Source organism: Lactuca virosa, chromosome 5, assembly GCF_052849685.1.
Source record: "Lactuca virosa cultivar CGN04683 chromosome 5, Lactuca_virosa_CGN04683_v6, whole genome shotgun sequence".
Lineage (NCBI taxonomy): Eukaryota > Viridiplantae > Streptophyta > Magnoliopsida > Asterales > Asteraceae > Lactuca > Lactuca virosa.
In genome coordinates, this window is record NC_136430.1 from 101,711,964 (window position 1) to 101,784,052 (window position 72,089).

The following is a 72,089-nucleotide window of genomic DNA, read 5'->3' on the forward strand; positions in this document are numbered from 1 at the left end:
ATACTCAGAACTTATGAGCACTCATGAGTGTTGTAGCCCCTTGTCCAACATCTTAGACCTCTACAAGCCAACCCATGACAGTCTTGATTCATATCTACTTCCAACATATGACCGACTGTGGATAGTTTGAATAACTTAGTCAATCAGGAAGAACGACCTAGTTATTCTGGAAGTCAAAACATGCAAAATGAAACACAATAATAATATAATCTAATATGGTATCAAAACCTATGAACATAAATAAAACACCTTTTATTTATCACCATATGATTACACATTATTCATTGTATACTGTTTCAGCTATCAACTTTATTCTTGAATTTAAAACAATAGTTGTCCCATGCTCCAAGCATGTACACTATGTTTTCTAAACACTAGTCATGTCATACACCAAGTATGCATACTATGTTTGTCTATAATCTTCACTTTGTGAATTAGATCAATTGAACATAACTCCAATGATCCTCTTTCACAGTCCCAAATCCTTACTGCAAATGCAAGAATTCCAAATTCATGTCATTTACTGAAATCTGTTAGATTCTAAACTTATATGCATTGATCCTCCTGTAATGATTATGCACAGAGTCAGAAAGACTTGACAACAACCATTACAGAGCATTCCAAAGGAGATCAGCTCCTTGAAAATATCCTTCTTGCATTAAGTTTCCTAATCTTACACAGATTGAATAATTTCCAACTTTGAAACATTTCCATATTCCATTTTGACTATCACTTCTGAACAAGAGTTGCCTCCTTACAGATTATGTCAATATGGTCCTTCCAGAATTATCACTATACTTCCAACTGTCCTTGAGCAACCAATCTTTGGTAAACCTTAGATTGTCCTCGACAATTGCTTAATCCTTTTAGTCATATCCAGTTCTAGACCTTTTCCCTTCTTAATGCCCCATGCATTTGGAAAATTTTAGAAAGGATAAATATAGCACATGTAATCGATCCTATATCCGAAGCATATGGGACTCGAGTCATGATGTCTCACATAAAGACTAAACCAGTCTTTTGCTATAACATTTCCATTTCTATTTGCCAAGTTCTCATAATTCAGATTATGAAAAGGGATGCCGTAATCATAATCGAATTTTAGAACGCAAATAATGGACCCATATATAGAATTTCCTTATGTTGAGTCATTCCAACATGAAATTCATATATATATCCTTGACTAAATACGACTTAAAACCTCAATCTAAGCTTTTAGAATTGAAATGAAGTATAATTTCCTCTCCCTTAATTATAGCAAAACAACTTTTTCAATCCCTGCAGCCTCACGAATTGAAACTTTTGTTTTCTATAATTAACATTGCTAACTTGCAACCTCTGTCATAATTATCATGCTCCCACTAACATGATGATTATTAGCATAACACTTATGCTCCCACTAGCTTTGACATGTAATCAGAAATCAGTTGGACTTCTAGAAATCAATACTTTATTGACTTTCTTACCAAAGTTCATATTTCTGATACTAGATTGTTTTGATAAAACTTTATCAATATCATAAACCTTATCTTAGATAGCTCACAGGTGTGTCTAAATAATTTTAAGAACTATGAAAAGGGATGCCGTAATCATAGCCTCGATTGTTTAGACCTTTACCACTTCTCACAAGTCCATGTTAGTATGCTGGTTAACCACACACGCTCCACTAACGACTTTGAGAATGCAAATATCACAATTGCTATCTAGCTAAAATCTACTTAGTGAAAGTGTTTCCTCACCATCATTTTCATGAATCGGAGAGAAACCTTATGACACTTAGATTTAATGGTGTATGTGTTCTTATCCATGTGAATTGTCAAAACCATAATCACAAGACAAGGTTACTGACAAATCCACACTTATATGGATTAAACTTGTGCAATCTTAAATTCTTGCCATTTGGCAGCTCAAGGGCCTGCCATTGCTTCCAAGTAGCTGTGCAACCAATTGAGAACTCTCAGAACTCCTATGCAAAACCAACTTGAATAGGCACAGACATGTCGACACGATAGGTTATAAACCTCAAGTCGTGTGCTAGTGAAGAACTTCAGGTTTTATTCTTGATTAGTTCTTGAGACTTTCAAGACCTTTAAGACTCCCACTGTCCTCTTGACATATAAGACTTTCTTGTCAGATATTCAAGAGATAGTGTGGATTCTAATCAGGACAAACACTTCACACAATTGGCCTTAGTTGGTCTTTGTTTTATCCAAAACATCACAACTTACCAATTTCAAATGTACAAGAGTAGAAAACTTTTACTCTTACATTTGACAAGTGTTTTAAACCTTCTTTAAGACATGTCACTCAAGTTACAATCTTAGAGTATAACTCTAAGAATTGTTTTTGGAACGAAGTATAAATCATCTTCTTGATTTAACCACTTTAACAATTCATAGCTCCTCTTCTTAGCTACCAGAATGCACTTAGAGGATGAATTGTGATAAGGTCTCTTAATCATTAAGATGATTATATAACATGATACTAAAGTACTCTCCCATCTTTTCAGATTTGAGAAACTTTTATCTTTCTGCCTAAGTTGATTCTTCTTATTCGCTCTGCCATACATTGAAACCTTTTCCAATGTCTCAGAATTACACTTAAGCTTGTAAGTATAACCATATTTACTGAATTTTAGTAAATAATGACGAATAGTCTTAACGATTATTTGTGGTGGGCTTGATCAGTGCACAAGAATGTGTACTCGATCTTTTACTTGACTCACACATCCATGTGAACAAGTAGTTAGTCTTAATTCTTCCAATGCTTGAAAGTTCTTATTCATCATGCTATACAACTTGCATGATTCCAAGTTTCTATCCAACTGAAACTTAGGTGATGAGAATCTTTCCTTATTTGGTAAATTTAGACACTACCACAAATGAAAGAATCAAATTCATATTTCCACTCTTGCTCTTAATGGAATCTTATAAGCAACAGAAGTTTTCACAAATGCCATTGTAAGGATATTTTAAAATAAATAAAATCAAAAAAAAAAATCTTTTATTTTTAAACTTTGCGGAAAAACTATCCTTACAATGCAAAAGCACATGAAAACTTTGTTGTTATTTATTCCTAAGCAATATATCATAACTCTTAAGAAGTAGCTCAAGAATCCGATCTTCAAACTATGCGATAGAAATCCATCTATGCCATCAGATTCAGCATATTCTTTCTTTAAGTTTCTTCACTTTTTCTTTGATTCTTAAAACATCAACATGTGACCCAGTCACATCATGTATCAAGAATCTCAGAATAGAAACTTAGCAGAGTTAGATAGTGGACTTTACCCGAAGTAGAGTCAAACTTATTGACTTTAATATCCTTAGGTAAATTTGGCAGCTTCGCAACCAATGCCCCTTTCTTTGGCAATAGACCCTTGATAATGGGACTATCTCAGACTTAGCCGTTCTCTTTACCATTTGGTCAACCGAGTTGACTATGGCCGATCCCTTTCCATTAGGAAGAGAGAGCTTTACTGGATATCCAATGTCATCATTGTCAATGTCCATAAAGTTTTAGGAAGTTGATCTTAGCAAATAGATAAGATCATTAAGGGTCTTGTCATAGTCTGTTTCATAGGAGTCCCAAAGGAACTCACTATGTGACTTAGAAAGTGATTGATCATCAGCTTCCTCTAGACTTTGACACCCAACTCTCCCGGCTTGTCAATATGTGACTACATCTCCAAGATGTGATCACACATAGACCTTTGCTTGCCAATAGGGCTTGAGTGACCTTAACCTTTTCAGGAACTTGTGGGTTAGGGAGAATAATTGGAGGAGGTGAAAGAAGTATGATTTCCATGGGACATCATCTTCATTTAGGAAAGCTTGTTTCAAGAGATTTGGGAAGATCATCTTTTGGGAGATATTCAAGAGAGTTGATTTAAAGTCCTTAATATAACACCCAATATGAAATATTAAGGCTAGGACCCAACAACCTATTTATAACTGGAAGAGGGATGCCGTAATCGAAGTTATAAAATAGTTGAAGGTAGGTAAATGACGATTTACCAATTTCCACCATGAAAAACGAAATATAATTAAGTTTTAATTGGATTTGAAACTCCTAGATCTTTTGAGATACATTGAACTTTCAATGGCATGTTTGAATCTCAATTGTGCCCTCTCAAGTTTGTGACTGGGATGCCGAGGATCACAAACAAGGTGTGAATAACCATGCAAATTGACTTGGTACCCTTAACTTTATCGCCTAATCGATGTGCCGGTTAACCACACACGCTCCACCGATCTATAATAGAGTCAAGTTACCCTTTGCCACTCTTACTAGTCCTTATTAGTGTGCCGGTTAACCACACACGCTCCACTAATGACTTGGTAAGGTACAAAGTGTAATTTCATGGGTTAGCACCTTTTCACATTTTCCTAAGTAACTAAGATTGGGAATGTATAAGTGTTTAGTTACTTAGTATTTATCATTAATACTTTTAATGAAGGGAGAATTATAGTCCTTTCCTACCCGTTCGGCTAACGACCCTCCACCAGTCAAGGAAGCGGTGGGTGAGAGTGGACACCCATTAAACTGCCATTTTATAGGCAGTAACCTTATACCTCCCTTATAGACCGGCTTCGTGAATGAGGCCTACTAACGGTAAGATTGACTTTATCTTATACATATCTATATAATTAAAATTATAATAATAGTATAAGGGTTTGAATTTTAACTTTTAAAATTCTAAGGGCTAACTTGGAATTAAAGTATTCATAAGTGAAACTTTTCAAATTCCAAAACTTGAGGGCAAGTTTTGAAACTATTCAAAACTAATTAATTTCATAACTTATGTGTTTAAATTAGTTTTAATTAAAAAACTCTTCAAGTTCCATAACTTGAGGACAAGTTATGGAAGACTTTAAACTAATAAAAGAATGTAACTTTTCTTTATTTTGTAACTTATGGAATTAATTAAGGTTACACATTTTATTACTTAATGAAGTGACTCTTGAACCTCCATAACTTGAGGACAAGACTCTTCATTTTTGTAACCATTGCCAACTTTTATGAGTTTTATGAAACTTAAATGTGACTTTTCATATAACTTGAGGACAAGTTACAAAAACACATTTTAGAATCAAATCTTAGATTAAAATGGATTGAAAACACATAATCAATTAACTTTTCTATTAATCTAAGCAACTCATAAGAACAAGATAATTCAAATCAAACTTTTTCATGTAATTAGCCTAATCACTAAACTAATACAAAACATGAATCTATTGACAATTATCTTTGAAATTGGATTAGTATGAACATTACCACATCAAAAACAAGTTTATAAGTTCAAAAGCATCTTAGGGTAATGTTTCTAGTCCATTTCTAGCCAAAAAACTCGAAAATATGCTGTCTGGGGCTCCTACTCGTCGAGTGTATCAACCTACTCGCCGAGTAGGATGATTTTCTTCATGGACTCGGCGAGTTCATCAGTGGACTCGGCGAGTCCAGTGCCCAGAATGCCCGAAATTCGACTTTTTCAGCATTTTTCAGCAATTTGCATCAAGTATAATTGAAAACAAGCCTAGGCTCTGATATCACTGTTGGGTTTTGAGCATTCTAACACTCCTAAGTGTACATGCAACCCTAAATACCTTGGATCTATGTTTTCTCTATTATACATGCAAATATGATTATCCAAGGTATTATCCTAACTAGCATACCAAAACATTGATACTAGGATAATAAAATAGATAGAATACATACCTTGTTGTTGTTGCTTGACTCCATGAAGCTTGAGAGCCTAGTGCCCCAAGTGTGACACCTCAAATGGTTCACACAACATCATGAACTCTTGGAATAACCATGAGAAGAAGACATACATGTTCAAATCGGCTAGCCCTCAAAATATGTATCACTAGTCCCAATTTCTTGAACTAAAGGGGTTCTTATATAGTGTGGCTATTAGGGTTACACCATGTAACTCATGACTTTACCCATTCCTTATGCTCCATGGGTTTTAACCTCCATGGAGTATCCATGGATCACCACATGGGTTAAACCCAACATAAAGGAATCTTGGATCATAAGCCCACATATATAAGAATGAATGATTTACACAATCAATCCCCATATATTTAATTAGTCTCTTTTTGATCACTAAATTAAGTCCAAATTAATTCTTGATCAATACTAATTAAATAACATGATTTCATATTAATATATTAGAACTTATAATATATTAATATGTCACAAAATGTCTTTTCCTCATAAACGGTCTATCCAAATGTTCCGATGCCATGCAACCCAAATGGACCATGCCGAGTCGGGTCAAGTACATACCAATTATAGTTATGGACTTAGACACTAATCCAACAATAACTTCCGTTCTCAATCAGGCTGGGTATTTTTACTGAATGGAAGATCAGTTACTTGGAAGAGTTCCAAGCAAGATACGGTGGCTGATTCTACTTGTGAATCAGAGTACATAGCAGCGAGTGAAGCGTCAAAAGAAGCAGCTTGGTTAAGGAACTTCATCGGAGATCTCGGAGTTGTTCCAACCATCCAGGAGCCTATGGAACTGTTTTGCGATAATGAAGGAGCGGTTGCCTTGACAAAGGAACCGAGAGATCATGGTAAAACCAGACATATCGACAGAAAGTACCATTTCATCAGACATAGAGTAGAAGAAGGCCATCTTGTAGTAAAGAGGTTGTCATCTGAAGATAACCCAGCAGATCCCCTCACAAAGGGTCTGAGTAGGGCTAAGCATATTCAACATGCTCGGATCATAGGACTGAAAGATGATGTTAGTTTTAGTAGTTAGATTACTTTTGTAACAAAGTAAATGTAATTGACTTCTGGTGATTAAATAATAAAGTATTGTTTATAAGTTTGGTTACTGCCTTTTGTCAATTGTTTATTATTGTGTTTCATTTTTGCATGTTTTACTTCCTGAATAATAAGATTATTCAAACTCCACAGTCGCTCATACTTTTGGAAGTAAGTAGTGAATTAAGACTGTCATGAATTGGATTGCAGATTGTCTAAGGATAGACATGGCAATAGAATTGCTGCAACGTTCATGAGTACTCAGAAATTAAGATTTGAGTATTGGATAAACCCTCACTCAGAGTATCACTTCATGGAATTCATCACGAGTAATACTGAGACGATAATATCTTATAATCTTGAAACGAAGATATATGAGTTGTAATTTACAAGTCAGTTATGCATTGGTGATACGAAAACACATCAGTAACTTGGTGTTATAAAACGTATTGTCATGTATAATTTGATGAGTGAAAGATACAAGCATATGAGTCAATGTTTATTCGTTCCTTTTGCCCTAACCGGAAAAGCGATATATGTGGGCCCCTCGATGATTTGGTGTTGACTTATGTGTTGGGCCCAGCCAGGACTAAATTGATGTGTTCAATTAGAAGTCCTACATCATCACAAATCAGAAATCGGGAAACATAGATTATGGACAAAGAGATTGATTACGTTCCATGTCTTATGTCTGGGGATATCATGCAGAACCAAGGATTATATGATCACTTATCTTAGGACACGTAACTGACTGGGTTAGAGTTCGGCAGCAGCTTTTGGAAGCTACAATTTGCTGGTCAAATTTAGAAGGCATACTAGCAATTATAGTTACAGACTTATCCAAGTGGGAGAGTGTTGGATTAGGTGTCTAAGCCCATAACTATAATTGGTATGTATTTGAATTGATAGCAGCACAATCCTTTTGGGTTGCCCTCAACCTAACAACTGGACAAGGAAATTATGAAAGGAGAGATATTAATTTATAAGATTAATAAATTAATATATATATATAAATGATTTATTAATATGTTAAAAGATTAATATATTAATTAGAAATCATTATGTTTAATTAATAGTTAGCCAGAAATTAATCAGAATTAATTTTGGGGTCAAAAGTATTAATTATAAAGTGCAGGGACTAGTTTGCAATTATCTAATAGTTGAGTGGAAGGCTCCAGAACCTCCTTGGAAGGAGGTGGACGAAATCTATAAGGGAAACCCTAAGGATTTCGTCCAAGGGGGCTTTGGATAAGGCCCTTGGGTTTGCTTAGGCCCTAAGCAAAGGAGCATTAGGGTTTTCCCTAAACCCTAGATCCCTCAGCTATATAAGGAGCCTCCCAGCTCTCAAAATCGGTCACCACTTCTTTGAAGAAACCCTAAGGCCGAAATTGCATACTCTTTCTACCCTCTCTCCTCCAAGTTTCCTTCTTGCTAGTTCTTGGGTGTGATTACATTAGAGGCATTACACTTGTGGTGTTAAGCTTCCAAGAAGATCAAGGGAATTATCAATTGTTTGCTATAACAATTGAAAGGTATGTAACTCCTAAACCCTAGTTTACTATTTTCGAAAATAGCCTCCTCCTCTAGGGTTCTTGTTTTGCAATTCAAAGTTGTATGTTCAATAGTTAAAACATAGATCCAAAGTAGGTTGCATGTGAACTTAGGAATTGTTTTCTGGTTTATTTGTTTTACCTAAAACCCATCAAATACAGGGTTGTGATGCATTACTTCATTGTACCCATCAGGGTATAGGTTCAAGTCCTATAAATTATAACTAGAATCTCCTGGAGGGAGAGCGTGAATTTTTCTATAGATCTATACGGGACTGACAAATCTCGCACCTGAATTGCTTGCAATAGTTAGGCCGGCAGGCCTGGGGTGACAAATGTCATAACATTACGACGCCTAAAGAACATCATAGAGGCTACTAGTCATATTAGCATGGTTATATGAAACTCACAATAGTATCAACTAAAACATTGTTTACGAGATTTACACTACTTCAAAGGTTTTATTTTAAATAAGGAAACTACAGTACACTATTTTACATTACACCTGGTGCATTCCAGGCACTCATACACAAGGTTTTCATACAAACACTACTATGATACACTATTTTTCTAGTACAGAGCATACTAGTACAACATACAACTTAGAGAAACATTCATGATAAGTTTTATTTATGAATAAGACTACAATATACTATTACAGAGTATAGTAACAAACATTCATGTTGGTCTTAAGGCCTAAGACTACATTTCATTTACTATAGAAAATATTGGATTTTCTGGAGAAACGTACTAACGTTTTTCAAAGAGCAATGACAAGCTTTCCATCTCAAAAACATACTTTTGAACTCACCAACTTAAATGTTGATACACTTTCAAAATCACTTGTATTCTCAGGGAACCGATAGACAGGTACACTACAGGTTTTTGAGAAGACGGAGCATTCATGGTGTCTCGTCTATAGTTTTTGCTATACATTTTGGTGTTATACAAACAATGTTACAAACTCAATGTAAACACTATATTATCAATGCAATGGTTGTTGTTACTTTGATTACTATTATTCAATTGTTGTGATACTGTACATGACGTCCTCCGCCCCCGAACGTTTCCGCTGTTCCGGTTTGGTGGTGTGACATCTTTGTTCCAGTAGAGTTAGCATGCCACCTCAGTTTTATGGTTTCCATATAACTACAAAATGTGATATGTTTATCAGTGATCGTATACTGGTGAATTTGGAAGAACCAGCTAAGTCTTCTTCCTCTTCACCGTCTACGGATTCTTCCTCTTCCATGGGTTCTTCATCCTCAATGGGTTCCTCATCCTCCATGGGTTCCTCTTCGGAATCTTCCTCTGGGTCTTCCACAATCCAACCGGCATTCCCTTGGTTGCGGAAGTAGGGATCACCCGGTAAGTGAAATCCTGCCATTGCGTCTGTACGAGAATAGGGATAAGAAGGATATCGAATAACACTTGGTTGGGGAAGTAGGGATCACCCGGTAAGTGAACGATTCTTTGGTGTTAAAATGTGGGTAGATGATCCAAGAGTGTCAGGAAAATATGGAATAACACTTGAGTTTAGATGAAATACTTACCAAAAAGTGAAGTAGTAGCTCAAGAACACTTTCACAAAGTGGTGGAAAGTAGAGAGAAAAGAAGCTTTCTTGAGGGGCTAAGAAGTGTGTAAGTTTGGAATGATCAAGGTAAACCAAGAAATCCTCCAGGGATTTCTTTATATAGTGAAGGTTGCTGGAGCAATTTGCAAGTTGAAATGATGTTTACCTTGGTTTGTGTGATGTGGATAAGATTGGGCTAATGAGAGGATGACACATGGAGACAAGTGGGCACACTTGACCCACTTGTGGGGTAGAATATTCTTCTTAATGTAAAATAATGATTTATAATTAATAAATCCTTGAGAAATAAATAAAATATGAGTTTAGGGAGTTTAAAATGATAAAAATATGAATTTGGTGAAAAATCCCCGTCAAAAACGGGCTTAGGAAGCGAAAGTAGTCGAAAACCGGGCTTAAGGAGCGAACCTGCGAGGTTCGGCTCTTGGGGTGTTGAGGATCGAAGGTGGGAGAAGGAACTGAGAGTGGGAGAAGGAGAACCGAAGATGGGTCTCGGGCCCGAAGGTGCTAGGGAACCGAAATGGACAGAGGGCTCGGTCTATTTCGGGTGTTAGGAGGTTTCGGCTCATTTCGGTTGTAGGAGGTTCGGTCCGAGAAGCTTGGTTCGGTCCTGACAGGAGACTTCGGTCTTAATAGAAGGGTTCGACTCTAAGAGGTTCGGTTCCTAAGAGGTTCGGTTCCTAAGAGGGTTTTGGCCCTATTTAGCTGTTTTTCGATATAACTCCCCGATTCAAGCGGTTTTTGGCCAAGTTAAGGGTCGGGATGACCCGGATGACTATAAAAAGTTGAGAGAGATTTGGGAGAGATTTAATTTTAGTCATTATTAGTGTATAATCTCGCAATGCAAGGTTCGTGAATCTCGTTATGCTTCGTTTATGATTAAATAGGAAGTTGGATAATTACCAATTTGAATTAATATTATTTTATTCAAATTAGGGTTATATAGGGTTTTCAAATTCAAGTAAAAAAGACCCTATGAACTACAATTTTCGGCCACTCCTTTTCTAAGAGCCAAGGCCAAAAATTTGATCTTCTCTCTCCTTTCTATTAAAGTCTCCTAGTTGCTAGGGTTGGGTGTCAACCATCAGAGGCACGAGATTTCTGGCGATGGTTTCCAAGCAATTACTAGAAGGGTTGGTTGATTGTTTACTATAATGATCAGGAGGTATGTTTTCTTCTATAACTTTCAAAATTAACTAGGGATGTAGGCAGTGTTCTAAAAGGCGCACCATGGCGCGCGCCAAGGCGTGCCATGGCGTGAGGCGAGGCTTCGCCGTTATGAAAAGCCTCATAACGTTGTTGTTAGGCGTGACGCATGGCAAGGCATGATATGGTGTGCCATGGCGTGTGTTTTTTCGTTTGAGACACTTTTTTAGCTCTTTGTTATGTCTTTTTTAATCGGGGATACAAGTATTGTGTTTTTTGTTAACTTTTTATTATTAGTTATTAATATAACACTTCTAAAAAGTAAACTATGTTTAATATAAATTTATATTTATGTGGTAATATAATTATAAATTAATACAAAATCTCCGCCTTACATCACGCCTTGAAAAACGTCATGGCTCGCCATGGCTCGTTAAGCTTGAGGCTTGACCTTGCCGCCACGTCACGCCCCACGCCATTTATAACCTTGGATGTGGGGTTCTTGTTGTTCAATGGAATGTTACTTCAACAGAGTTATGACTAAATCTAATAGGTTGCATGTACCCTTAAGAGTATAAGGAGTTATCCGCGTTATTGCATGTAAAAGTAAAACCTATCAGTTTTCACCTTGCTTCGGGGCTCAAAGTAAATTTTGCCAAAAGTAAGGTATATGGTATTTGCGTTGATTCAGATTGTGTGGTCAACATGGCTAGTATTTTACATTGTCAAGCGGCATCCATTCCATTCAAATACCTTGGCCGTCTTGTCGGGGCCAACATGGCTCTCACTCGGAACTGGCAGTCGGTAATTGATAAATTTCAGGATAGACTATCACTGTGGAAAGCAAAAACTTTATCTTTTGGAGGTAAAATTACATTAATCAAGTCGGTACTCAATAGTCTACCCATTTATTATTTCTCATTTTTCAAAGTTCCATTGGGTGTTACTGATACGTTAGAAAAGATAAGACGAAAATTTATCTAGGAGGAAACGAATCGCATAATAAGATATGTTGGATTACTTAGGAAAAGATGATGGCTCCAAAATCTTCCGGTGGATTAGGTTTGGGAAGTCTAAGAGCTTTTAGTATCGCCTTGATCAGTAAATGGATATAGAAACTAAAAGTAGATAGTAATGCTATGTGGGCGAATGTAATATTGGCGATTCATAAAAGTAATAGAAGCTGGAAGTTCCTTCCGTTAAAAGCGGAAATTGGTGGAGTTTGGAAAAATATGATGAAAATTGTTTCAGACTTCACTGCTTTAAACATAAGTATACATGACCTCTTTAAAAAGGTGTTAGGACACGGGGACAAAACTTCATTTTGGCATGAATGTTGGACAGAGGAGGGTACTATTTCTGTAAGTTATCAATTATTATACAAACTGGGAAGCCAATAAAATGTGTTCACTGGTCGATAGATGTATAAAGGGGGAGTCAACAATATCTTGCTACTGGAACTAGAAGAGAATTCCAAGAACACGGGAAGAAATTCGAGAACTAATCAATTGTTCTCAAGACCCATACATACACTACTGGAATAATTGGATACCATTGAAGGTCAATTTCTTCGGGTGGAGAGATGCACTAAACATAATTCCATCAAAAATCAGCGCTGGCTAGAAGGGGTGTGGGAGTTATCTCCACATTATGGGCGAGGGGTGGAGAAGTTAGAGAAACGGGAGATCACCTGGAATGTTCTTTTGCATGCGAGATATGGGAGAGAGTATTTTGTTGGTGTCAAATGGATTATGCTCAGGTGACAAATACAAGTGAACTTTTTTAGTTAATGTAATTCGGGGGAAATTCATCAAAGTGCAAGAAGTTAATTCATGCGATCTTTCTAACCAATATTTGGTTAATTTGGCTTGAAAGAAATGATCATATTTTCAATAATAAACCATCTTCCCCAACACAAGTCTTCAACGAGATTTTGGCGAATTAATATTTTTGGATCAAGAATAGGAGTAAAAATTAGCATTTATACCCGAACTTTTGGCAATTTTCTCCAATTTTCGAGTTACATAATTAGCCTTGCAAACATTTGTAAAATGTATTTAATCCATGAATCTTCTAGCGTCTTTGTTGGGATCCTTTTATTAATAATAATTCGCCGTTCAAAAATAAAAACATATTTCAATTTGATTTATTATTTGTTTTTTTAATCGAGGTGTATACAAAATACTATATTTAACAGCACCCTTGAAAAAAATTATTATAATAGTAGCATATTTCATATGTATTGGTTTTATTTGTATCTATCCTATCTAATAAATGAAAGTTTTTTTATCACTTGTCACACTCTCATTCAATTTGCCAAATGTCATTTTATGGTTATTTTGAATTAATTTTTTTTCCACATGTCATTTTATGAGTTTTTCTATTTTATTAAATTCCACATAATATTTTAATATAATAATTACAATAAATATAGTAATAAATGAATATCAATTTCATTAATAAACTTACCTTTTAATTTCAGAATTCTTAAAATTAATGTTTATTAGTTTCTTTTCTTTATTTAAATTATTTGTTTAAATTTAAAAGATAAAAAACATTTTATAATTCATTATTTTTCTTATAAATTCAAAGTTCTCAAATATTTTGACATTTGTATTTAACTTTTTTTTAATTAACCCATGTAATACATGGGCATCACAACTAGTTGGTTAGTAAACGAGACAATGTTCTAGAAAAAGATGATTATTTGACTTGGTTGAGAGATACCATTTTGTGCATCATTATATATTTTTAATGTATCTCTTTGCTCAAGGTAACAAAATTTTAAAATTTTAGCTATGTTTTTTTTGTTCCAACTCTTTTGTTGAAAACCTTTCATTGTTGCGGTGTCACATATCACCTGATTTTTAATAAAAGCGATAATGCATCGATCCTAAAATATTAGAATTTAATAATAAATTTACAAAATAATCAATTTTATTTATCCACCAGATGAAAACACATGAAAGACCTTGCAAATGACAATGGAACATCCCTAACTCCAAAATCTATGCCTTGATCACAACACTCAAAACCCAAACCCCCCCCCCCCCCCCCCCCCCCCCCCCCCCCAAAAAAAAACGATTTGCCAAAAAGAATACAAATATATATCTAAATTATGGATATATTTTAACTCTAAGTGATATTTACAAATACATTATATGTTTTTTAAAATATAAAATGCTTCATAAATCATAAAGATAACTAATCACCCAAAAAAATAGTTCGCCGCTAAAAAGAATCGTTAAAACAAATTATCCGTCATAAAGTAAGAAAGTAAAGCAGAATGATACTCATATTCGTCGACTTGATATGCTGTCTTCCTACTGCACTCTCAATTATGCAATATCAACACTTGAACCCTTTACTATATAGGAAATCTCCATAGTATCCTTAGGTAACCATTTATTTACCATTCTACCCCTGTTGCGAAGGGTTATGCTTATGCATTAGGGTTTAAAACAACTCAACATCCTTCGTTTGATGGTTGGTCTGGCGGCAAAACACATCCTCAGCTACAAAAATCTGAGCACAGACCCTTCTTACCTTCAATCTAGGGTTTCTTTTTACGATCACAGCATCGCCTCTCGCTATCTGTTCCTCAAGTCAACTCTTCCCTGCTCGCCGTTGCATCCCCTGTGAAGCCACCGGCCGGAGACCTTCGATAGTCACAACTCCATCGTACCCAACCCCAGGTTCCAATTTTTTTCATTCTTTTCTGATTTCTTTCTTAATTTTCCAATCCGAAGCGTTGTCAAGCTCCTTCATTTTCGCCAGATTTTAATAGGTTAAATTTGTCGAATTTACAATCGGGTCTCTGCGATGGGAGGAGTAGCAGATGGGCATGCTGAGATGGGGGATGTTAGTGATTATGAGCTGTCTCATCATGTTCGGGAAGCCCTAAAATCTGTTCTATTGGTAAGACATCATTCTTGTTATTTTTTGTAATTTGATTAAATATTATTTCAACCTAGTTTATGATACACCTTCTTTGCAACCTCTCTTTTCACATATTTCAGTCAAATTTTCGAATAACAAGTATCGTTTTTTCCGATTTTGTGTTCTAAATAGTATTGTAGGTATTTGGTTGTTCTGTTATATAAAAAAAAGTTGCGTGTTCAGGTTTACCCAAAACGAAAGGGGATAATTAAGATTTAGAATCGAAATAGAAATTGTAATTTATTGGGTTTGAAAGTTAAACCTCATCAGAGTTATAGCCAATTAGGGTTCTGAAAGCATAACGCTTTACAGAATACTGGTGTATTTTCACTTCTTTTTGTAAACGAATAAACAAAAAACAAAACTTTTGTCAAACCAGGTTTAAATTAAACTAAGTCAATGTCAATTCCAAAGAATTAATAAAGAACATAAGAATTGAATAAGTATTGGTGTTGAATTTGTACAAGAGTCCATTTGATTTTTGATTTTTGAATGTGTTATACTTATAACTTATAACATGTTTCAGGGTGATACCGATGAATATGATCAAATCATTGGGAATATGCATCACAATGTGCACCTAGTCCCTGATGAAGTTGCCATGCTTGTGGTAAGCTTTCTTTCATTACTAAATCAAGTTAAAAAACAAATTATTTTTCAAGATTTTAAATAATCATCTTTTTTTTTTTAATCTCAACAGACAATTCTACGGGCCTTATCTGGAGCAGTTTCCTACATTGATGTTGTACATCACCGTTCTCTTCTTTCTTCTGTAAGATGAAATTTTCTATATTTATAAGTTATAAATATTCATCTCTATCTTTTTTTGTGGATAACAATAATACTAATAAGTTGTACTTTTTATAGATATGTGGAATGAGCTTATGGAACTATGGGCCAGATGTGATGGATGCATTGGTTGAATTAGTAGTAGCCTTGGTACATTTACTAATTACTATCTCATAGTTTTCTAAAATAAACATTTTCTTGTTCAAAATTCTAACTTTTTAATGTTACACTTTATATCAGGCTTCCTCAAGTGGAAAATATGTTGATTTGTGTTTGGATATGCTTGTAAGCAACTTCATTCCACCTTACAATTTCTTGGAGATATTGAAGCAGCCACGTGGATTAGCAAAAAAAGATCAAGTTCTTACTCGTGTACATTCTGCACTCAAAGGTATTGCTGATTTAGTGCCATTAGCACCTTCAAGATTGGAACAAATTGTCAGAGAAAGGGTTCCAAATGTGTTCTCCAAAGAAGCTGTGAGTCTAATATACATATTTCTATTTATAGATAGATCAATTTGCAACCCTTTTCTACCCATACTTACATTTGATCTATACGCCACATCATCGTTGTCTGAATGCCACATAAGCCAAAACTCGAAAAAGAAATCAAATAGTAACACTTGTTATCAATTCTACAAGTTAAAAGTTGCCTTTTTTTGGTAGAAAAGTATGTTGCTATATGTTGCAATTTGACCTTATTGATAATAACTTTATTACTTTTGCAGCAAATGGTTGTGTATGTGGAGAACATGTTAATGTTGGAGAGTGGTGATATGGGAGAGCTTGTTGGAAATGCTATGCTTTTTGAATTGGTGAATAGGCTTATAGACCTAGATGTGAGTCAATTTTTTTTTTAAATATATTTTAGTAGTTGATTGTAAAAACTGTTTATTGATTATAAAAGTAATGGGATTGAATGAATTTGATTTAGGTGGAGATAGGATGGGATGAAATTTTGCTTGATGATCCAAGTAAAGGCATCTTTGAAATGGAGCTAGAAGATATGGCTAGACCTGTAGATGAAACTGAGATTGAAATGGATGAGGTAATTTAAATATTAACTTTGAAGAATCCAAATAATTGAATTGTTTATTGGATAAGTATTAGTATTTAGTGTTTGATTACAATATTCTTGAGTTCTTTTGACCTATATATATCATTGAGTTTTCTTCAGCCTCAGAGAGAATATTCTGGAAGAAAAGTTCTTTGGGGAAATGTAGTTGCTCAAAAGTTGGATACTTTGATGGTTCTTACCTTTGATCACCTTCAATCATGTTTCAAAAATGGCAGATTGGTTCAGGTACTTCATTTTTTTCTGTTTTTGCAACCACTTATTTACAATTTATAGTTTAATGAAAGAAACAACAAATGTATGTTTCATTATTTTGTTGATTATAACATTCTACCTTCATGTTTTCATATCACAACATTCTACTTTGAAAAATAAGAAAAAAAAATTGTTACATTACATAAACAAGCATCTAAACTTACACTATTTATATCTTCTCTATCTAAAACTTGAATTTTGAATTAGGTATTTGAGGTGCTTCTTCAGTCATTTCAGAGCACTGTGTTGAACGCATACAAGTCAAAGTTTGCTCAAGTAACAAACTAATCCTTTTTTTCTGATTGTTTCTTGTTTTTTTTTAATCCATCCTTTTATAATTAAATTTTATGTTTTTTAAAATTGTAGTAACAAACTAATCCTTTTTTTCTGATTGTTTCTTGTTTTTTTTTTAATCCATCCTTTTATAATTAAATTTTATGTTTTTTAAAATTGTAGTTTGTAATGTTCTATGCTTGTTCACTTGACCCTGAAGACTGTGGGACCCTATTCGTGAGTAGACTTGTTGAAATCTTTAAAAGCACCATCTATCCTCAAGATTGGAGGTTTGTAATCCTACAGATTTTATTACTTTCATAGACCCAAATTTTAACCCATTTACATGAAATTTATGACATAATCAAGAATATACAAATTTTATGATCATATTTAAGAAATGGCAATGAAAATTTTATATTTTGTACTATCTAAATCTCACTAAACTTTTGATTGCAAGTCATGTCATTAAAGCTTTTGACTTGGTCAAAGTTTGACCGGTTAAGGTGCTGATGTGGCATTTAGCTAACAATAATTATTATAATATGTTGTTTTTTTGCATTGCAGAATGAGTGCTGTTGCTTATCTTGCAAGTTACCTGTCTCGTGCAAAGTTCTTGTCTGCTTCTTATGTCACAATCATATTGGAAAGGTTATTTTATTTTTTTCAACTTTTATCATTTATATTTGTATTAATTATATATTAACAAACAAATTTTGTATATTGTTTGTTGTTTCAGTTTGGTGGATTGGTGTTCTAAATATTGTGAAAACCTGAGCAGTGGTGAAATAAATCCAAAAGTTCATCGAGTTTTTTATGCTGGATGCCAGGTATTATAATAGGCTAAATTCAAGAAATAGCAACATACTTTTATATATTTATCTATTTCTTTTTTCTTTTTAAAGAAGAAATGAAAGTAGATTGCTATTTCTTGTTAATGTGATTGCAATATCTTTATATACACAGGCGATTATGTATGTACTTTGCTTTCGTATGAGATCAATTCTGGCTTTCCCAAGACTAAAATCTCAGCTTTGTAACATGCCATTAGAGACAATTTTGAAGCATGCATTGAACCCATTAGAGGTAAATATCATCAAACTACAAATTCAACCATTTAATTATCATCAAACTACAAATTCAACCCTTTAATCAATTTTCTTAAATATGTAGGTGTGCTTACCATCTATAGTAGAGGAGTTCTTGAGTCGAGCTAAAGCAGCTGGTTTGTTTCATGTTGAGGGTATTTTTGTCTTTCATGATTTGCTTGAATCCGAATTATCTCGAGCTTTTGGTGGATTTGAAAGGCTTGATTTGTTCTTCCCTTTTGATCCGTATTTGTTGAAAAAATCTGACAGGTTAGTTTTTTTTTTTTTTTTTTTTTGGTCAAAAAGCGAAATATTGATAAAATTTTTATAATAACTTTCAATTAAACCTACAGTTTCATCCGACCAAATTTCATATACTGGTCAATGGTGAGAACAACTTATGATGATGAAGAAGAAGATGATGATGAGGAAGGTATTAGTGATGAAGATGAAGCCACTGATGGGGTCTCTAATGGAAGAGAGCCCATGAGCTATGAAGATGATGATGATGATGATTTTGACATGAACTTGAGTAAAATGTCCATTACGCCCCGAAACAACACCTTCATGTTTGGAAACCAAGAAGATAATCAAAGAATGCGGATGCCATCTAGAATCAGACCCTCCACAAGTCCAGAATCTTTATAAATTCTGTTTTTTTTTTCTCCCATGGGGGAAATGACATAAATACCCTTTGGTGGCTGAGTAGCACACACTGTGTGATTGTGCTTTATTATTATGAGTGGAAATGTGTTTGAAGTTGAATGTGGTTGTAATATTGATAGATTAGTTGTTATATTTTTGTTTTATAGTGTGATCAAGAACAATGGGATTGAATTGGTAATTAGATGTTTTAGCTCGGAATTTACACTAAAGAATGTAATCAGATTGCTACTATTACTTCACAAACAATGATTAAATAGGATAATCGTTTTCTGTTGTATTTTTTTATTTTTTTGGTTTAATAAATGAAAAGTTTTAGATAAATTCTACACGTAGGCAAACTATAGTTTATAAAGATAAATTTTGAACTAAAACTTGAATAAAATAAAGATTTGATTGTGCTCTATTGATTGGGTTATTTAAAAGTAGACTAGGTGTTGGTTGAATGATATTTTTATGCTAACTAAAATAAAAGTATATGTAATTCCAGATATGAATTACATAAAAATTGATAGAAACATAATTCAAAATTGATGTGCACGTCAAAAGCTGTGAATTTTGTCTAAATATTCCAATTGTTACACATGAGATTTCGTCGTGTTGCAAGTTTTCTTAATCAGTTTGTTGTTAATATCATTGATTTTGGCTGGGGTTATATGCGTATTTATGCAAAGAAAGTAGTTTTCTTTTAAGAAATATACCATGACTTGTCATTTTAGGACAAAATGTGTAATATTTTACCGAGCTAGGTGCTTAACCATTAAAAGAAAATGAAACATTATTGCATAACTTGGTAAGTGAAATATTATTGCATAAATTGGTAAGAAAATGTGAATCATTGTGTTGCATAAATTGGTAAACAAAAGTGGAAATTGGTTGCTTATATCAGTAAAAAAAAAATGTAACATTTTGCATAAATTGCTAAAAAGTAATACATTGTTGCATAAATCATATGACGAAATTTTTTGGATTACGGTTGCAATTGGTAAAACAAGAAAAGGATTACATACTAAAAAGGGATATTGTTGCATAGATTAGTAAAAAAAAGTGAAACATTTTGCATAAATATGTGAAAAGGTGAAACATTGTTGCATGAATTGGTAAAAATGTGAAACATTGTTATATAAAGTGTAAAAATGTGAAACATTAGTATTAGTATATACTATTAATTCTCAAAACGTTAGCTACAGTGAAATTCTTTCTCTTTCTTATTTTGACACGGAAGTCTTTATCTTTCTTATTTTGACACGAAACGTACTTCTATTTCTCATTCTAGACTCTGTTTTGATTGTGCCGCCCTTCTCCTCCAATAGGACGGACTCTCTACCTCCACTGATTGCGTCTCTGAATATATTCCTCATGCTTATCGGATTTCTTCACTTGATAACTCCTCCGCTCTATTCCCATTGTTGCATTCCAATCGAACGATGAGGTCGACTTCTACTACTCCTTCTCACTATTTCAGTTTCTTCCAATTTCGTTCTATCTCGACTTTTAATTATTTGGTTTCAAGAAACAGGTAACAGTCGATCTGGACCCTAGAAATCGGTTTGTTCACCATATGGTTGAATCAGTTGAATCACCATCGCTTCTTCCACTTCTTCACGCCTGTAGGTATACATAACACGCGTATGTCATGATCCACGGTGTTGTTCCTCTGGGTTTGCGACTTCTGATTTACGTCTGTTGCCGTCGTTCATTACTGATTTGGGTATGTGTTTGCGATTATTGACTTTGGTCGTTATTGTTTTGGTTTACACTTTTGCGCGCCAAGTGTTCGCTGTTTTGCCTCCTCATCTTGGGTTTTTTCTAGGTTGTGTGCTCTGGGCTGATGCTGCAAAGAAATTGGAAAACGCGGTATTTTTTTGACTTAATAGAGAAAGTGAGGTAAAAAGAGACTTTGCCTATAAATTCTTCGTTTTTTACATATTTACCCTCATTTTGTATGGCAAGTTAAGCTCAGGAGCTCTTCCACATCTGATTTTGTCTGATGATCCTCTTAGACAGGTTGTTAATGAGTTCCATGGGTCTAACATATAATCAAAATCAACGTATTATCATTATTAGATACGTATAGTGTTTCTCTCTTTAAATCAAAGATATAATCATAATTTCTTTCTAATATTGTCATATTTTAAATGTAAGTTTTTGGTATGCTAAAATAAATGTGCAGGGTGTGAAGCCTCTGAAATACAAGGAGTCAAACTGTAACGTTGCTGCCAAAACAAACGCACCAATTACCATAGGGTGATTGTAACACCCGGTTCCCGATACGTATTTTAAATATAATTAGTTACTTTTTACACTGGGACTCGACGAGCTGGAGGCCCAACTCGTCGAGTAGACTGGACTTTGGACGCGGCTTTTTAGTAATCTACTCGACGAGTCGGGAGCCCGACTCGACGAGTAGGGCTGTCTGGATGAAACCCTAATATTTAGGGTTTGCACCCTATTTAAACACCTTAAATGGTTCCCTTTACAGCCTCCATGTAACATCCCAAATTTCGAGTCCAAAAATTTCATGTTTAATTAATTGATTTATAAAACTTCCATAAGAAAACATAGTAAAGACATATCATTTCATAAAACTAATATCTCATGTCTGAAAACCAAACCATAAATATAACAACGTCAGAGTACAATCCCAAGAGTCTCGTAATGCGGAAATCCAACGTGTGTGTGTATGATGTGCAGCTACCGCGCCGGCTCCTTCCCCTTCGCTGAAGAGGTATCTGAAACAAAACTAAAAACTGTAAGCACGAAGCTTAGTGAGTTCCCCCATCGTACCGCATACCACACAATCACATAACATACATATACTGTCAGGCATATCTGGGTGCCCGACCTACCCCTTCGGTCCTCTCGACCGGATACTGCCTAGCATATATGGGTGCTGGCCTCCCCTTCGGTCCTCTCGACCGGATACTGCCTAGCATATCTGGATGCTGGCCTCCCCTTCGGTCCTCTCGACCGGATACTGGGGACTATTTCACCCCTCTACTACTACCACATAGCATATAACACATAATCATATTCTATCTAGCATGACTGGGTATGACTACCCCCCTTCGGCCCTATCGACCGGAAATCTTGGGGACTATCTCCCCTACTGCTACTAGCATATAACATCATATTATACTAGCACATAACACATCGGGTAGTGGCAAACCCAGATGAATATCACAAACACAATCATCTAACATACGACTCCTACTTTTGGGCCGGCATTGGTGCCTTAGACCCACTTCTACTAGAAGGCAACTCACCTCGTACGGCTGACTGCTGAAATGCTGATCGGGAAATGTCTGACTGCTGCTCCGGTGATCCTCCGGCTATAAATCCATAAAACACTTAATCAGACACTGATAACTACTCTTAGGGTAAAATGACTATTTTACCCCTGACCAAGTCAAAGTCAAAGTCAAAGTCAACCTCCAGTTGACCTGACTCGTCGAGTTGGGCCGCCAACTCTTCGAGTCCCTATCCTTTCATCTGACCTTCCTCAAGCTCCTACTCGTCGAGTTTGGCAACGACTCGACGAGTTCTCCTTCTAAAACATCCTCGAATGAATCTTCATCCGACTCGCCGAGTTGTATGAACAACTCGTCGAGTTCACCTTCATCCCATGAACAAGTCTGCCCTTGACTCGCCGAGTTGTATGAACAACTTATCGAGTTCATCTTCGAACATTGGGAGATTGCCTTGGACTCGCCGAGTCTGTTCATACACTCGTCGAGTCCTATGATCCCCAGGACTATGGCTAAGTCCAATGCGTTGGGTCATTCCCCCGGACCCCTCTAAGACCACTCTAACACTCACTGGGTTCCTTCGAACCATAACAGAAAGGGAAGTCAAGCCATGGACTCGTCGAGTCCCAAGAACGACTCGCCGAGTCGAGAATGACCAAGTCTTATTTCTCGATTTCTGACGTACAACACTTGACCAAAAGATAGATCTAGGCTTCTAGGATCGATCTAGCACGTAAAGTTACAAACTTTACGTGCATGCATGGGACTATGAGCTCAAATGGCCCTAAATGAGACTCTTATGATGCATGGGGCTCTCTAAGGCTCCAAAATCAGTCCCTTTCTGCCTTATAACCCCTCAAAGACCTTGGATCTGAAGTCTTAGCCCCCAACCATGCTTGCACTCATGGTTGGTCACCAAGAATGGCTCCTAAAAGCCCTAAATCACCCCAAAAGGGATCTAAAACATGAAAGAGAAAGATATCAGCTTTATACCTCTAAAGAACTGCAGAGGGTGCACAAACTCGAACTCCTCTAGCCTCCTCTTGATTCCTCAAGCCTTTCTCTTCCTTCTTATGTTCCAAAATCACCAAAAACCATCACAAAGGCCTTATATCTTTACACAAACGATTAGGGTTTAATATGGAGACATCTGAGAGTAATAGGGACGAAGGGAGGTTGAATGAGATGCTTAAATAGGGTGCAATCCCTTAAATTAGGGTTTTGTCCAGTCAGGGCCTACTCGTCGAGTAGGTCATTAAACTCCCGGGTCCAAGTCGCTCCTACTCGTCGAGTTGGCCATCAACTCGCCGAGTTCTAGGCAAAAAAATGAATAATACTTGAAGAAATTCATACCAGGAACCGGGTGCTACAAATCTCCCCCACTTATCTTAGACTTCGTCCTCGAAGTCTGCTGCTCGGCCCTGAAAAAGCTGTGGATAATGCTCCATCATCTCGTCCACCGGCTCCCACGTCCACTCCGAGCCCTTCCGGTGCTGCCATTGCACCTTCACCAGCTCGACCTTCTTGTTCCTCAGATCCTTCGACTTCCGGTCGAGGATAGCCACAGGCCACTCAATGTAGTTCAGGCTGCCATCAACCTGTATATCATCCAGGGGCACCACTCCCGAGTCGTCCACCAGACACCTTCGCAGCTGGGAGACGTGGAAAGTGTCGTGGATCTGACTGAGTTCCGTTGGCAAATCCAGCCGATATGCTACCTTGCCCACCCGGGCCAAAACCCTGAAAGGCCCGATATACCTGGGGCCCAGCTTGCCCCGCTTCCTGAATCGGATGACGCCTTTCCAAGGCGACACCTTCAGGAGAACAATATCCCCGACCTAAAACTCCATGTCTGAACGGCGCTTGTCGGCGTAGCTTTTTTTCCGACTCTGTGCAGTCTGAAGCCTGCTCCTGACCTGCTGAATTCTTTCTGTCGTCTTGAGCACCACTTCGGTGCTCCCCATGAACCTCTGGCCAACCTCACCCCAACATATCGGGGTCCTACACTTCCTCCCGTATAACATCTCAAAGGGAGGACGATCGATACTCGCGTGGTAGTTGTTGTTGTAGGAGAATTCAGCCAATGGGAGGTAAGTATCCCAGCTACCACCGAAATCTAGCACACACGCCCGCAGCATATCTTCCAAAGTCTGGATGGTCCACTCACTCTGACCATCCGTCTGCGGGTGAAATGCGGTGCTAAAGTGCAGACGAGTACCCAACTCGTCATGGAATTTCTTCCAGAACCTAGAAGTAAACCGCACATCCCTGTCGGAAATCACAGAGACTGGCACTCCATGCCGAGCCACCACCTCTCGAATGTAAATGTCGGCCAGCTTCTCGGCAGATATACTCTCCTGGATCGGTATAAAATGGGCGCTCTTGGTCAACCGATCCACGATGACCCATATGGAATCCACTCCCCGCGCGGTCCTGGGAAGTTTGGTGATGAAGTCCATGGTAATATCTTCCCATTTCCACATGGGAATATCCAGCGGTTGCATCTTGTCGTGTGGCCTCTGGTGCTCGGCCTTGACCTTCCTGCAGGTCAAGCACCGCTCCACATACCATGCTACGTCTCGCTTCATGCATGGCCACCAATAGTCCAGACGAAGATCCCTATACATCTTCGTCGCCCCGGGATGAATAGAAAACCTGGATTTGTGCGCCTCCTCCATGATAGGGGACCCACACCATACGGTGAAGGGTCAACAACCCTCGGCTATCATAGTCGAAGGAGGAAACCTGACCCACAATATGCTCGCTCTTCCGGTGTTCCTCCTTTATCGCCTCTTGTTGGGCCTCTCGGATCCGCTCCAACAGCGGAGCCACCACGGTCATCCTCATACAGATACCCCTGATCGGCGCTGCCTTGCGGCTAAGCGTGTCGGCCACAACGTTGGCCTTCCCCGGATGGTAGAGGATCTCACAATCATAATCCTTTACCACATCAAGCCACCGACGCTTCCTCATATTCAGATTCGGCTGGTCCATGAGATACCTCAGGCTCTTGTGGTCCATGTAGATGGTACAACGAACCCCATAGAGGTAATGACGCCAAATCTTGAGGGCAAAAACAACAGCCCCCAGCTCCAAATCAGGCGTCGGATAATTCGCCTTGTGAGGCTTCAGCTGCCTCGAAGCGTAAGCAATAACATGTCCTCTCTGCATCAAAACTGCGCCCAAACCCGAGATGGACGCGTCGCAGTATACGACAAAATCCTCCATGCCCTCTGGCAGGGCTAAGATTGGCGCCTCGCACAATCTCTGTCTCAATGTCTCAAATGCAGCCTGCTGCTCAGGCCCCCAGCGAAATACCACGGCTTTCCTCGTCAGCCTGGTCAGGGGTACGGCTATCTTGGAGAAATCCTGGATGAATCTCCGATAATAGCCGGCTAATCCTAGGAAACTCCAAATCTCAGATGGAGACCTCGGAACCTCCCATCTCATCACGGCCTCCACTTTGGCCGGGTCAACCGATATTCCGTTATGGTTGACAAGGTGCCCAAGAAACTGCACCTCGCGCAACCAAAACTCACACTTGGAGAACTTAGCATACAAGTTCTCCCTCCTCAAAGTATCCAGAACCTCCCGCAAGTGTTCCTCATGCTGCTCTTGCGTCTTGGAATAAACCAAGATGTCATCAATGAAAACTATCACGGACCGATCCAACATCGGTCTGCACACGCGGTTCATGAGATCCATGAACGCGGCATGAGCATTGGTGAGCCCGAAAGGCATGACCACAAACTCATAGTGACCATAACGCGTCCGAAAGGCAGTCTTCTATACATCCTCCTCTCTGACCCTCATCTGGTGATAACCTGAACGTAAATCAATCTTAGAGAACCAAGATGCTCCCTGTAGCTGGTCAAAGAGGTCATCGATCCTCGGGAGTGGGTAACGGTTCTTCACCGTAACCTTGTTTAGCTCCCGATAATCTATACACATCCGATGCGATCCGTCCTTCTTCTTTACAAACAGAATCGAGGCTCCCCAGGGCGAACTGCTCGGTCTAATGAATCCCCTGTCTAACAGCTTCTGCAGCTGTGTAGACAACTCCTGCATCTCAGGAGGAGCCAACCAATACGGTGCCTTGGCTATCGGAGCCGCACCAGGGACTAGGTCGATCCTGAACTCCACGTGCCTCTCCGGAGGTATCCCGGGAAACTCCTCGGGGAATACATCCGCAAACTCTCGTACTACTGGCACATCACCCACCGTCGCCCTTCCCGTCTCCCGGGTGTCCATAACATAGGCGACGTATCCTGCGCAACCCTGCTGAAGGTAGCGCCTAACCCTTGCTGCCGAACATAAAGCTGGTCCTCGCTGTGGCCTCTCGCCCTGAATCACCAGCTCTCCCTCACTTGGGGTCCTGATCCGAACCAACTGCTGCGCGCAGTCAATCACTGCCCCATTGGGGCTTAGCCAATCCATACCAATAATAACTTTGTTCCCCCTCAACGGTATGGGAACCAAATCCACAAGATAACGCTCTTCGAACAACCTCAAAACACAATCCCGGAAGACCTCTGATGCTCGCACAGACCGGTCGTCCGCAATCTCGACCTCTAGAGGGCACTCCAACATTCCCGAGGACTCAGGAAACTTCTTGCTAAGCGCAAGGGAAACAAACGATCAGGTAGCGCCCGAATCGAACAACACCTGAACTGGGATACCATTCACATGGAACGATCCTAAACATATATATATATATATATATATATATATATATATATATATATATATATATATATATATATATATATATATATACAGGGCATATATCAATATCATAAGCATCATACGAATAAATCAGGGATAAAGAATCATACCTGTCACTACATCGGGTGCGGCGTGTGCCTCCTCGGTAGTCAACTGGAAGGCCCGGCTCCTCACCACTGGAGCCTCTGACTTGCCCTGCCGACCATCCGTAATCCGCAGGGTCGCTGGAGCTGGCGCCTTCACTGGCGCTGCTGCTGTCAACTGGGGGCAATTGGCCCTCTTATGGCCCCTCTGGTTGCAATGGAAACACAGCAACTCGGATGTCTGAATAGTGGGTGCAGGGGCGGTACAATCCTTGCTGAAATGCCCCAACTTGCCGCACTTATAGCAGCCCGACGATCCCAACCTGCACGCTCCCTCATGCGACTTGCCGCATTTCCTACAGCGGCCTCGGCCCTGCTGGCCTTTTGGCCCAGCGTCTGATCCCTTGGGCTTCTTCCCCGAAGCCCCAGTCACCTGTCCCTCCTCGGCCTTCCTCTTCCGGATGTGCTCCAGGTCAATCTCCCTCTCCCTTGCCCTGGCAATCATGGAATCCAGGTTAGGGCAAGCTGAAAAACTGACATGCTCCCGAATGTCGGCTCGCAGCATGTCATGGTAGCGGGTCCTCCTCATATCCTCGTCTCCCGCATATTGTGGCACCAGTAACGCCCTCTCCCGGAACTTGGCGATAATCTCCGCCACTGTCTCCGTCGTCTGTCTCATATCCAGGAACTCCCGGGCCAACTGCTGGAGCTCCACCGCAGGCGCGAACTCAGCTCTAAACCGGGTCACAAAATTCGGCCATGACATAGCCTCAATAGCTGAGGCTCCCAGAGAGTCACCAACTGACTCCCACCAATCCCTGGCCTGGTCTCTCAAGCATCCTGCTGCATATCGTACCTTCGACCCCTCGGGGCAGAAGCTAGTCAACTGTGCAGACTCAATGTCTGCAATCCATCGTCTGGCAGCAATTGGGTCCTTCGCCCCATGGAAATCCGGCGTACCACTACCCCTGAAGTCCTTAAAGGACAGTGTGCGTGATCCTCACTGGCTAGCCTCCATGTCACTCCTGAACGCCCTGAGGTGATCTTCCATCAGCTCGATGATCCCTTCCTTGATCGACCCAAAAATGACCGGGGTCGCATCAAGGATGCCTCTGGTGATCTCGGACGCGATGAACTCGCGTAGCCTCTCATCCACTGGTCCGGAACCTGAACCCGAACCCGATCCCTCTCCTGAACTGCCAACTGCTGGCCTAGAGCATAGTACCACCATTCTGAAAACACACAACGACAACCGTCATAAATACTGATATATCTAGAGGGATCACATCTACCACAAGTTTCCTGGTCTCGTCTCAGCCTTCCTCGATTCGAGTACGGATCCTCTGCTTTCGGTAGTACGGGCCCATACTACCTTCCACATTTATCCGTACTTTCCTCAAGAACTGCCTTGACTCCACCAAGTCCCTTCTACTGCTACTGATCTCTGCTATTCTCTTTCTAGGCTTACCCTAGGGTAATCACCAACCCAAACTCAGTCCTCAGCTACTGAAGGTATCCTCATAATGCCAATCAGCCACTATCTGAATACCATTACATGTGACGAGGCTCAGATAATCCTTCGAGTAAAGGACTTGTCCCTATAACGGTTAGACTCAAACAAGAGCTGCGCAATAGGGCCAAATCCAGCACTCTGAGATTATTCAACCCTGATCACGTGTGACTTAACGTATTCACCTAATGGCTAACTCCCATCACTCAGAGTCCCACAAAGCACAAACCAAGTAGCATTCAGACGAAAGGGAAACCTAACCACATAACCCAATCATACTGCTCTATCCTCTACTCAGGAATCTATACTAGCATGCAATTCATAAGGCTCATACACATATAACAGGCACATAAAGCATCCTCCTAGATCCTTAGCCCTAATCAAGCATGCAGTTCTAATAAGCATATCATAATATAACTTGTATGGGTATTTTGGGGTACTTACTTGAGCTCGGCCGGTCGCGCACATCACACACCTTGTTCTTTCTTAAAACTCTTTAACTTAGATTTTTGAAAACCATTTCCTTTGTAAAAATCTTTTAATCCGTCGGTTTGAGTCCAGACACCTCCGTGGGTGTGTCCGAATCCTTCAAACCAAGGCTCTGATACCAACTTGTAACATCCCAAATTTCGAGTCCAAAAATTTCATTTTTAATTAATTGATTTATAAAACTTCCATAAGAAAACATAGTAAAGACATATCATTTCATAAAACTAATATCTCATGTCTATAAACCAAACCATAAATATAACAACGTCAGAGTACAATCCCAAGAGTCTCGTAATGCGGAAATCCAACGTGTGTGTGTATGATGTGCAGCTACCGCGCCGACTCCTTCCCCTTCGCTGAAGAGGTACCTGAAACAAAACTGAAAACTGTAAGCACGAAGCTTAGTGAGTTCCCCCATCGTACCGCATACCACACAATCACATAACATACATATACTGTCAGGCATATCTGGGTGCCCGACCTACCCCTTCGGTCCTCTCGACCGGATACTGCCTAGCATATCTGGGTGCTGGCCTCCCCTTCGGTCCTCTCGACCGGATACTGGGGACTATTTAACCCCTCTACTACTACCACATAGCATATAACACATAATCATATTCTATCTAGCATAACTGGGTATGACTACCCCCCTTCGGCCCTATCGACCGGAAATCTTGGGGACTATCTCCCCTACTGCTACTAGCATATAACATCATATTATACTAGCACATAACACATCGGGTAGTGGCAAACCCAGATGAATATCACAAACACAATCATCTAACATACGACTCCTACTGTTGGGCCGACATTGGTGCCTTAGACCCACTTCTACTGGAAGGCAACTCACCTCGTACGGCTGACTGCTGAAATGCTGATCGGGAAATGTCTGACTGCTGCTCCGGTGAGCCTCCGGCTATAAATCCATAAAACACTTAATCAGACACTGGTAACTACTCTTAGGGTAAAATGACTATTTTACCCCTGACCAAGTCAAAGTCAAAGTCAACCTCCAGTTCACCTGACTCGTCGAGTTGGGCCGCCAACTCGTCGAGTCCCTATCCTTTCATCTGACCTTCCTCAAGCTCCTACTCGTCGAGTTTGGCAACGACTCGACGAGTTCTCCTTCTAAAACATCCTCGAATGAATCTTCATCCGACTCGCCGAGTTGTATGAATAACTCGCCGAGTTCACCTTCATCCCATGAACAAGTCTGCCCTTGACTCGCCGAGTTGTATGAACAACTCGTCGAGTTCATCTTCGAACATTGGGAGATTGCCTTGGACTCGCCGAGTCTGTTCATACACTTGTCGAGTCCTATGATCCCCAAGACTATGGCTAAGTCCAATGCGTTGGGTCATTCCCCCGGACCCCTCTAAGACCACTCTAACACTCACTGGGTTCCTTCGAACCATAACAGAAAGGGAAGTCAAGCCATGGACTCGTCGAGTCCCAAGAACGACTCGTCGAGTCGAGAATGACCAAGTCTTATTTCTCGATTTCTGACGTACAACACTTGACCAAAAGATAGATCTAGGCTTCTAGGATCGATCTAGCACGTAAAGTTACAAACTTTACGTGCATGCATGGGATTATGAGCTCAAATGGCCCTAAATGAGACTCTTATGATGCATGGGGCTCTCTAAGGCTCCAAAATCAGTCCCTTTCTGCCTTGTAACCCCTCAAAGACCTTGGATCTGAAGTCTTAGCCCCCAACCATGCTTGCACTCATGGTTGGTCACTAAGAATGGCTCCTAAAAGCCCTAAATCACCCCAAAAGGGATCTAAAACATGAAAGAACAAGATATCAGCTTTATACCTCTAAAGAACTGTAGAGGGTGCACAAACTCGAACTCCTCTAGCCTCCTCTTGATTCCTCAAGCCTTTCTCTTCCTTCTTATGTTCCAAAATCACCAAAAACCACCACAAAGGCCTTAGATCTTTACACAAACGATTAGGGTTTAATATGGAGAGTTCTGAGAGTAATAGGGACGCAGGGAGGCTGAATGAGATGCTTAAATAGGGTGCATTCCCTTAAATTAGGGTTTTGTCCAGTCAGGGCCTACGCGTCGAATCTGGCTGCCGACTCGTCGAGTAGGTCATTAAACTCCCGGGTCCAAGTCGCTCCTACTCGTCGAGTTGGCCATCAACTCGCCGAGTTCTAGGCAAAAAATGAATAATACTTGAAGAAATTCATACCAGGAACCGGGTGCTACAAATCTCCCCCACTTATCTTAGACTTCGTCCTCGAAGTCTGCTGCTCGGCCCTGAAAAAGCTCTGGATAATGCTCCATCATCTCGTCCACTGGCTCCCACGTCGACTCCGAGCCCTTCCGGTGCTGCCATTACACCTTCACCAGCTCGACCTTTTTGTTCCTCAGATCCTTCGACTTCCGGTCGAGGATAGCCACAGGCCGCTTAATGTAATTCAGGCTGCCATCAACCTGTATATCATCCAGGGGCACCACTGCCGAGTCGTCCACCAGACACCTTCGCAGCTAGGAGACGTGGAAAATGTCGTGGATCTGACTGAGTTCCGTTGGCAAATCCAGCCGATATGCCACCTTGCCCACCCGGGCCAAAACCCTGAAAGGTCCGATATACCTGGGGCCCAGCTTGCCGCGCTTCCTAAATCGGAGGACGCCTTTCCAAGGCGACACCTTCAGGAGAACCATATCCCCGACCTGAAACTCCAGGTCTGAACGGCGCTTGTCGGCGTAGCTTTTCTGCCGACTCTGTGCAGTCTGAAGCCTGCTCCTGATCTGCTGAATTCTTTCTGTCGTCTTGAGCACCACTTCGGTGCTCCCCATGGCCCTCTGGCCAACCTCACCCAAACACACCACCGAACTAAAATCATGGCCAGAATCCCAACCTGATTTCCCAAATTCTGCTATCAAGCACCGAAAGGACACGATTCCCATGCTGGGGAGTTTTACCGAACTCCCAACTCACATAACTCTCAAACCAAACAGCCACTTGGGTTGTCTTCCTTCCCGAAAACGATACGAGAGTTATCCCTTTTTCAACACTGCTCCTACTTCTGCATCTCGGGACGATTCTCCCCCACTTAGCTTTGACTAAGTCTTCACAATACATGATAATTTGGAGAATTCTCGATCCTTCTCACTTTCCGACGATCGATCCGATGACAACTAACTCTTTCACACTAGTGCTCCATTACTAGCCAACCCCAATTGATCACACACTCCTAAGAGCCAGATGAACACTTCCTGAATCCCAGTGAAACCGACAGTCATAAATGCTTGAATGACCTCACACTCAAATCCTGAAGACCAAAAGATAGATGCTCCAACTAATACCTCGGCGACGAGCTACTTCCCTTGGCGCTTAGTCCGTCGATCACTAACAGTTGCTAAACCCACTGAATCCTGACAACGTTGAACAACCCTTCTGTGGGACCCTATCCGCAGACCTCCCACATAATACCCCTTTTTCCAAGGTGTTCCAAACAAGTTTCCCGCTCTCGGGCGCTAGAATCATTCCCTTCAGGGTTCGCACCCTGACTCACTTACCCGCTCAAACGTCAACAGCTGAACTGCAACAGTTGAAGCAACCTCTGCCCTAAACCGGGCTACAAACTAGTCCCAATACATAGTCTACAATCCCCAAAAGTGCAATAGATTGCAAAATCAATCCTTACCGTCCGATACAAGAGATCCAAGACAAACCAGACCTCACAAAATACTTATGCCACAACGACCCACCTGCGCTCACCGGCGCTGAAATAATATCTCCAATCCCTGCAACCAATTGTCCCCGAGCTGAAATACAACTTCATCCTGGGTCACAAGCCTGCTCACTCCTTCGGGATCGAAAAACTGAAAGGGCACAATCCTTGCCCTAGAAACGACATTCCAACCCTATCAATTAACCATTCTACTTCCAGCTGCATAACTCCAGCTGAACATAATCATTACTCCTTTTCGGAGTCCCCGCGAACATTCCAGCCTCGAGCAAAACCCCCAAAGCCTCAAATCTAGAAACTCATGTGCTAGACTCTCCCGCTCAACCCGCGGAAATATAACGAGTACAGATCATCTTCCTGATCCCAGATAACTGCAGCCCTCTGCTCATCAGAATATGTGCCAATAACAAGTCCTGATACTGGAAAGCTCGACCAGCTCCTCTCCTGTTGTCGTTACAGCCGTTGAAGCTGATGTGGCAGCCGTCTCAGCAATGGCTGCATAGCGCTCGTCAGAATACTCAACCATGGCGGTCCTGATAGACCTAATCATCTTCAAAATCTGTCCCCGAACAATCTCGATCACCTCTTCCCGGATGATCTCCCTGACACGATCTTCTGACAATACTGGCCTATCCTGGCTGCCATCTCCCGATCCTGACCCGGATCCGGTCTCAAAACGCCTCGTAACCATCATTCTTATAATACACCAGAAAGATCTCGTATAGTCCATATAATAACCGGGAACAAACTCCCAACTAAACCCCAGGGGTTGTGACTTCCTTGCTACGCGTATGGGTCCTGTGTTTTCAGTAGTACGGGCCCATACTACCTTCCACACCTACCCATATTTGTCTCAAGTATCACCATAACACCCTACCAATGTACATAAACATAGCGAGCGCTTAATCCCTACTCCCAGAGGAATGCTAAAGATCTCATAATTGGCCTCCCGGCCTCACACAACCCACCCATCCATGAAACTTCCACCAACCCTGCAGCACTAGTGTATGCTAGCCATACATAACGCTGGATCCCATAGACTTTCGAATATCCAATCCTACCCTAAGCTCCCAATCAAACAAGAACAGAACATAAGGCCAAATCAAACATTCTCAGGCTATAAGATCTTAATTATGTACGGCCGTGATGCATACACTAAGCAACTACAGTAATGATGTCAATTTCATATAAGGAAAAACCCTAGGCTATCATGCATCATATAATCAGGAAATTCTATCATGCAATTCCTGAAGATCCCTAGCCTAGTACTAGCATGCTGCTCTAATCATATCTCATAACTCAAATAATCCGTAAGGTATTTTGGGGTCTATCCGCGAGCTCCGGCTGATCGTACACTTGCATCCTCCTTTTATTATTTTGAAAACATTTTAAGAAAATCGTTTTATAACCTTGTCCTCAGTTTGAGACTGGAGAAACATGAGTGTTTCCTCCAATTCACTCAAACCAAGGCTCTGATACCAACTTGTAACATCCCAAAAAAATTCAAGCCAATTTAAAACTTTTTAAAACATTTAAAACCATTAAGTTATTACAGTTTACTTTCAAAATAGTTTAAACATCAGAGTATCCCCAGAATCAATCATGAAAATGTGAGGAGGTGCACGATCACGCCTTCGCCTTCCCGCGATCATCAGAATACTTTGAAACAATAATCGATAAATGTAAGCTCGAATGCTTAGTGAGTTACCCCCAAAATACCAACGCCATACAGATATAACCATATCATATAAACATAATAGCAAACAATACAGCATGCGTAATGAGCCATCAGCCTGACTGGACCGAATCCCGGTCCTCAGTCTATCTGGACTGCTCTCCGAGCCCTCGGCACGTCTGGACCGCCCTCCTCGGGGCCTTCAGCCTATCCGGACCGCTCGCTGGGCCTTCAGCCTGACTAGATTTGCCCGGCCCGGGCCTGCAGTCTACCCGGTCCGCCCAGGGTGTCTTGGCCTACTGCACACAGCAGGACCTGCCTCAACCCTTTCCCCAAACCAACAAACATGTGCACATATAAACAAGTAAACATACAGATCTAACAGATCTCTAACATGGCAACCATCTTAATACCAGGATACCGATCTAACCGATCTCTAGCATAGCAACCATCCTAAACCAGGATGAAGTCTAACATAGCAACCATCCTAAACCAGGATGAAATCTAGCATAGCAATAACATAACAACCATCCTAAACCAGGATGTAAATCATAAAGGGCCGGCCTTGGTGCCGTAGACCCTGTTAATATAGTGAGGATAACTCACCTGGCACTGCTGAAGTCCTGCAAGTACGCTCCAGCTGCTGATTGACAGATTCCCGAACTGTCAACATCAAACAATACCCAATTAATAATTGGGTTCCAAGCTCAAAGTCCAACTCACACTCCAAAAGCCCAAAAGTTAATTAATGGGCCAAGGCCCAACATATGGCCGAATCTTCCAAATTGGGCCCAAGTCCTCACATGGGCCTTATCCTAAAGCCCATCTAATTACTTTGGTCCATTAACTTGTTCTTGGATGGTCCATCAATAGTCTAACCATCAAAACCCTATGGGAAGGCCCAACTCAAGGCCCAAGTGAAATTAGGGTTTCACATAAAATGACAACCAGGGTTAAGTGTTTCTCACTTAACCCATTAAGGACTTAATCCATTAAGTCTCTCACTTTACTAAATAAGTCATATGGTGTGATTGGGCTTAATACACAATTCCATTCCAATGGCCCAAATGTGGGTCCCGATAAGTCCAAGCCCATAATCCCAAAATTAGGGTTTTCACATGAAATGATGATTAGGGTTAAGTGTTTATTACTTAACCCATTAAGGACTTAATCCAATAAGTCTAATACTGACTTAGGTTAATTTGCCAATGATTATTATTTAATATTTCAAGTTATTAAATAATTCCCGTGTGTGTCCCGATCAATTCCCAAAATTAGGGTTTCATGGCATTAGGGTTTTCCAAACCCTAATTAGGGTTTCCAACCCAATACTAGCCCATTAATCAAATAGTTGGGCTTTTACGTCACTTTGGGCCTCATTGGGCCCATTAGGGTTTCACTAAGCCCATTAGTCACATGCTTGGGCTTTTAGGTCCATTAAGCTTTATTGGGCCCCTTAGGGCTTACAAGGCCCATTAGGGTTTTAGTCCCTTGCCCAAACATCCAAACTAGTCACTATCCAACAAGGCACACCGCCACCCAAACACGGCGGCCGGTGGCGGCAGCCACCACCCTAAGGTGGTGGTTTGATTTTTCCTTTCATTATTCTAATTTGTTACAATTTACAACGAAAATATGATATCACACACACATACTAATATAGACACACACACGCAGCCACCCTAGCGGTGGCCCGCGGTGACACATGGTGGCAGCCACCATGGTCGGCGGCCATGGTGGTTTTTCCGTGGTTCCCGGCTAAAGGCACACCCACACAATACAACAACACCAAAACACTCAACCACAAGAGCTGAACCCGGAAAACACCCACCCATCCAAAATCTTGGCGGCGGTTGGTGGTGTTTGACGACAACGACACCACTATCGTTCTTCCGACGCCTGACGTTGCATCAACGACTTCAGCCCCGACACACCGGCGAGAGGAGAACCGGAGATGTATCAGACGGCAGGAGCCACGACGGCGGCCTCAAGGCGGCGTGTTACCAGCGAACGGAAGAAGAAGAAAAGGTGGTTTAGAACAGCACAGCCGCCGCGGCGTCGGCCTCGTCCGCCATCAGAGTCACCGCAGCGAGGTGGCATCTGAACGTAAACGGAGGAGGAGGAGGAATCATTCCTTTCTCACCACGAACGGCAGAAGCTACAGCCACGATTCGTGGTATCTCGGCAATGAAACAGTGGCGAGGGGCGTTTCCTCCGGCAGCAACATCCGCCGGTGACCTTGGTTATTGATCAGAGCAGCACCATGAGGAGGAGGGGGGCGGCTGGTAGGTCACGTATGGAGTGGTGGCAGCTGCAAGACTACTTAGGGTTAGGGTTTAATCAGATGTGCAAGGTGATGGGTTTTATACCCGTGCATTCAAACTATAATCCATATTGACACTATTAGTCCCCCCTTATCCTTTTTCTTTCAGTTAAAGTCTATAAATTACCATTTCTACCCTGGCTTCAAGAATTCTTTTCAAATCAAATCCGTAAATTACTCTTTTAACCCCAGCCATCCAAACCCTTACATATTAAATCCAAATAATACCAAACGCCCCTTTACTTATGAAAATCTTTACAAATTAAGTCCCAAAATTTCACTTTAACCTCTGGAGATTCAAATTTTGTCATTTGGCTTCCCGAAACCAACTCCCAACTAATTATTATTTGGTTTTTGGATTATTAGAATATAAAATAAAACAAGAATTACTTCTCGGGGTTTCGGGTTTATCATTAATTATTCTATTTTTAACGGGATGTTACATAAAAGCCCTAAATCACCCCAAAAAGGGATCTAAAACATGAAAGAGCAAGATATCAGCTTTATACCTCTACAGAACTGCAGAGGGTGCACAAACTCGAACTCCTCTAGCCTCCTCTTGATTCCTCAAGCCTTTCTCTTCCTTCTTATGTTCCAAAATCACCAAAAACCACCACAAAGGCCTTAGATCTTTACACAAACGATTAGGGTTTAATATGGAGAGTTCTGAGAGTAATAGGGACGAAGGGAGGCTGAATGAGATGCTTAAATAGGGTGCAGTCCCTTAAATTAGGGTGTTGTCCAGTCAGGGCCTACTCGTCGAGTCTGGCTGCCGACTCGTCGAGTAGGTCATTAAACTCCCAGGTCCAAGTCGCTCCTACTCGTCGAGTTGGCCATCAACTCGCCGAGTTCTAGGCAAAAAAATGAATAATACTTGAAGAAATTCATACGAGGAACTGGGTGCTACACTCCAGCACCCTCAGACCACCCTCACGAAACCCTAATCGATTTTGAGTGATTTTCAGCTATTTTGTGCCCTTTGTGTGAGTCAGAGGATTGAGAAGAAGAAGAAGAAGAAGAAGAAGAAGAAGAAGAAGAAGAAGAAGAAGAAGAAGAAGAAGAAGAAGAAGAAGAAGAAGAAGAAGAAGGAGCTTGGGACTTTAGAAGGAGCAAGAAGATCCAGATATTTTGCTTCATTTCCTGCTTCTTGGAGGTAAAAAGTCCAGACCTTGCTCCTCCTTTCATTAAATACTCTTTTTAGAGTAACTTAGGGTTTTTGGAAGCCGTTTTTGGAGCCATTCTTGGATGCAACCACGATTTTGGGAAAAGAACTTCAGATCTGGAACCATTAAGGGTTCCCATGGCATAAAGGTGCCAACTTTATGGCCATGGGAGTCCCATGCATTGTATAAACCTCTTTTTAGGACCTTTTGAGCCAAATACCCCATGCATGAACGTCAAGTTTGTAACTTTACGTATAATATGGACCCTAGGAGGTCAGATCTATGATTTGGATAAATTAAAACCAACTGAAATCGACTGAACAGTTTTAGACAAAGAAGAACTCGGCGAGTCACTCATACGACTCGGCGAGTCGGGTTGCAGTTTCCCCCAAACCTCCTCTGATAATGGACAATATGTTGAGTTAGAAGAAGACTCGGTCAGTTGGGTTCATTGTAGACCTGAAGATCATGGAACTCGACGAGTTCAAGAACAAACTCCGCGAGTTCAGGACTTAGCCCAAATGCATGAAGATGAACTCGACGAGTTCATGGGACTCGGCGAGTCGAGTCAACCAGATGTTGACTTTGACCAGGCTGTTGACCTTTGACTTTGACTTTGACCTGAGTTGACCCTTGAAAGGGTTAAGAATACATAATGGTAATTAAGTAAGGTTGTTATGTGTAGGAGTTTGAGGAGTTGAGAGGAGTTGATCCCGGTATTGAGGACAGTTCAGACACTTCACAACGTCGAGGTGAGTTACCTTCCAGTAGCGGTGGGTCTACGGCCATAATTTCGGCCCACTAGTAGGAGTGTATGTTAGATGATTGTCTTTGTGATATTCATCTAGGTTTGCTGCTACCCGATATGTTTTATGTGCTAGTATGTTATGATGTTATGTGATAGTAGCAGTAGGGAGAATAGTCCCTGTGCCACGGTCGTAAGGACCATAGGGTAGGTTGGGCACCCCAGATATGCCTATACTATGTTATTATGTGGTAGTAGTAGGAGGTGAAATAGCCCTCGTATCTCAGTCGTAAGGATCGATGGGTCGGTCAGCACCCCAGAACTGCTTGACATGGGTAGGTCGGGAACCCCAGAATTACCCTGCAAGGTAGTCAAGCACCCCAGAACTGCTTGACATGGGTAGGTCGGGCACCCCAGAAATGCCTGGCAGGGTAGGTCGGGCACCCTAGAATTGCCCGACAGTATGTATGTTGTATGGTATGAGGTATGATGGGGGAACTCACTAAGCTTTGTGCTTACAATTTTCAGTTTTGTTTCAGGTACCTCTTCGTCGAAGGGGAAGGAGTCGGCACGGTAGCAGCGCCTCACACATACATGATTTCCGCACTATGAAATTCTTGGGATTGTACTCTAACAGTATTACTATTTATGATATGGTTTTGAGACATGTGATTATGGTTTTTCTGAAATGAAATGAAATGAATGGATGATGTTTATTTGTAAAATGTTTCTATAAACCGTTTAAACAAAAATGAAATTTTTGGTCTTGAAAATTGGGATGTTTCAAGTTGGTATCAGAGCCTTGGTTTGAGGGATTCGGACACACCTTCCGGGTGTCTGGACTCAAATCGAGGGTTTGAAAGATTTTTACGAGAAAATAGTTTTTCTAAAATTTAAAATAAGGAGTTTTGAGAAAGAACAAGGTGTGTGATGCGTGCGACCAGCCAAGCTCAAGTAAGTTTTCCCCAAGATACCCATACATGTTATGTTATGATAAGATTTGATTATGAGAATTGCATGCTATATTAGGGCTAAGGATCTAGGAATGATGCCTTATATGCCTACTTTATGTGTGTGAGAACTGCATGCTAGAATAGGGCTAAGAATCTAGGAAGATGCCTGATATGCCTGTTTCATGTGCTTGTTGAGCTGCATGATAGTACTGATTATTCAGTAATATGATAGCCTGGATAGAACATGCTTGGTTTGGGTTACTCAATGCCCGAATTTTGCGTGCTTTGTGCTAATAGGAGTTCTAGTTATCTTGAATTAACTAGTAAACGGATACGTTAAGTTACACATTGCGAGGACCAAATAATTTCAGAGGGTTGGGTCTAGCCCTACTTCGCAGCTCTTGTTTGAGTCCAACCGTTGTAGGGTAGGACCTCTCATTCGAAGAATTATCTAGTCTTAGTAATATGTAATGGTATTCGCGATCTAGTTAGGGAGAGATGAAAGACCCCTTTCATACTTAACATTATCATAAAGTCAAAAACATGCTACATGCATATTTATATCTTATTACAAAAGACTGGATACAAACCGACTATTAAGGCTTTTACAAGATTTCATAAAATACATAACTACCCAGGAATTTATAACACATATACATATACATATATGTATGATAAGTACAAACATAGTAGTGTTAACTATTCTAAGTCTTCCCACAAAACATGTTTACTCTGGATGCTTATCACCTGAAATAGTTAAACACTGAGAGGGATAAGCGGGTGACGCTTAGTGAGTCCAATAACAGTTAACAATATAACGTTATGCCATATATATATATATATATATATATATCAATATGACAGAAGCAAAGAGGGACAAAGAACAACGAAGACATATGTGTATCATATGGTAGGCTTTCCATATCAACCAATGATTTGATTCAAAGATTTACGATCAATGAGACATAATAATTTCAGGATCATAAACATGATATACATCATAAAGCTTCAACCCAAGTGGCACAGAAAATAAACGATTTCTGATTATCATTTTGCTAGCATATACAGGCTTTCAGCCCTACTTAGCCCTATGTCAATACCAAAGTGATACGAGTCATGCTCTACATGGCAAAAGGCACAAAGCCAATACTAAAGTGATACGAGACATGCTCTACATGGCCAAAGGCATAATACCAATACCAGAATAATACAAGACATTCTCTACATGGCCAAAGGCACAAAGCCAATACCAAAGTGATAGGAGACATGCTCTACATGGCCAAAGGTATAAAACTATTACCAGAATAACACAAGAAAGCACATTGCACATATAACAAATAACATACAATTGTCCTTACATTGAACTCACCGTGAAATAGCCGAATGATAAAATGGCGATTTGGACAGCACTTCGTTTCTATAAATGACTTTCTTTGATGAAACCGGGAGTTTTAGTTGAAAACCGTGCTTTACGCGGGCAGAGTTTCCACTGAAAAGATTATTTTCTCGGGTCTTTGGGTGTTCCGGGGCTTGCTTCGAGTGTTAGGGAGGTTCCCTAGGCTTCGGGGGTGTTAGGATAGCTTAGAAGAAAGTAGAGGGTGTAAAAGTGTGAAATTTCTAAACATAAATCGGGCAGCCTCGCACTTCTATTTATAGTATCCGAAACTTAGTATTACGTTTGGGCGTAAATTTCAGGTACACAGGGCGTACTGTCTACGCTGAGCGTACTCTCGTACGCTGGGCGTAGGAGCTTCGTGTCACCGACGTGTCAATTGTGCGAGATAGGTGTCCTCCATCCGAAGGATAGGCGACGTGGCTGATTTCGGAACTTGTTCGAGTACGCAGGGAGTAACTCGAGTACGCTGGGCGTACGGCCTCCTCGAAGTTTGTGTCTGAAACTTCAAAAATTCATATTTTTCGCATACAAGATCCGTTTTTGACGTTCTTTATATCCACGCGTAGGTGAGATTAGACTCTACAACTTTCTTTTAGACTCCATCGGTTAATTTTGACTTCATTTTTAATATTATATTTTTAACAGGCCGGGACAGGAAAGTCCGTTAAAAATTCATAACTTCTTCATCCGACGTCCGTTTTCGTCTGTCTTTTTACCGTTGAACTACTATTGACGAGACCTTCGATTCTCGTTTAGGTTGTGTCAGCTAAAAATTGCTCGATCTATAATTCGAATTTCGAGTTGAATACTGTTATACCGAATTTTAGAAAAATCATAACTTCCTCACACGAAGTCAGATTTGGACGTTCTTTTTATGAAAGTTCTCTGTTTAACGAATATTACTACTTTCATTTAGATTACTAAAGCTAAAAAGTAGTTTAATGTAAACTCATTTTTTACGTCATATGGCGTCGTGCCGGTTCTGTCGCGAAACTTTGATAAGTCATAACTTCTTCGTTATAACTCGGATTTCGGTGAGGTTTTCACCTAAACGTTTCTAACGAGATAATTTACAACTTTCAATAACATTAGTTTTAGTTATTTCCAAATTAAATGTTATATTTTCGTTAATTTTGATAGTTGACTTTTTGATCGGAATCTCATAAGACTTCCAATACTTTCCGAATGATTCTAAACATAGTTTTACTTCAAATCTCATAAAACTATCTTGTTAGAACTCAACGCTCAAAACCATATAATATTTAATAATATTCAATTTTAAGCTAACAAGCTTACAAAACACAATAATTGAACTAGGTTATTAACGTGTATGTTACAAATACCTCCTCCTTTTGAGGATTTCGTCCCCGAAATTACAACGATTTAAACAAATGGGGATATTTCACTCTTATCCCATTCTTATTTTCCCAAGTATAATTTGGGCATCGATGGTGTTTCCATTTGACAAGCACCAACTCCACTTCTTTATTACGTAGATCAACCGTTCTTTCGTTTATGATCTCTTCAGGATCTTCTACATATCTTAACTTATTATCCAGTTTCACCTCGGATAACGGAACCGTTTCGTCATATCTGTTCAAACATTTACGCAGATAACTCACATGAAATACATCATGAATACCTGCCAAATTTTCGGGCAATTCTAAATGATATGCTTGCTTACCAATTCTCTCGATGATTTTGAAAGGACCAACAAATCTTGGACTCAAATTGCCTTTCTTCCCAAATCGCATAATTCCTTTCCATGGGGATACCTTCAGCATTATGAAATCACCCATCTGGAATTCTATGGGTCGTCTCGTCTTTTCTGCATAGGACTTTTGTTGATCCTGGGCCGCTTTCATTCTTTCTCGTACGACTTGAATCTTATCAGTGATGTCTTGAATCATTTCAGGACCACCAAGGATTTTCTGTCCTACATCACGCCAACATAATGGAGTACGACATTTGCGCCCATATAGTGCTTCATATGGCGGCATTTTGATTGACGTGTGGTAACTGTTATTATATAAAAATTCGACAAGAGGTAAGTACTTATCCCAGTTACCACCGAACTCCAAGACACATGCATGAAACATATCTTCTCTGTTTGGATTGTTCTCTTTGTCTAACTATCTGTCTGGGGATGATAGGCTGTGTTGAGAGCAACACGAGATCCCAATGGTATGCATGATATCTATTTTGTATGATCGAATGAAATCACACAGGAATGGAATGGAATGGAATGAACACCTGAACATGTTTTTTGTCGTTTAAAATATATACTATGAATTCCAAATAGTAAAAGAAAAACTTATTTCTCACTTCGGAAAATTGTTTGCGTTTATATAAATGTTAAATTATGTGAAATCATAGATTATAGCTATTATGGAGAAAATATTTTTTTTTTTTATTTCTGGAAAATAACAAAAAAAAATTGAATTGGAATTCTAAATGTTGTAGTTACTGAAAATTATAGAAATAAAAGTCCTTTTAATAATTATAACATATAATTATTAGTTGGTGCTGCTATTCTTTTCCGAGTAACTGAATATAATGCTTATATGTTGGGTTGATGTTAGTATGTGTTAGGGTTGGCTTGCATTTGCACAAATGAATTGTTGGCAGCTAAGCATCATGTTATCGAATTTGTTTATTTTTTTATTTAGTCCTACTAAGATTAATTTTTGACTTTTGACTAACAGGGAAATGATGCAAGATTTTTTGTCCAACTATAAGTAAGTACACTATCTTTTTGTTATGATGGAATCAAAAAATGAATGGAATTGTTCATTCCATTTTAAAAAGATGACATTTTTTTTAAAAATCTTTACAGAGGGTGTTGCGGATGCTGATTTAGTTCTTTTGGTGACCACAAGACCGACATCTGGCAATACCCTGGCATGTGTCGTACCAAGTGAACGTGATCAATGGGGTCGTGCAGGTAATACAAAATGTTGTCTGGATAAATGATGTTTAAAAAATTTAACTCAAGAAAAAAAAAAAGAACTTTGGGAAACCGAAGGAAAAAGTAAAGGAGAGTGAAAAAGCGAATAAAGTTATAACCCAACCGGGAAAGATTCTCCTTTGTTCTTTTGTATTAAGTAAAAAAAACAAAAAAAACAAAAAAACAAACCATATATAGCTTACGAGATTAGGTCTGTTTGAACAGGGCATGTGAATGTTGGCACTTGACACTTGACCACAGAAGCAGAAACACTACTTTCCGTTACACTCATACATTGAGTTTGGTTTCTTCTTATTATTTTTTTATTTTTTGTACAAAATTTTAAAAGATTCGGGCTTTTTATAAAAAGTGTTCCTAATAAGTTTGGATTTGCAGGTGATGCATGTCCTTGGATTCGACCCTCATGCCTTTACACATTTTAGAGACGGGAGAAAAAGGAGGCCAACTCAGCTGAATTGTTAAATTCCAAAAGTTTTTATATTTTTAAAATCTGAAACATGTTAACTTGAGTTGGAAGATGGTGGAGGCCGTGGGGCTTCAGGTATCTCAATAAGTGCTTAATGCATTAAGTTGATTAAGGTGTTGTTTGTTTTTTCGAAGCGAAAATTCATGAAGTCTGCGGACCACCTCTAAAATCCTCTGTAGCAGAAGAGGTGGAACAAACGGTTGCAGCACATAATAAGAAGCATGTTTGTTTTTTATCATCTATCATCTGCAGATTGATGCAGTAAACTGAAATTTAAATAAACTAATTTTATAAACTGAAAATAGTTCTCAACACCGAAATTTTAATAATTCTAGTCTTAAAACATTGAAAGAGTACTAAAAAGAACATGTAAAAAAACAAAAATATAAAATTTTAAAAAAAAAACTTACAAAAATATAAAAGAAGCTAACAGCTTTATTCTAGAAAAAAAACTAATTTAAAAAAACATAAAAAAGAAAATAAAAAAAATTAAGAAAGTATTGCAAACAATGTCTATAAAGTTCGTAAAAAATTACACACGTTAAAAAAGATGAAACTGAAACTGGAAATATTATTAACAGAAACGATAAAAAAAATTAAAAAAAATCAAAGTTTTTTTGTTAAAAAAAATCAAGTTAAAAAAATTTGTGGAAACTATAATAACAAATTGTATCAAATCCGTAAATAAAAGTTAAAAAAAATTAAGTTATACCAAAATTCTAAAAAAAACACTTCAAAAAATTGAAAGCTAAAGAGGTTTGAAGAGGCAAGTCAAGTGTTGCGCCACGAAGCACATGCGCAGAGGTTTTGCAGTCTGAAGTCTTCCAAAAAACAAACTGCTGCGAGAGGGAAAGTGTTGCGTGTGAGTTGCGCCGCGCAGCAGAAATTGGTTTGAAGAGGTTTTTTTTAAAAAACAAACAGCACCTAACTAAAAAGGAAACATCATTTCCCTAACTTTTTGTCTGAATCCGGAACTCATTGGGAGAAGAGACTTCTGATGAACGAGATCATGACTGCTTCAGTTGATAGAAGATCAGTAGTTTCAAAAATGACATGGGCTATATTAGAAGATAGCGGTTGGTATGAAGCAAATTACACCATGGCAGATCAACTTGATTGGGGACATAACCAAGGAACCGAGTTTTTAACTGCCCCTTGTAACCTATGGAACGGGCCCTACCATTGCAACACAAGACAGTTAACAGGGTGTACATATAACCGTGAAGCTGAGGGTTATTGCCCAATTGTAAATTATAGTGGTGATCTTCCTCTATGGGCCGGTTATTTTCCTCAACCTAACAAAAGATTTAGACTGTTTTTTGACTTGCTGATTATTGATGACAAGTGGGCAGTCCTCATTGGCTGATTATTGCACTTATGTTGTACCTTATTTTGATGGTTCTTGTATAGACACTAATAGTGCAAGGGAGCCTGATAGAATGTTGGGTGAAGTGTGTGGAAGTAAGTCTATGTGAGGGTTATATAATAACAATTGGGTAGAATATTTTTGAATTATAATGTTTTATTAGGGAAAAATTTATGATTATAATTTAATTTTTATTTTGTGAAGGTGTATGTCCTCTTCGTTAGTGAGAAACAGATTTGTAAGAGGCTCTATGACACAAGGAAACGGTTGTTATCAAGGAAGATGTATTGGTCAAAGTGTAAAAAGGAATCGGTTTAGTAACTCAAGATACACATAAAAGCCATGATAATGAGCTGAGACAAATTATTGGGGCTGCAGTACGTTTTATCATCTCTTATGCACAACTTTTTTTTTTTTTTTAATTTGTAAATTTTTGTGATGCCATATACAAATGATATATATTCAGGTGAAGAGAAAGAAAGGGTCTCATGCTAGAATGATCGACATCACAAACACGCCAAACAAACCAATGATACATATTGGTGGTTAGCTTTCCTTTTTTACCCTCCAACAGATGTGTGGAACTTATGGTTAACAGTCTTAATGAAAAGATTGGATACTTATTTTTCCAAGTTGTAAATTATTGTTTCAAAGATTGAACTTTGAAGTGCTTTCGGTTTCGTAAACCTCCACTTGACATACAAAATCAAACACACATGGATCATAATCACATGAAAAAGAGAAAGACTTTTGTGTCAAAATAAGAAAGAGAAAGAACTTAATCATCAAATAATAGTAATCGGCCATAAATTAAAATTAGGAAAAAAAGAAACACAGCGCCAAAGGCGCATCTAACTCTCATCTAGTTGTTATATAAAGTGGTAAAAAGGTAAAACATTGTTGCATAATCATATGGCGAATTTTTTTAGAATATTCTTGCATAAATTGGTAATATATATATATATATATATATATATATATACACACACACTAAAAAAAGGCATATTCTTGCATAAATTAGTAAGAAAAATGAAACATTGTGTAAATTTGGGGAAAAAAATCATTTACATCAATTGGTAAAAAAAAATGAAACACTAGCGCATGAATTTGTACATTAGGTTAAACTTGGTTGCATAATTTGGTTGCATAATTTGTACATTAGGTTAAACTTAGACAAGACACGTTCACAATCATGAAATTTTTTACGACTAATCAAACAAGTAAAAGATTTATAATGCTACAGCAACTTGTACTTCACGCATCATAAGTTGCACCATTCAGCAAATAAAAATAGGTCAACAACAAACAACTCTCCCTACTTGAGCTACATAAGAACTAGGAAAACAAGTTTATAGATGTTACAAAACTCAACAATCTTGTGATAAGATATCCCCTTTGATGTTTCTAATTGTTTTATAATAAGACATAAGGAGCAATATCATCATTTTCATCTTCTTCTTCAATATTCACCACTGTTGAGCACACTTGACATCATCCCATCCCATGGTTGCTTCTTGCTAAAAGCTTTCCTACGATGGCACTGCAACCAAATCATTGCAAGTCACTATCATATGACACCACAAGACACATCAGGTTGTACTAGATCTCTACTACATGCAAAAGACAAAAATACCCTTGTAGATCCAATCCTGTCATGTCTTAAGTAGTACCACCAAAAGCAGTAAACATCTTCAAGGGTGCTTTCACCTTTTGCTATTGATATTGATAATACCCTCGTAGTTGTCTCATCCCTATTCTAATAAATAAATAATTTTAATCTCCATTTGCCAAGTGTCACTCTAATACAACTCCTAATTAATATTATGTCATCTATCATGTAGATATATATTAGGTAACTCATTTCAAAATTTAAATTTACATTTTCTAATTATATGTTAAATTTGAATTTATAATAACTATAAAAATTTGATATATCTCCTAATTAATAATTTATTTAAAATTATTTATTTAAAATAAATGAATAATAATTATAAATTTTTATTGTAAAAGTTGAATTAATTTTATAATTGTGGTTCCCACGGGTTATAAACTAGTTTATTTAAAAGACAAGAATGCCCTCAAAACAACCCTAGAAATTTGCCCGCACTGGACTTGAAGTTATAAGGGTAATTCTTTTTACTTAATGCAAAAAGAACGACTTAATAGAAAAAGTTACAACATGATTATGTCTTCCAGATTAAATTTCCGACATTTTACAAATTAGCTTATCATATATCTTTTAAACATCAAAAAATAAAATAAAAAGAAACAGGATCTTACTATATGTTGAAGTATCAATCTGCTCAGGAAGCTCTTTGATATCAACCTCAAATCTCTCCTGAACCTAAAATCACCAAAATCAAGCAGCAATTAATGATTGTTAATAATAATTATTATTATTGTTTTTATATATTGTTAATAATTCTAGTTATAGAGGTGGATACAGACCTGGTTAAGAACATCAGAATCGGCTGCAGACGACACGAATGTGATGGCAAGACCTTTGGTTCCAAACCTCCCAGCTCTACCAACCTGTCAAATGACCAAAATACCCCTCCCTCAGTTTTTTTTAATCAATAAAAAAAAGAGACAGAGAGAGAGAGAGAGAACTTACACGGTGGAGGTAGGTATCAGCAGAATCAGGCATGTCATAGTTTATGACAATGTTTACACGTTCGATATCAATACCCCTTCCAACTAAATCCGTTGCCACCAAGATTCTCTTGTGTCCTTCCTTGAAACCCTTGTAACGAGTCAACCTTCAAAAGTTTGACCAAATTAATAACACTATATTATTATTAATAAAAAATTAAAAAAAAAAAAAAAACAGAAAGATGAAGCTACCTTTCTTCCTGGGACATGCCAGAGTGGATGCAGATTGATGGAAAGTTACATTCCACAAGCAACTTGTTGAGCTCAGCTGCTCTGCTTACACTTTTCACAAATATCACAACCTGATTGAAATCTAATGCATCCAGCAGATCATTCAGCTTTCGATTCTTCTCCAGCTCACTCAATTTGATGTAGTGCTGCAATAGTTAGTTACAAAAACACTTAACTGGAATCAACAAAAGGAATGGAATGGTTAATTCCATTGGAAACAAGGATTGATTAATTGATTGATTACCTGTACAAGACCATGTAGAGTCAACTTGGCTTCATCATCCACATAAATTTCCATTGGCTGAAAGGAACAAATATCATAGTAAAAGCGTATTAGGAGAGAGAGAGAGACCCTTCAGATTTCAGAAGCTAACCAAAACAACCATCAACATCCTCTGAATCAAGATCCCCATTGGTCCCTTTTCCAGATGCTTTTCAATCAGAGACTCAAACTCCATCACACCATTATGCTAAATCTACTATCAAACATATTTAACAAACCCCCAAAAAAAAAAAAAAAAAAATACTACTTTCACACCCTCTCTCCCATCCCTCAATTAATATGTGAATAGATGTTGACATTATGAAAAGGTTGAAGTAGAGGAGCTGGCCATGGGACATTACATCTTGCATGAACTTTTTGCAGACTGGTCGAATCTCCTTGCTTAAGGTTGCTGAAAACATCATTACTTGTTTGTCATGTGGTGTCATCTTGAAAATTTCTTGCACATCTCTCCTCATGTCTATCAACAATCAATATAAAGTATAAACAAACAAAAGTTAAAATCTTTAAACAGTAATTGAAATGCATAAGTATATGAAAGCATACCGAGTGACTCGAGCATCTTGTCACACTCATCAAGTATAAAATGCCTCACACTCTTCAAAGCAAGATCTTTGTCCCTAGCAAGTGCAAGAATCCTTCCAGGTGTCCCAACAACAATATGTGGGCATTCATTTTTGAGAAGCTCCTTGTGAATCTTGATGTTTACACCACCATAAAAGACAGCAACCTTGATATCAGTTAAATAAGTGCTGAATCTTTCAAACTCATGGCAGATCTGTGAAGTAAACAATCAAAACAATATAAGTAAACAGTAATTAATTGATGTGAGTTTTCTACAAGTTGTGGATATAAATATATATAATATATAATACATGCCTGATAAGCTAATTCCCTTGTGTGACATAAAACAAGGGCAGCTACTTGACCAGCTACAGGCTCAATTTGTTGCAGTGTTGAAAGGACAAAAACAGCAGTTTTTCCCATACCAGATTTTGCTTGGCAAATGACATCCATGCCCAAAATAGCTTGAGGGATGCATTCGTGTTGCACTGATGAAGACCAAAGAAATTGAATCCTCAATTAAAAAAAATTACCAAATCTGACCACTTCTCCAAATGATAGGGGTGATAGTTGTTATTTACCTGCAAACAGATACCAAATGTTATTAAAGATTCTAAAAAAAAGAAACTAGTTTCCCATTTAAAGAAAGATGAAATGAGACCATATGTGAAGTGGCTTTTAAATGGTTAGAAAAAAGCTTGCCTTCGGAAGGATGTTCAAATCCTGAATCCACAATAGCACGAAGTAGCTCTGGCTTCAAAAGAAAATCTCTAAATCCGGAACTGTGAATTCCTACATAACCCCTGCAATTGAAAAAAAATGGATCAGTTACAATAAAAAGGTTTGATTATGCATTTATGGCTGCAATCAATCCCTAATGTAACACTAAATTACTTGTTAAAAGATGTTCTTAAAATTCAATAAGTACCACATGACAAATCAACCCTCTGAAAGAGTAAACCAGTTGAGCTACCTACCAAGTAAATGTTTGACAATAGTCTTGTTTTCGTTCTGATATGAATATAACCATATATTCATGTGGAAATTTACATATTGTTCATCAAAAATTTATTCACTTTTGTGTAAGTTAAAGAGAATTTAGTTTGTTTAATTGTAACAATAACTAGAGTTAAATTGTTATCTTGTACTAATCAGGGAAATAGATTGTAACCAAGATAGATCAGATCCCTACTCCAAATAAAGCTTTACAAACAGTTTCATCTCCATGTCAATAGATTATCTTAAAATTAGTATCGTCTCCTCATCCATACACAAAGATATTCTTTTTTACAGATGTCTGAAGTGAGGAACAAAAACAGTTGATGAAATAGTAAAAAACCAAAACTTCAAGCAATCCAACCACCCAGGGTGTGATTTAAACTCCAAAAACATGGTTAAGAATCGAAACTGGAGATATAATAAGTTCAACTTTTAAACCAATCAAGAAAAACTCAAAGCCCAAATATTAACTTCTATCCTCCCAAACACTTCACAAAAAGAGCTCCACAGCTTAAACATATAGCAGATCCACAATTAGTAATTATAATTATGTCGGATTTTATCATAAAATTATACTACAAGCATAATATCCTAACGGAACTTACTTCTTAACGGCTTCGCCGTTGACTTTAACACCGGCTGAATCAGGGGCCTTCTCGTCCTCCTCTTCGTAGTCGAGAAGCTCTTCCTCGTAAGCGTCAGTATCCTTCATCTCTGTTTCGCCCATTTCTATTGGAATTTCAAACAGATCGAGAGAATTCAAATATTAGGGTTTCACAATTGCAGCAAACCAAATCAGATACAATTACATATACAACAACAAAAAACATAATTTGAAGCAGTATGGTTGTTCTGACCTTGGATCTGTGATGGAGGTAGGGTTTAGGGTTTGAATCGTCTGCAGAGAAAAATGTTAGCAAAATTCGGAAAAGGAGCAAGAAGCACCGATAGAGGAGGTAGGGCGACCTATTTGAGGAACGGGGGAGATAGGGTTTGGCAAGTGGATACATATATTTTTATTTCAACCCTCCAACACTAGTTTTATAGTAAATTGACTACTAATTCAAAAATATTTTTCAAACTGGTCATTACAACTATATAATAAAGTTGTATTTACTAATAAGCATGTCTATCAACTTCATGTGAGCATGGACATTATTATGCATGTATCATTTTGGTGTGTATGTATTTTAATTATTTGTATTTTATATTTTTGTAAAGGTTTGTTACATGAACCATCCTTTTTATCATATTTTAAAGGAATAATGACTTAATAGGGTAACATATTATTGGGTTTGTACATATTTAGTCTCTGACTTTTTTTATCCATATTTTCCCCTTGAACTTGTTGTTGTGTGTAAATTAAATCATTGTTATCGATTGATGCCATATTTGCTGACATGGTTGTATATGTCGACAATCATTAAAAGAAAATACTCCTACGTGGATCATCTCTGAGTTCCATCGATTATAATACGATACCTAGCCCTAAATTCAATCGAAAAAACTTTCAAACCCATACCCAAAATCGAAGAAGAAGATGTCAACTCCCATTTCATCTGGTTCCATCGTAAAGAAATAGGAGCTTTGTTATAGTCAACTCCCAATTCGAATATGCACATCCAAGACTAAAGACAACCCTAACAAAAAGGTTAAAGTTTGCCCCAATTCTCTAGTATGTCGATCTTGATTTCCCTCTATACATTTGATTTTCCTTCTAATAAATAAAGATATTGAGCTTCTTACCATCTTTATATTTGATTTCGAAAAAACCAGGTAAGAAGTGGAAGTATTAGGAATGGATTAATGAACCTGTGACTGGGAATCTGGATTTAGAACAATAACTTGAAGCAGTTAAAGAGAACTTCATGAACTGAAGAATAAAGCACGTAGTTATAGGTTTGAAATCAGTTGTAATATTATCTGAAAACAGTTGAATGGAGTTTGGTATGATGTATGAATTTTGGTAGTTTGAATGTATTTAATGGTTTATATTGAATGTTGGGTTGGTATTGAATGAAATGTTACATGGTACACATTTGAATGTAATTTACATTGAATTTGGTTGCAATTTCAACAACCAAAAGACAAGGACATTGATAGAAACAAATATGATTCCTAATAGACAATTGACATATGATCCCCATTATAACAAGCTTTTTAATAAACTAATGCATTAGTACCAATAATATTAAAAAAGACAAAACACAACTGACATAGGATACCATATCTGATTCCATTACTAAAAGGCCATCAAAAGTTGCTAGGTTACAAGCAAGGGTAGTATTATCAATTACATCAAAAGTTGGCCCAATTCTCAAAAGAAAGTCACCATACATAGTGTACTATTACATACTTCCAAAGCAAAAGAAATCAAGTAACCCTAATCATTCTAAAGTAACTGGGTTGTCCTCAGTTGCTCCTTTGCCATCCTTTCGAAAAACTTGAATCCTGATTTGTATCTTGTTGATTCTCTCTTCTCTAACACCGAGATTCACATGCACTTGGTTAACAGGTACTGGATTCACAGGATCTTGGTTGACGGGTACTTCATTCACAGGATCTTGATTCTCAGGATCTTGATTCTGTCACAACTAGCAAATTAGGGTTAAGATGTTGATCCTTGTACAAGACAATTTCCTTTATGTAACCGTACAACATTTCATTTAGTGAAATTCAAACTGCAAAGCTATTAAGTTCATACATTCATACATGGAAATTCAAGTCGAAACGACCTCATGCAAGTCCAAAACTCGATCCAATAAGCTAAGTTCAACTCAATTTGGGCCCTAGCCCAAGAATTCTCGGCCCAAAACCCTTATTGGACCAAGACTTCTTTATTGGGCCCTATTGGGCCGATAACTTATTCAATTGGTCTTGTTGGGCTGAAAACCCATATTTTGGCCTTAATGGGCCGAAAACTTCTATTGGGCTCTATATTGGGCCGAAAACCTTTTATTGAGCCTTAGTGGGCCGAAAACCACTATTGGGCCTCCTATTAGGCCGAGAGCACTTCAATGGGCCTTGTTAGGCCGCAAACCTCTATTGGGCCCTCATATTGGACCAAAAACTCTTTTGGGCCAAGCCAAAAACCGGAACCATCCTTCTTGGGCCATCTTTTTGGGCCGAAAACCCCTTTGCTCGGTTATGGCCTTGAACAAAAAAAAAAGGAAAAGGGGTGGATAATAAGGTGCCACCTCCTTATTACCCCCCATATATCCATGCTTAATCTTGCATGTATCAAGGTAGTTATCCTATCATCTCTCCATAAGTCAACACGCTCCTTCCTCCCTCCATCTTTTAACTCTCGGCCGAACACACACACACATACACTCCACAAATCTCATTTTCTTCACTTAACTCACTAGAACATCCTCCTCCTTCTCTCAAAAATTTTGTGTGGGTGCATGCCATTTGTGGGGTTTCTTCAAGCAATTTTAAGAACTTGGTAAGTCCATGTCAAACTCAAAGTGTTTTGTTTCATGTTTATGCCAAGATCATTCCACTTACACTCTCATTTTTGTGTATATGACCCCTAGAGCACACCCATTTTGAGAATCTCACCAAGAACACAAGCTAGGCTCGAAATTTCTTTTTCTTCTTCTTCTACATCTCGAAAATTCCCAAGGTAAGCTTCATACCCCACTATTTTCATGTTTTTCATCCTTTTTTTTTGGGGGGGCGGGGGTGAATACAAGTCAAGTTTTGTTTAAATCTCTGGATGTTTGCATGCTCTTGTGTGTTTATGTAACTACTTGTGTTTGAAATGTTGAATATTTCATTGCCAATACTCCATAACTCGAGATTTACAAGCCTCATGAGGATAGGGTAAATCTATCTCTTGGAAAGTTCATATATCATGGTTATGTGTCAAAGATGAAACAAGTCACCACTAAAAAGGTCCTTATACATGTTCAAAATCATAAAAGATATAGTAATAACATTTTTATGCTAGAAAGTCTTGTAGTTATGTTTGTTCATTTAAAACGATAAAAATATGGGTTACACTAAAAAATGGTTAACTTTTGGTTATATGAAATTTTAACCTTTATTTTTACACAAATAATGGAATTTAATAAATTTCAAGATTTCTATAAATATTATTATAAAAAAATCATGACATGTTAGAGTCATACCAAGATAGTATATTTTGTGTTACAAATCTCTTAAACTAAAATTTGGTGTGCTAGACAAACTACAAAACTTTGTTGTTTTACTAAAAACTATTTTTATTAGTAAAATAGTCGTAAAATGTTGTCACATTTTAATAGTTTGAATACCTAAAGGATTATACTATTTACACAACGTATATTACAATTAGACGAATTCATTAATGATTATTTATAAAAAGCGTTATAAATAATTGAACTAAAACGGTATACAAACCAAAAGTTTTACGACAAAAAATTTCGCGTAAACCTGTTAAGGCACTTATGAGACTCTCCTTCGCCGTACCTACCTAACGTACACCGTAAGTCATGTAATTATAACCAGAGTCTCTTGGAGGGAGAGCGAGGTAATTGTGTGTAGATCTATATGGGGTTGACACCCCCACACATGAGTTGTTTGCTACAGTTAAACTAGGCCAGTCTAGGGTGACAAATATCTTACCGAAACCGACGCCTGAAGAACGTCATGACATGCATTTTAGTCGTATCAAGCATGGTTGTAACGACTCACATAGGGATTAACAATGATATTTTGTATTTACGTAATTATACACTTCACTGGTTTTATAAAATATAAAACTATGCCCCATTTTTTGTACTTTACTATCACCGCTCCGGTCTTAGGGTTTTAAGACTACTGTTTTTTCTTACATCAGAAAATATTGGATTTTCTGGGAATACACACTCTTTTTACTTACAAACAAAAGAAAACAAAGGACACGCATGCAATTATTCACAGTTTTAGAACGAGACTACAAACCATACTTTTACAGCAAATATCAAATTTTCTGGAGTTTTACAAATTATTACAATCAAAGATGTTACAAAGCTTTTTATAAAAATATGCTTATGAACTCACCAACTTTTTAGTTGACGCTTTTCAAAACGACTTGTATTTTCAGGGACTCAGTGAGCAGGTATCCGGGCTATGGATTTTAGATATTTACTACATTTTGGAACATCATATTTATTGTCACTTTTGTGTAAAATTTGTGAACAAATACAATCTGTAAACAATGTATGTTGGTATCTTTAATGTATGATGATGGTTGCTATGCTTTCAATTATATTCAATTGTGATGATACACTACAATGAAGTTATCCGCCCCCAGACGTTTTTGTCGTCCTAGTTCGGGGGTGTGATAATTCACATGCTCTTGATTCACAGGGACATTCTCTTGAATCACAAGCTATTGATTCACATGCTCTTGAGTCATAGGATCTTGATTCATATGTGTTGGAGTACTTGGAGTTGGAGTGCTTGCTTATGAAGGACATTTTTTTGCATTACTCTTCTTTTTTGCTTTACTTGGACCTGCTTTTGAAGGACCCCTCATTGGACATGTAGCTTTGTTGTGTACAGTTTCATTACAAATTGTACATTTGTGTTGAACACTTGCCATGCTTATAGTATGTCTTGTATTCCCAATGAGTTCATTTTCTGTTTGGTCTCTTTTTCTTTTCACACATGGTCTACCAGGTAACCTCCTCTTAATAGGAGGTAGTATCTGGTGAACATTAGGCATGTGGGGCCACAAGGTACTATCATTCAGGGGATGTATGGTATACTCATAGGCCCTAAGAAATGCAGATTAGTAAACCACTCTGCAACATATTCCTCTGAATCAAGATTCAAAGAAGATATGACACTATTGGCACATATGGCATGTACACAATGAATTCATGTCAATTGCCAATCTTTACATCCACATTCTCTCTTCTCCAGGTCAACATCGTACCTTTCATTACCTTGCACAACTTCAAACTATTTGTATCCACTAACATATGGAACCTGGAATCTGCCATTACAAAAAGTTAGTTAACACTTGCATATACAAAAAGTAAGTAAAACATATATGGTCACTAATCTTCTCAACTTTTTTAGTTCACCAAGCTTCTTTCTGATAGTTAGACAGATTACCAAATTCCAACCAATCCTTTCCCTTTCCGTATGTACAATCTCTCCATCACAAACACCTTTATGTCCTCTAACATAGTGATCAATGGTTTCTTTCTAGATTCTTCAATATCAACATTGAAGCTCTCAGAAACACCATTTTCCATTGCATCACATCCCATTCCCACATTTAAAAAAGCTCTTGACCAACAGTTGGGGTCCCTTTTAATGAGATAATCATATGCCCATACATCAAAGTTGTAACGTCTGCAAATTCGGGTTAGTCAATTTAGAGACAATGAGCGTTAAGAAACAACAAAACTTTGATAGAAGATTATTTAGAATAAATAATCTTAACCAAGTTATAATACATGTCACAAGGGTTCTGTACATATAAAGAACGTTGAAATCCGAGTCATAACGAAGAAGTTATGATCTGTCGAAGTTTCGCGATAAAACCGACACGATGTTGTGTGACGTAAAAAGTGAGTTTGCGATTAAATAATTTTTAGCCTTAGTGATCTAAACGAAGTCGTAGTATACGTTAAACCGAGAGTGTGCATAAAAAGAACGTCAAAATCTGACTTCGTATGAGGAAGTTATGATTTTTCTAAGATTTGGCATAGCAGTACACAGCCCGGAAATCGAATTTTAGATCGATCGATTTTTAGCCGATACAACCTAAATGAGAATTGAAGATCTCATTAATAGGAGCTCAATATAAAGACAGTAAAAAACTGACGTCGTATGAAAAAGTTATGATTTTTTAACGGATTTTAACTGTCTAAGTCTATTAAAATATAACTTTAAAAATAAAATAAAAATTAGCCAACGGAGTCTATATGAAAGTTGTATATCCTGTCAATACCTACGTGGGGATATAAAGAACGTCAAAAATGGAGCTCATATGCAAAAGTTACGGATTTTAGAAGATAATCAGTTTTTGGAGTAACCAGCGAGCAACACATGGCGCGATCTGGGCAACTGCTTACTCACCACGACTTGGCACCAGATGATGACACCTGGACACGAACACCCAATGTTCAGCAAGGGAACGCCCCGCATTCAAACTGGACTCAACCTATAAATAGAGGCGCAAATCACCCCAAAAACTCACACATTTCCCATTCTTTCTCTCTCAAACACCCCTCTTAGCCCCTCCCATTCCCTAGCTCTTCCAGAGTGCTAGAGGCGAGTCCCGGAGTGCCAGAAGGCTCCGAGAAGAAGAGATTTTGGCTCGGAAGTTCTACCCTCGTAGAGCCCAGTTCCTAGCCAAACCTCATAGTAAGTGAGTTATGCTTACCCCACTTTAAGTATAGTTTATGTTTAAATTCAATATCGTTATTATGAACTTATAAACAATAAATATATTATAAAATATAATATACAAAGTGTTATTATAATATCTTTTAACTACTCGCGGTACGGGGAATCTGGTTTGAAGGGCCGCATATGGTTGTTGGATTTCAGAAGTGTTATAATGCCAAAATGGTCCTCCCCTCCGGTGTTTCATGTCTGGCCCCTGTCTGTACATAGTGGTTGAAAAGTATTGTTTTACACTTATAAAAGAATATCGCTCGAAAATAGTCGCAATAAATATTAGACTAAAATCTAGCAGTAATGGTACTAGGTTTCGTCAAAGGAAAATAGAATTGTTAGAAGTGAAGCGCTGCCCGACTTTGGAATCGTCACTTTAACAAGTGAGTGCATAGTTACTTTCATCTTACACATAGATATTAAGTATTTAATATAAATTACATGATATGTGTGCATATTATTTGTGTTCTTGATATCTATGTTGGATGAACAAAATATACATGTTTTATTCCATTTAAACTGTATACGTATTTTATACCTATAATTATGATGGGTAAAGATGGGTAGATTAAAGATGAGATGAGATGAGATGAGAGATGAAAGATGAAATGAATGATGAGAGATGAAAGATGATATAGATGATTAGAGGTGGAAGATGATGAGAAGCGATGACCCAAGCGATGACCCAGTCATCTAGCAGAGTATAATGACAACCACACACTATTCTAGACAGTCCAGTGGAACACTAGCAGACTCGCAACCTGTAGGTGTTGTGAACACTGTGTTCACCAGATGTACTCTAAAACCCATTGACATGTATTTTGGGTGGACTCCCTAAAATAATACTGTCAATAAAAGAGATAAACCCTGGAAGCTATGGATTTAGTGCCCTATAGATGAACATCGGCAACTATGGACTTAGTGCCTATTAAATAAACCCTGGCAGCGATGGAATTCTTGCCTATTCCTTAGGACAATCCTTAGGAATGAATGAGTGAGTGATATATGATTCTTAGGGTAGACCCTTAAGAAATAAAGAAGATAATAGGGATGGGTAATTGGGTTAATTGTTTGATGATGAAACATAATAACTTTATTATCGTGGATTGAAAACCCTATGTACTCACCAAGTTTCCCAACCTGACCCGCTCAGTTTATTTGTATCACAGTTATCGATATGAAGCTACATTACACTAAGAAATTAAAGGAGATGTAAATCACCAGTGTAAATGAATGTAAGGTCTGTTTATGCTTATGTTTCTGTATTGACGATGACATCCTACAATTTTAATATAAATAAAATACATTTCTTCATAAATACTTTGATAATATTATTATCATGTTTTCCTGGAAACAAATTTCGCAATATTATTATTCAAAAAGGATACTCTGATTTTTAAATAAGCATAAATAAAAATTTTAAAATGACCGTGATTTTGGGGATGTCACAGTTGGTATCAGAGCATTAGTTTAAGCGAACTAGGAATAATGATTTATTTCTAGACTTAAACTTAGAATGCTAAGCGATGATCGTGACGAGTGTGTCTAATACATTTTAGGTAGTACACATGAATAGACACAAGCACTAGCTTATTCAGGGGAGATGCCTAAATTGCTTTTATGTGCTAAATGATTTATGCTATGATATGCCTTATATGCTTTATGATGCTATCAGATCTATGGTTTATTACCGACTAGATCTGAAAATTTTATGTGTTCAGATTTCTAAACGTTTAATTACGGTATTGGAACTGACATATAACTTTTTAGAGTAATAAGGAGGATTACACGTCTAAACCTTATCCATATTCTCGTCTCGATACACTAAACGCATGCTTCCGTGAACATAACGTCGTGGTGAGGACTCGTAGCGAATTGAGTAAACAAAGGAAACGAAGAGGCTTACGATAGGTAATGACACTTAATGGAAGATATCGTAAGAGAGGCATCTTGCCTTTAGAATGCATCGAATAAATGATATGTCTAGTACGGGAGAAGTACTGTAACACCCCGTTTATTTATTAGATAAATAAATAAATTAATGAACGAATAGTAGCCCTAAAATAAATAATTATATATCAAAGGATGGTCTCGAAGGGCTAATTGTCATAATTTTAGAAGTTGGGGGTTAAAAGTGTAAGTTCTGGATTTAATTTGAGAAGGATTTCAGAAGTTAGGGTGCATTTGGTAATTAATGGACTTAAATTGAAAAGATTTGAGGGCTTAGAGGTTGGTTGGTAATTGAAAGGAAATTATGGGATCAAGGGCTAAAGGGTAAATATTGGATTAAGATTGAAAGAAAAAGGGAAGGGAGGGGCTAAACTCGTCATTATGGAGGTAAGTTTGGGGGATCGGGGTATATAACTCGTCACCCCTCCCGCTTCAAACCCTAACCCTAAAGAGAGACAGCCGCCACCCTTATACCTCCCACCATCGGCCGCTACTCCCTTGTTTCTCCGACCAACCAAGCAACCAGCGAACCATTGTTGTCGGCGAAGGCAACCACCATGGATCAGCAACATACGAGTTAGGAAGACCGGAGTGATGTCGCCGTTGCACCGCCACTGTGAAGAAGACGAAGCCACCGCCGGACACCGCAACTGCCATTTCCAGCGACGACGGTCGCTCCTGTGCCGTCAGCGAAGATCGAGTGGACGCCCTCTTCTGTAGCTGTTATCGTTGTCGTCGTTCATTGCTGCTACACCATCATCTTCTTCATTTCTTTCCGCTAGCCACCGCCTTTAGCCACCGTTGTGGCCGTTATGGTTACTGTTGCCGTCACCGCGCACCACCAGTGGGTGGTTGCGTCCAGATTCTGATTTGCAAGTCGTGTGTGGGTAAATTATTGGCTGGAAGACACAAGAGGACCACCATGGCAGCCAACCATGGTGGCTGTCGCCGATAATGTTTTTTCTGCCGCCACAAGCCACCGTGAAAGGTGGTTGTGGGCGAGTTGTGGTGTTTGTGTTCATTGGTTGTGATGTTATGAGGCTACATGATCATTCTTGGCTAGAAATCTAAAGATAGACCCCACAGCCACCACTGTGAGGTGGTGGCTGCCGCCATGCGCCACCGTCGGCCACCACAAGGTGGTTATGTGTGTGTGTGTTAGTTAGTGTGTGTGTGTTACTTTTGGTTTTTCCATTGTAAATTGTAACAAAAAAATGGAATAATGAGAAAGAAACCCTAACCACCACCGTGAGGTGGTGGCTACCGCCTCCTGCCGCCACCGGCCGCCGTGTCGGGTGACGGTGTGCCTCGTTTGTATGGTGACTCGTTTGGGACGTTTGGACAAGGGACTAAAACCCTAATGGGCCTAATAAACCCTAATGGGCCTAATGAAGCTTAATGGACCCAAAAGCCCAAACATGTGACTAATGGGCTTAGTGAAACCCTAATGGGCCTAGTGGAATCATAATGGGCCTAATGAACCCTAATTGGTCAAATGACCTAACTATTGGGCCTATTGGGCTAAGATGGGGTTAGAAACCCTAATTAGGGTTTAGAAAACCCTAATATAGGATATATGGGCTTTGGATTAATCAGGACCCACACTAGAATCATTTACTAAATTAAAATATAAATTAATAACCAGTTGTAATTAACCTAAGGCCATATTGGACTTCATGGATTAAGTCATTAATGGGTTAAGTAGGAAAACTTAACCCTAATCGTCATTTTATGTGAAACCCTAATTTCACTTGGGTTTATTATTGGGCCTTTCAATTGGGCCTTGATGATTGGATTATTAATGGGCCATCCAAGAATAATCATATGGACTAAAATAGTTTAATGGGCCTAGGGTAAGGCCCATGTAAGGGGTTTGGGCCCAATTTGGAAAATTGGGCCATAGATAGGCCACAGTTTGGGCCTTAATGATTATATGATGTTGGGCCTTAGAATAAGACCAAGTATAGGCTTGGGCCCAATTTGGAAAATTAGGCCATATGTTGGGCTTTGATTCCTAGTTGATTGTGGGCCTAAGGATTGGGCCTTGGGCTTGAATAAGCCAAGCTTGGGGTAATGTAGTAATTATCCAAAGTATGTACTTATGATTATGTAGTGGAACCCAATTATTAATTGGGTGTTATTTTGGTGTTGACAATTCGGGAATCTGTCATCCAGCAGCTGGGATTGTGTCTACGGGACTTCAGCAGTGTGAGGTGAGTTACCTTCCAGTAGTGGTGGGTATACGACCACAATGCCGGCCCACTAGTAGGAGTTGTATGTTAGATGATTGTCTTTGTGATATTCATCTAGGTTTGTTACTACCTGATATGTTTATGTGCTAGCATAATATATTATATGTGATAGTGGTAGTAGGAGGGGAATAGTCCCCAAGTTCGGTTGTTAGGACCGAAGGGTAGGTCGGGCACCCCAGATATGCCTGACAATATATTTATGCTATGATATTATGTGGTAGTAGTAGGATGTGAAATAGTCCTCGTATCTCGGTCGTAAGGACCGAAGGGTAGGTCGGGCACCCCAGATATGCCTGACAATATGATTATGTTATGATATGTGTGGTAGTAGTAGTAGGGGGTGAGATAGTCCCCGGAGTTTGGTTGTTAGGACCGAAAGGTAGGTCAGCACCCCAAAATGGCTTGACACGGGTAGGTCAGCACCCCAGAATGGCTTGACACGGGTAGGTCGGGCACCCTAGAATTGACTGGCAGTATGTATGTTATGTGATTGTATGGTATGTGGTATGATAGGGGAACTCACTAAGCTTTGTGCTTACGGTTTTCAGTTTTGGTTTCAGGTAGTTCGTTTTCAAGGAAAGGAGCCGGCTCGATCGCAGCGCATCACACTATATTTCCGCATATGAGATATTGGGGATTACACTATGATATTGTTTTATGATAACATGTTTTGATTATTTCTACTTTGGTTTTGACATGGGATGTTATTATGGATGTTTTTATACTTTTGGTTTTATAATAACTTATTTAAAAATAAAATTTTCAGCCTTGAATTTTGGGATGTTACAAGTACACTTTTAATTTGCAGAAAGAAAGATTTTTGGTATTATCCATGAAGTTATCCCATCATCTGGCATGTCCACTACCCACTAAGTTGAATCATAATTGTTGTTGAAGATACACATGGAAGAAGTCGTAGTAGAGTTTAGGGAAAATTTTAAGATTATTTGGACACATTTGTATGTGTTAAATTGTTTTTTGATTTTAGGAAATAAGACCTTGGGGACTACGAGGCAATACTTGGGACGAGTATGAGCAGGTGTGAAAGGTAGTAGAGGCGTATACTACCGGAAGCACATGACTCATACTTGGGTTAGTGAAAGTCACAAGGTTACCAAGGCGCTAGTGATTGATTCTGTTTGATTTATGTCTCTCATTACCATCGTTTTGGTAATGACTAAGAAGATGATTGTTATTCCGACCCTAGTGGTCATATTGTTGGGTATTATTGTGTTGCGTCATGGGCTTATTTTGTATATCCGGATTGGGCCTGTCCATCCGTGATTATCTAGTAGGGTTAAACTATAAATAGTGCATGCATGTATGCATTAGATACGTTCTTGATTATCATTGATTATTGTTTTGTAACCCTAAACACCTCTACAGTCGAAGTTCTTAATCGAGCTCTTCTGAGGTGTTAAAGTTTTAATCATACGACATCTTTAAAACCATTCTTGTGTTCATAATTACGTCCTTAATTATTTGCCTGCATAGAATCTATCGATCCTAATAGAACTTTGTTCTAACAATTGGTATCAGAGCAGGAGACTGTGTAATCAATACACATTTCTTCTGTGTTAAGAATTCTTTAGGGTTTCCGCTTTTATCGAATATATAGAAGCCGTCTTCTTCCTGTCGACGGTAACTCTTGTTTTTGATAAAACCCTAATCTCAAGTTTACAGGTCTGATTCTAGCGGCTCACCATGTCTCACGAAGATTCTCAAACAAATCTCATCAACATCTCTAACAGTATTGGATCCACTACCAGGATTCCCATTCTTTACACTCAAGATTATAAAGTATGGGCGCATCACTTTGAAGATTATGTGGTCGGATCTGAAGATAATGGTTATCTCATCTGGGAAGCCATCACGCTTGGGCCATTTGTTCATTCTGGAACGAACACGACTGTTAAGACCCAAAAAGAATATAACAAGCCGGTGGCGGACGTAGACAAGATGTCACATGATGAGAAGGACAAGTTGTTGTGTATGTGAAGGCCATGAGAATGATCAGATTTGCCTTACAATCTGACACTTTTCGGTTAGTTGGTTCTTGCACGACGGCCAAAGAAATTTGGGATAGGTTGAAAGAACTTTACTCAACCGATGAAGATCTAGAACACTCTATTCAAACCTTGCTGCTCTCAGAATTTGGAGTTTTCGAACAGAAACCTGAAGAAAAATTGATACAAACTTTCGATCGTTCAATCATCTCCTAAGTAAGATGATCAAGCATGGAATAGAAAGAAAGTTGATCGAGCAGAAGGTAACCTTCATGAACGGTCTGAGACCAGAATGGATGGCAGTGGTTTCAATAGTGAAAGCTCATGAACAGTTTAAATCTTACTCACTAGCGAAACTTGTGGGAATACTTAAGTCCCATGAAAGTGTGGTAACCAAGGAGGCGAAGGTTGCTTCGGGTGTGGGATCGTTGGCCCTCGTTTCAAAAGGAAAAGGTATTGCAGAAGAAGAGGAGGAGTCAGATATGTCTGAGTGTGACCTTACAAGCGAAGAATATGCTATGATGGTCACCAATCCAAAGAAGTTTGCACGAAGAAAATTTCCTGTCAATAAGAACCGAAACTGGCAGGGAAGTTACAGTTCTGAGAAGGTGAAAGATGAAGCGAAGAATACCTCTCAAAAGGATGAAGACAAGAAAGAGAGCAAGCTTGCAGAAGACTCTGGGTTCGACTGCAATTACTGTCATGGCAAGAACCACTTTGCCAAAGATTGCATGCTGAGGAAGATGGCTGAGAAAAGAGATGGTGAAGACGATGAGGCGTACTACATGCGAAAGTTGGAAGAGATCAAGAAAAAGAAGGCATCTAACAGTTCTATGAATGCCTTGATTGTGCAGGAAAATGCAGATGAAGACGAGTTCGGTGGCGTTGAAGTTTGGTCAACCGATTCTGAGGATGAAGAGGTGAGAAAGCCCACTCATGGAAGAGCTTATGTGGCAAAGGATGCAGGTTTGGCTGGAAGATGTTTGATGGTCACAGTTGGTGGATCAACCGAAAGTGCAAGTGAGGAGCCGAACCTAACTGAGGACAAGTGGTTTGCAGCCAAGCCCGTGAGCGAGAAGATCAACGACTGTGATCGGCTGATCAAAAAGGTACAATCCATCCTTGAGTCACTTAAAGTTCCAGTAACAAATTATGAAGAAGAATTAAATGAATTAAAATTTAAATTTTCTAATTTAAGTGGCAGTCTCATGCAAACTCGCTTAGCGAACTCTAACCTAACTGACCAACTCAGCAGTGTGTCTTCAAAGAGTGAGGAGAGAAGGATGTGGATTGAGCTGAAGGAGGAGGAGTTAAATAGGGCTAGGGATGAAAATATTTATTTGCAACGAGACAATTTAAAGTTTTTAAAACAAAGGAATGTTTTTTGTTTAATTGCTAAGCGCTTATATACTAATATTGCTCAATTGCACTTAAATTGTGAAATAGGGAAAAAGATTCATAAGATGATCTTACCCTTCCTTGAATTTAAGGAGGATGAGGTCATTGCTGAATGTGAATCAATAGTGTCCTCAGAAGAAACATCCATCACTTACAAAATCGGACTGGACAAGATAGAGACCTTCATTGACTCTAAGGAACATAAATGTATGCTCAAAAATCTTTTAGATGAAAATGATAGGTTAAAAATTAAGTCCGAGACCATTCAATCATTTGATTCGTCGAACGCCAAATTAATTTCAGAACAAAAAATCAACATAGAAAATACGTCTGAATTTGATGAGGAAAGTGAGATGAGCGAAATCTCGGTTGAAGACGTGGTTGATTGCTCTGAGTTTATGAAGAGCGAAACCGAGAATGAGAAACCCCTCATATCTGAAAATTCGGTTGAATACGCTCACCTGTCAAAAGACAAGCCACGGAAACTCAAAGAGAAAGCTATGGTTTATCAAAAGGTTCAAACTGTGCCGAATCAGGTCTATGCTGTTACAGGAGTCACTGCAAAACAAACAGCAGAATTGAAAATCCTGGTCGACAAAGACAATGCTGAAGGGTGCGAAGATTACTTCTGGTCAGCCCCTATAGACAATGCAGACGAAACCATAGGCTTATCTGAGCAAACCTCATGGAGGGTTAAAGGAAGATATATTGCTGAACCTATCAACAAACCCTCGAGTTTCGACAAACCAAGCACAAGTGGAACAAAAGAAATCCCTGAAGAACCAATAAGAAAACCGATTGTTCTAACTAAGACAACCGAAACTAAAAAGGAAAAGCCAAAGGCTAGTCTCAATATCCACAAATCTTAGAAGGAGTTAGCTGAACAGAAACGCCAACGAAATCAAAGATACATGAAAAATCTGAATGAGCGAAAACGTTATTGGCAATCTCAAAATCCCAACTACGCACCTCCTAAGAAAGAATCAATTGACAAAGGAAAGGAAAAGCTAAAAGGAAAAGAAAATTTCAGTCCAAATTCCTACTATTCCAAAGCTCAGAACCGAACGTCTACTTTCGGTTCCAAAACTGGCACGCAGAACCGAACGTCTAGTTTCGGTTCATACGTCAAGGCTAACAACCGAACGTCTACTTTCGGTCCCAAGTCCAGTTTCGGTCCTTCCAACTCCCAAAGAAAATCGAATTCAGTGAAGGACATCAAAGGAAAGGGAAAGCTTGATTCAGATTCTGATTTCAATAATAAGAAAAAGTCAGCTAACCCTAGGATTCAAAAGAAAATTACAAAACCATCTAACAAAACACCATCAAATGCACGAAAATTTAAACAAGATAAAACTAAAATCAAGGTGTACACCATCAAAAGAAAAGATCAATCCACTCTAATAAAAAGAACTTATTTGGTTGATATTTCTACTGCAATTCCTTTTTCTGTGAAAGACTCACCAGGACCCAAGAAACTTTGGGTTCCTAAATCTGCTTGAATTTGTAGGTGATAAGTGACGAGCAGTTCGATGATGAATGGTATATAGACAGTGGCTGCTCACGTCACATGACAGGAAGGAAGGAAGAGCTGAGGGAGTTTCGGTCCCTAAAAGATGGTGGATGTGTGAAGTATGGAAATAACTCGTATGACACAATCAAAGGATATGGTATGATAACCAACAGAGACTTCTCGATTCGAAAAGTAGCTTATGTGGAAGGGTTGCAGCATAACCTCATCAGTGTATCACAATTAGTTGTGGGAACAGGTTTGAAGGTTTCATTTGATGATGAGGGCTCAGAAATAGTTGAGAAGCAAACTAAAAAGGTTATGTTGAAGTCTGAACGCAAGGGAGAGATGTATCCTTTAAATCTCAACCCAATTCAAGGAAAACCAGCGATATGCCTGCTATCAAAGGCGAACACTGATGAAAGATGGTTATGGCATCGACGTCTATCGCACCTAAACTTCAAAGACATTAATAAGCTGGTGCTTGGTGATCACGTTCGAGGCCTTCCTCTTCTCAAGTTTGATAAGGAAGATCTGTGTGCAGCGTGTCAGATGGACAAACAAAGCAGAAAGAGCCATCCTACACGAATCAATACAAAGATTGTTGAAGCTCTTGAACTTCTGCACATTGACTTATGTGGACCTTCGGCTATCGAAAGATTCAGTGGTAGTAAGTTCATTCTTGTCATAGTAGATGATTTTTCACGCTTCACCTGGGTTTTTTTCTTAAACAGAAATCAGATGCAACTCCCAAATTGAAGACGTTCATCAAGCAAGTGGAAGTGCAGCTGCGAAAGCTGGTGAGGAATATCAGAAGCGACAATGGGTTGGAATTCAAGAATAAAGATTTTGAGGATTTTCTGGCTGACAATGGGATATCTCACAACTTTTCGGCCCCTTATACACCACAACAGAATGGGATTGTTGAAAGACGAAACCGTTCTTTATGTGAGGCAGCCAGGACCATGCTAAGCTTCGCTTCTCTACCACTATACTTCTGGGCTGATGCAGTTGCAACCGCCTGCTATACTCAGAACCGATCCTTGCTCAACAAACGATTCTCAATCACTCCATATGAGATTCTGAACAATCGAAAACCCAACGTCAAATTTTTCCACGTGTTCAGTTCAAGGTGTTTCATCTTTAATTCCAAATAGAACCAAAACAAGTTTGATGTCAAAGCTGATGAGGGAATTTTTCTTTGTTATTCACTCACTTCAAAGGCATACAGAGTTTTGAACAAACGCTCCAAACGAATTGAAGAAACATATTATGTAACCTTTGACGATAATTACATGAAGAAAGTTCAAAGGAGCAAAAGTGCCTTGGGGGAAATATTTCCTGAATCAGGACAAGTCTCGGTTCCTATATCCAACTTGTTTGAAGAGTACATTCGGCTATTTGATGAACCAGAGAAAGCTGCACACTCAGAGGCGAAAGCAGCAGACAACAAAATCGACAATCTCAAAAAGATCATAGATGAAGCTGCCAAAGAAATGGAACGTGAACCTCATAAACCGACTGGTGGAAAACTCTCAACTGACCCTCCAAACAACAACTCAATGTTGAAGGGGGAGGGTTCATCAGCACCAAAGACAACCGATATGTCTTTCGAGGGGGAGAATCCAATTCCATCTCCAACCCATAAAAGTCCAGGAGAGGGGGAGCATCCAAATCCAAACCCACCCAATAATAGTCCAATCGAGGGGGAGAATCCAACTCCCACAGAAGAGGAAAACTCTGAACCTGACAAGGGATGCACTTCGCCATTTGAGGGGGAGAAAGAGAATACAACTGACGAAGGTGATCAATCAGAACTTGAAGAGGAAGTAAATGCAGAGTTGGATCCAGCCTATGACCCAAATTACCCTCCTCTAACAAAATGGACCAAGGATCATCCTAAAGCACAAATAATTGGTGAATCATCTGAGCGAGTTCTCACACACTCTCAATTGAAAGCGAAACAAACTACATTATTCTCTAATGTTGAATTCTGTATGTTCAATTCATTTGTCTCCAAAGTCGAACCGAAGACAGTTAATGTTGCACTTGATCATTCTGATTGGGTACAAGCAATGCAAGATGAGTTCCATGAGTTCGAACGAAATCGAGTTTGGAGGCTGATTCCCACACCAAAGGATGCTTCAGTGGTTGGCTTGAAATGGGTCTTCAGGAATAAATTGGACAAAGAGGGGAACGTTATTTGAAACAAGGCTCGGTTGGTGGTGAAAGGATATTGCCAAGAGGAAGGGATAGATGATGAGGAAACCTTCGCTCCTGTAGCAAGGTTGGAATCAGTTAGAATTTTTCTGGCATATGCTGCTCATAAAAACTTCGAAGTTTTCCAAATGGATGTAAAATGTGCTTTCTTGAATGGAGAACTAGAAGAAACGGTGTATGTTGAGCAACCACTTGGGTTCGTGAACGAGAAATTCCATGATCATTGCTATGTGTTGGATAAAGCTATATATGGTTTGAAGCAAACACCGAGGGCCTGGTATGAAACTTTAACTCGCTTTCTGAAAATGTCAAAATTTAAGCGAGGTTCGGTTGACCCAACCTTCTTCCGAAAGAAAGAAGGCGAACATCTAATGATAGTTCAGATTTATGTCGATGACATCATCTTCGGCTCCACGAATCCCAGCTTAACGGCTGAATTCAGGAAGTTGATGGAGACTAAATTTGAAATGAGCGCAATGGGTCCGATTAATTTTTTCCTTGGTTTGAATATTAGACAGGGGCCAGAAGGTATATTTATCAACCAGGAGGCCTACACAAAGAACTTGTTGGCAAAATTCGGTATGACGGGAGATTCGAAAGTGAAGGTTCCTATGGCATTTGGCACCAAGTTAACACCATCTCTGGAAAAACCTGCTGTTGACATAACACTATATCGTCAAATGATAGGGTCCCTTATGTATCTAACAGCTAGTAGACCGGACATTATGTTTTCTGTTTGTTATTGTGCCAGGTTTCAAGCAAATCCTAGAGAACCTCACATGGTGGCAGTGAAAAATATTTTCCGTTACCTGAAGCGAACCTCGTCTCTCGGTCTCTGGTACCCTGCTAGATCTGGATTTTTTATTCAAGCTTTTTCTGATGCTGATCTTGGAGGATGTGGTCTGGACCGAAAGAGCACAACTGGTGGATGCCAATTCCTTGACGGTAAACTCGTTAGCTGGCAGTCCAAGAAGCAAACCTATGTGTTACTTTCAACAGCGGAAGCTGAGTATATAGCTGCAACATCCTGTACCTCTCAAGTCATATGGATACAAAGCCAACTAAGAGACTATGGGCTAAGTATGAAGAAAATACCTCTCTATTGTGACTCAGAAAGTGCGATAAGAATATGCCACAATCCAGTACAACACTCAAAGACAAAGCATATTGCACTAAGATATCATTTCATCAAGGACCATGTAGAAGATGGGAACGTGGAAGTACATTTCGTTCGGTCCTCTGATCAACTGGTTGACATATTCACTAAAGCCTTACCTGAAGCAAGCTTCAATAAAATTTTACAAGGCTTGGGAATGATGGAAGCAGAGTCGGTACCGAATTCTCAAATCTCTCTCTAAAAATTAGACAAGCGAAATAGAGCGAACGCTCGGTCTATTTCGGTTCCGGATTTTTCGGGAACCGAAATGAACCGAACGCTCGGTCTATTTCGGCTCCATAATTTTCGGGAACCGAAATGAACCGAACGCTCGGTCTATTTCGGCTCCGGAATTTTAAGGAACCGAAATGAACCGAACGCTCGACTTATTTCGCTTCATTCTTTTCAGATTTGGTTTCGGTTGTACATTTTGTTTATTCTTTTAACTCTATTTTCTTATTTTTTTTAAGAGTGTTTTGTGCTACTTTATTTTTGTTTGTTTTTTCTGTTTTTATTATTTTTCAGAAAACTTCAAAAATCAAAAAATATTTTTTCTTTTATCTTTCTGTTTTTATTAATTTTCAGAAAATTTCAAAACTACAAAAATATTTTTTCTAAAAGTTTTTTTTTGTTTGGTTTGCTTGTTTTGTTTGTGTGGTGTGTTTGTTTGCTTGTTCTTTTAATTAGTTCCCAAGTATATCAGTGCAACAGAATTTGGAGCTAAGGCATGTATGATTCCTTTCATCTAAACTAGTTAAGAGTCCCTAGAAGCATGCTGTTGCATGTCGACCGAAGCCTCTACGACTAAGAGCAAGGCCTTAATGATTCGATCTATACCTATCATTTCTTCCCAATCAGGCTGTTACAATCAACACCCACTCAAGTCAAGAGCTACCTTACTCTTCTCAAATGAGTTAAGAGTTTTCTGCGTTGTCATGTTTATATAGCAGAGGTACTTTCGGTTCTTTAACCACCCTCCTTACATTCTCCATCAACTTTCGGTTCACCACTATAACCCTTGAGACTCTCGGTCTTTACCACTGAGGTTTATGGTTGCATAAAATCTGTGTTTGTGATCTTAGATACGTACACCACGTGCTGAGTGAAACCTACAATCCAACACCAAAAACTACTGGCCTATAATCCATAAATCACTCATCATCATCATCCGACTATGCTCGGGGTCCACTACCTGTAATCATAAAAAGCTGAGTGGGTCAGGCTTGGAAGCCTGGTGAGCATATAGGGTTTTCAACCCACAATACATAAATTTATTATGCTTAAACATCAATCAATCAACCAAATTACCCCAACCCCATTATCTTATTAATTTCTTAAGGGTTTAACCTAAGAATCAACTATCACTCCTTCCTAAGGATTCATCCTAAGGAATAGGCACGAAGTCACATCGTCACCAGGGTTTATACAACAGACACTAAGTCCATAGCTGCCAAGGTTTATTCAACATGTGCTAAGTCCATAGCTCTCATTTATCGACAGTATTATTTACAGGTATTCC

General features: G+C 38.8%; 2 protein-coding genes across 5 annotated transcripts; one reads left to right on the top strand and one right to left on the bottom strand.

Moving 5' to 3' along the window:
• Window positions 1-14,501: 14,501 nt before the first annotated feature.
• On the top strand, window positions 14,502-19,433 carry LOC145115192 (RNA polymerase I specific transcription initiation factor RRN3 protein). Of its 2 annotated transcripts, none has more exons than XM_079051420.1 (16): window positions 14,502-14,766; window positions 14,859-14,989; window positions 15,537-15,620; window positions 15,711-15,782; window positions 15,878-15,949; window positions 16,040-16,276; window positions 16,528-16,638; window positions 16,734-16,847; window positions 16,977-17,102; window positions 17,337-17,405; window positions 17,586-17,692; window positions 17,970-18,053; window positions 18,142-18,232; window positions 18,369-18,488; window positions 18,576-18,760; window positions 18,844-19,433. In XM_079051420.1, exons 2-16 carry the CDS (start codon window positions 14,894-14,896, stop codon window positions 19,136-19,138), a joined length of 1,863 nt encoding a protein of 620 aa, XP_078907546.1. In that variant the 5' UTR covers window positions 14,502-14,766; window positions 14,859-14,893; the 3' UTR covers window positions 19,139-19,433. The 2 variants fall into 2 exon arrangements, with proteins under 2 accessions (XP_078907546.1, XP_078907545.1); XM_079051419.1 differs by having other exon boundaries at window positions 14,503-14,766; window positions 14,849-14,989.
• Window positions 19,434-47,197: 27,764 nt separating this feature from the next.
• On the bottom strand, window positions 47,198-51,693 carry LOC145113825 (DEAD-box ATP-dependent RNA helicase 15). Of its 3 annotated transcripts, XR_013710870.1 has the most exons (13): window positions 51,556-51,693; window positions 51,304-51,427; window positions 50,402-50,502; window positions 50,015-50,187; window positions 49,682-49,913; window positions 49,477-49,595; window positions 49,097-49,153; window positions 48,814-48,998; window positions 48,584-48,728; window positions 48,418-48,501; window positions 48,250-48,313; window positions 47,603-47,720; window positions 47,198-47,509 (listed from the first exon to the last, which is right to left on the bottom strand). XR_013710870.1 is itself a non-coding variant. In XM_079049876.1 (12 exons), exons 2-12 carry the CDS (start codon window positions 51,423-51,425, stop codon window positions 47,499-47,501), a joined length of 1,293 nt encoding a protein of 430 aa, XP_078906002.1. In that variant the 5' UTR covers window positions 51,426-51,427; window positions 51,556-51,693; the 3' UTR covers window positions 47,198-47,498. The 3 variants fall into 3 exon arrangements, 2 of the variants coding, with proteins under 2 accessions (XP_078906002.1, XP_078906003.1); XM_079049876.1 differs by lacking the exon at window positions 47,603-47,720; XM_079049877.1 differs by lacking the exon at window positions 47,198-47,509 and having other exon boundaries at window positions 47,603-47,725.
• Window positions 51,694-72,089: the final 20,396 nt, after the last annotated feature.

Coding starts and splice junctions, on each gene's coding strand:
- LOC145113825 (XM_079049876.1), bottom strand. CDS start 51,425: ATGGGCGAAACAGAGATGAAGGATACTGACGCTTACGAGGAAGAGCTT. Junction 49,914..50,014: donor CAAGGGAATTAGCTTATCAG/GCATGTATTATA, acceptor TTTACTTCACAG/ATCTGCCATGAGTTTGAAAG. Junction 48,314..48,417: donor ATTCTGATGTTCTTAACCAG/GTCTGTATCCAC, acceptor TGGTGATTTTAG/GTTCAGGAGAGATTTGAGGT.
- LOC145115192 (XM_079051420.1), top strand. CDS start 14,894: ATGGGAGGAGTAGCAGATGGGCATGCTGAGATGGGGGATGTTAGTGAT. Junction 15,950..16,039: donor TTGAATTAGTAGTAGCCTTG/GTACATTTACTA, acceptor ACTTTATATCAG/GCTTCCTCAAGTGGAAAATA. Junction 16,277..16,527: donor ATGTGTTCTCCAAAGAAGCT/GTGAGTCTAATA, acceptor TTACTTTTGCAG/CAAATGGTTGTGTATGTGGA.